At 35.9% G+C, this 72,089-nt stretch overlaps 4 protein-coding genes and 1 pseudogene across 13 annotated transcripts in view; 3 read left to right on the plus strand and 2 right to left on the minus strand.

Annotated features, from left to right (window-relative positions):
- LOC105038769 (uncharacterized) overlaps positions 1-5,816 on the plus strand; it is a 53,411-nt gene extending 47,595 nt beyond the window's left edge. For 6 of the 7 annotated variants that reach the window (XM_073260921.1, XM_073260916.1, XM_073260912.1 and 3 more), the window contains 11 exons: positions 463-567; positions 3,137-3,220; positions 3,882-3,997; positions 4,086-4,187; positions 4,268-4,384; positions 4,502-4,558; positions 4,653-4,719; positions 4,800-4,853; positions 5,203-5,277; positions 5,384-5,419; positions 5,574-5,816. In XM_073260921.1, the coding sequence (XP_073117022.1) occupies positions 463-567; positions 3,137-3,220; positions 3,882-3,997; positions 4,086-4,187; positions 4,268-4,384; positions 4,502-4,558; positions 4,653-4,719; positions 4,800-4,853; positions 5,203-5,277; positions 5,384-5,419; positions 5,574-5,693 (933 nt within the window). In that variant the 3' untranslated portion in view covers positions 5,694-5,816. Of the gene's footprint in view, positions 1-462; positions 568-3,136; positions 3,221-3,881; positions 3,998-4,085; positions 4,188-4,267; positions 4,385-4,501; positions 4,559-4,652; positions 4,720-4,799; positions 4,960-5,202; positions 5,278-5,383; positions 5,423-5,573 lie in introns of those variants that run through there. The other variant, XR_012142751.1, reaches the window with a different exon arrangement.
- Positions 5,817-29,811: 23,995 nt separating this feature from the next.
- On the minus strand, positions 29,812-30,729 carry LOC105038770 (uncharacterized). The gene is given in 4 exon segments (XM_010914659.4): positions 29,812-30,122; positions 30,228-30,280; positions 30,283-30,405; positions 30,408-30,729. Coding segments are annotated over 4 exon segments (525 nt in total). The 5' UTR covers positions 30,601-30,729; the 3' UTR covers positions 29,812-29,966.
- A 1,148-nt stretch (positions 30,730-31,877) lies between these two features.
- LOC105038771 (uncharacterized) lies at positions 31,878-57,872 on the plus strand. Its single transcript, XM_010914660.4, is given in 11 exon segments — positions 31,878-32,342; positions 32,345-33,172; positions 37,077-37,132; positions 37,210-37,292; positions 41,433-41,511; positions 45,793-45,903; positions 47,796-47,905; positions 50,554-50,637; positions 53,356-53,393; positions 57,030-57,135; positions 57,245-57,872. Coding segments are annotated over 10 exon segments (1,530 nt in total). The 5' UTR covers positions 31,878-32,272; the 3' UTR covers positions 57,101-57,135; positions 57,245-57,872.
- On the plus strand, positions 42,988-43,124 carry LOC114913957 (U1 spliceosomal RNA; annotated as a pseudogene).
- Positions 57,873-60,971: 3,099 nt separating the features above from the next.
- LOC105038773 (probable ribosome biogenesis protein RLP24) lies at positions 60,972-65,986 on the minus strand. 4 transcript variants are annotated; one of them, XM_073260928.1, is made up of 6 exons: positions 65,844-65,940; positions 63,831-63,947; positions 62,751-62,864; positions 62,512-62,648; positions 62,160-62,393; positions 60,972-61,678 (listed from the first exon to the last, which is right to left on the minus strand). In XM_073260928.1, the coding sequence occupies exons 2-6, from the start codon at positions 63,909-63,911 to the stop codon at positions 61,666-61,668; spliced, it is 579 nt and encodes a 192-aa protein (XP_073117029.1). In that variant the 5' UTR covers positions 63,912-63,947; positions 65,844-65,940; the 3' UTR covers positions 60,972-61,665. The 4 variants fall into 4 exon arrangements, with proteins under 4 accessions (XP_073117029.1, XP_010912965.2, XP_010912966.2 ...); XM_010914663.4 differs by lacking the exon at positions 60,972-61,678 and having other exon boundaries at positions 61,914-62,393; positions 65,848-65,986; XM_010914664.4 differs by lacking the exon at positions 60,972-61,678 and having other exon boundaries at positions 61,914-62,393; positions 63,831-63,941; positions 65,848-65,964.
- Between the last annotated feature and the right edge of the window lie 6,103 nt (positions 65,987-72,089).

The raw sequence follows: 72,089 nt of genomic DNA on the forward strand, positions 1-72,089 counted from the left end.
CCAAGGGTAGAAAGTGGTGTCATCTAGACTTTTTAGTCATCATAAGACACATAGAAGTTAAGCCTTTTCTGCTGGTTGATGCATGGGGCTAGTCAAGAATATAATAGATACAGCCGAGATTCAGAAAATGTCTATGGTAGAAATCAGACATCAGTTGTCCCGCATGAAGCATGTGTTAGATAAATACTGGAGAATTTTATCAGCATTTTAGGAGCAGAAATGTATTCGTCTAAGTCATGATGTTCAACACTCATTTGTAATTAGTCAACTCCTTCATGTTACCCTCTTTAGTCACATCTTTTCGATCATCCTTTCTTTTTAAGTCATAGCATTTGCTCTTCTTTCTTATAGTAAGGTTTCATTACTGACTAATTATTTTAGCCTATAGTTTTTTTTAATAAGATTGAGCATGTAAGTTTTCTATTAGCTTGATAATGTAACTTCTCTGTTTTTTTTCTGTAGATTTATGTTCCAACAAAACCTCGAGGTGTAGAAAGACTGCCACCAGGCATCATTGTTTCAGAATCAGATTTTTATCTTCGTAGATTATGGGGGAACCCTGATGAGGTATGTACTTGTTGCATACTTACATGCCGACTGAATTTATTTTATGTCTTGCCATTATTTAGTAAATCTTAGAATGCATGAAATTTTTTGTATGTTTGGACGAGGATATAGTCTTGTGAAGTTTTTGTCAAAGCATCATCCTTTGTCATCACTAGAAGAATAAAAAAATTTTCAATTTGATATTTTTCTAGAAGTGAATGAATTGAATGCTTTGTTACTATAAAGTTGGTTTTAATGGACCACCATTCGAATGATAAAACTTGTTCTATCTTGTTTTCTATGTTTTCCATGCATACAGATAGTATCTATTTCTACTTTTTCATGTTGTATTGAACAAGAATCAATAGCAGGAGCATACTACTGCTAGATCTTTTGATGACTATATATTTCTTTTCGCTTTTAATTCAACAATTTATGAGATTGGTATTATGTTGTAGTTAGGGGTGGCAATTTGGCTGGTTCGGGTTAGATACGGGTTGGGTCAAAAAATTTCAAATCTGGATCTGACCTATTTATTAAATAGGTCAGAGTTTGAAACTTAAACCTATCATGTTTAATAAGCAGGAACCTGAACCCACCTACTTAACCTATCTTATCAGGTCAAGTAACCTATTTAATTGTTGGTTACTGCCTTACTGGCATAACTTGTTTAACCCACTATGAAACCACCAAATCAAATTTAGCCCCTTACAAAATATGCAATTAGCCTTAAGTATGATATAGAATAAAACTCCAAATGCATGATAAAAGATCTTATCACATCTCTCTGCTACCATTCTCAGATGAGTAATGCATATTTTGTAACAAAACCCAGAGTAATAGACCCAACAAATATGCATTGATAAATAAACTAATTAATGAATCAATAATAGCAAATAGGATTCACTTTAAGAAAATGACTTTTGATATTAATAACAAAGAAATTACCCGAAAGAAAATAACATGATTCACATTCATGACCTTCACCAGGGTGTTGATCATCTCCTCCTAATGATCAGAAAATAAGTAATTGATCAAAAACCATAGTTTCATAGTGGGAGGATATCAAAACCCTAAAAGGGAGAGAGGGCAAAGGGCAAGCTCTTGAGAAAAAGCTTGGTCTGCAAGCTGATGCAGAGGTTAACGACAGCATGGATGATCTTGAAATTCAGAAAAATCGATGAGGAATATCGATCCAAGATCAGAATCAAACTCAAAGAAGGAAACTGACTTCCATTCTCCAAAATTTTGAGTGTATTCTGAGGAACCTAACAAAGTGGAGATAACCTCAAGGATTCTATCTCCTTCGGATTCTTCATCCTCTTCTTCTTTCTCAAAATCTTCTTCTTGTGCTTTAGTTTCTTTCAAGGAGGAGGAGATGGAGATGATCATTTGCTTCCCCTTCTTCGAAGTTAGTATCCTTTTGAGAAGAATGGAGAAAGATTTCAAGAAGGGGAACAAAGCTTGAGGAGGATAATGAGGAGGGTGGTAAGGCTAGGGCTAGCGTTTTGATTTTTTTATTCGGAAGCAAATTAGGGAAGGGGGAAAGTATGGTTGAGAGAGAAGGGCGAGGGGTGCAGACTTCGGAGAGATGTGGGAAGGGTGGAGAGATGTGGGAGGGATATTTTGGGTCATAGATGAGGATTGGATGGACAAACAAGATGAAATTTGAGAAAACATGATCTGTATGCTCTCATCTTATCAATTGAGTATTTTGATGAGGATGGCTCGCCAACTCGGCCTACTTTTTTTTTTTTTTTTTGGGTAAGGCAACTCGGCCTGCTTTGGGCTCAAGATGTTATTCGGAGAAAATAGGCAAACAGTAAGCAGGTTAATCTGATCTGACCTGGTTATTAAATGGGTTAAAATGATAAGAATATGAAATCCAAATTCGACCTAGTTAATAAATAGATCAAGATAGGTCGAACTATTTATTATCCAAATCTATTTATTTTGAACTTAAACCTATTTATTACAGATGGGAATAGATCAGCTTAATGGATTGGATCACATTTTGCCACCTGTAGTTGTAATGTTGTATTTGATTGTTTTCAAAATTAGTAGAATGTATAGGCCTTGTATTAAGTGTCCTCTATGAGGTTATTATATTCAAACAAACTAAATTTCATTCTACCATATGTAAAACTTAAATTTATAGATACAACAAATTACATGATGGTAAAAATCTTTTTTTCTCTCATGGTTTCTTCAATGGCCGTTGATCAATGAACCCATCAGCTTTAAATTGTTGGTCTGATTAGTATGTCACTTTTGCTGATTTTCTTGTTTGAATCTTTAAAAGTAATTTTACATAGTTAACCTATATGGTTGGAAATTTATGGTTGGATTTAGAAATGCTTATGCTGATGAATTTGCAATTGCATAGCACCTCACTAGCTTTTTCTTGAAAAGTAATTCTGCCATTGTAATTTAGAAAACCATCATGTGGTGACAATTTTGATCATTGTATGTTGGCTTAATTTGTTGAAACACACCCAGAAACTTGAAAAGTAAATGGTTTTCCACCTATTTTGCATGTAGCGCTTAACCTCATCATTTGTTATTTAACTAATATAATGTTTTGGTTTAGGACTTAACAATCAAGCAGAAGTACCTTGTAGCATTCACAGTTGGATATGACCAGAAAAAAATGATTGATGCAGCAGTCAAAAAGGTTAGTGAAGAACCATTGATGGTAAAGGTTTCTTAGAATGGTTGTTAACAATTGTAAGTTTGTAACCATAAGGCGTGATACTGTGATTGCTTTAGCTTTTCTAAGAAAGGAAAATGCATAAGATTGTATTGCAGTAAATAAATAATTACATTGAATTCGTCATTCAGTGCCTTTGTCTTAGGGGTTGATCTCAAGTTAATGTAGTTACTTCGTGTTCTTAATTGTAAGTTTCTTTTAAATTTAAATTTCTGAAATAGGAATGGGAGTTGATCCTAATAATAATTGTTAATGGTGCTAACTTCTTGAAGTTAGGAGGTTGTAAACAATTTCTAGCACTTGGCAATGATGCTCATAACTCATTCCTCACAAGCATTACAACAGGGCCACTTGATGAGATATCATCCATGTTGATGTGGTACTTCTCTATGGTTTCTGGACCATGTACATTTGGTAAGCTGCAGAAACCAGTTAGACAATTTTCACGCTATGTATGGAATTAGACCTGCCTGGATCATTTTCTTGGTTTTTCAATTGGAAACTGTTAGCATCCGTCAATCATAGGGCTTGTAGATCTGGACGAATAGTTCTGACATTGATATTCAAATTATAGCTTATTTTTCTGTTTGTTCTTGCCTGACTTCTGAGAATCTTGAAATTGCAGTTTTCTGAAAATTTTACAATATTACTGTTCCATTATGATGGCCGAACAAGTGAATGGGATGAATTTGAATGGTCAAAACGGGCTATTCATGTGAGTGCCAGGAAGCAGACTAAATGGTAAGAAAGAATGATCTGTTTTAGTGGAGGGTTTTAGAGCATAGGTTGAAAACTAATTGATTACATTTGATGCTGATGTCTGTTTAAGGTGGTATGCAAAACGATTTTTGCACCCTGACATTGTGGCTCCATATGACTACATATTTATCTGGGATGAAGACCTAGGAGTAGAGCATTTTAATGCAGAAGAGTAAGTACCGGCCATGTTCATGCTTGCATACCACTCTAGAAACTTCTGCTGTTCTGGCGTTGATATATTTTTACAACCAGGTACATTAAACTGGTAAAGAAACATGGGTTGGAAATTTCGCAGCCTGGTTTATTACAAAACACAGGATTTATAACCTGGCAAATGGCCAGAAGGAGAGAGGACAGTGAGGTCCACAAGTGAGTTATGAGTCACTTAGTTGGTTTTTATCTTCAATTATATATTTATATATTGAGTTAAGATGCATATCGGAGCCTACCAAAGAATTATTTGATTGGTTGTTATGTTGCCAACAGAGAAACAGAGGAGAGACCAGGCCAGTGTCCTGATCCTCATCTTCCACCATGTGCTGCGTAAGAGTCCCTGGTTCCTTGTCTCATCCATGCTGCATTGTCGTTGCTGATTTACTAGAAACCACTTTGATCTCATCTGTCGTCCCATTGATAGGTTTGTGGAGATTATGGCACCTGTCTTTTCCCGAGATGCATGGCGCTGTGTGTGGCATATGATTCAGGCATGTTCATCTCCACTTATCCATGCTATAGCGATCTCCATCACCAGATATAAATTAAATGCACTTGTCTATTGCTGCAGAATGACTTGGTCCATGGATGGGGTATCGATTTTGCTCTTAGAAAATGTTTGGAGGTACTCTATTTTCAGAGTTTTTCTGTTCCACTAGTAGGCAATGAATTATGACTTGAACACCAAGCGTGAAAGATATACTTGGTACCATGGTCTACTGTACTGCCTGGTAAGGGGCATACCAGTCTTGTACCTGTATGCCATCTCATACTAGACCGACACTTGATATATTGTCTCGTATGTATCGAACCTCATATTGATACTATAATAGGATGGTACCGGTATGAGATTTAGTACCAAGATAATCTTGCTTTATACTATATGAAAACACCATGAGATCCCAATTATTTAATTGCATATATTGTGCTCATATTGCCTTTAGCCTAACTGAGCTGTTTATTTCATGTGACAGCCTGCTCATGAGAAAATAGGAGTGGTAGATTCTCAGTGGATTGTTCATCAAGTGGTTCCTTCACTTGGGAACCAGGTGAGATAAAGCCCTTTTTTGCTGGGGGAATAGTTATATTTCCTAGGAAAAATGGAGATTTGATGTACTTTCTGCTTAAATTTGTTCATTTGGTGTTCTACCACAGGGCCAGGCTGCAAATGGCAAACCACCATGGCAAGGGGTATGGGACTTGCATATATCATGAATGCTTTGTCCTTTTTGTTAGAGCAAACATCTTATTCCTTCTTGTGGACCTTATCATTTGCACATAATATAGATTCCACATTGATATGACAGAGGGTTCATTGTGTTGGTTGTTGTTTGGCAATGTCCAGGTGAGAGAGCGGTGCCGAAAAGAGTGGTGGATGTTCCAAAAACGAATGGCAGATGCAGAGATTGCATATTGCAAGGCGATGGGGATTCCTCCCCCCAACATGATCGCTTTTAGACAGTAGTGTGTTGATTTTCTGTCATTAAATTGGACAATAGTTATATGTGGAGATTGATATCATGGAGAATAGAGATGTTTTTCTTTTTTTTTATATATATTAATATTAATTTTACTCCCTTTTTTTTGAGTTTCAGCTGCATTTAGCATTTGATTTAGAATTTTGCACTGCTGGCTTTGTAAATTAAATTTTGGCCATCAGCAGACAATCGGAAAATGGAGAATACAAAGCAGGAAGGCTTCCTTCTTCTTCTTCTTCTTTTTTTTTTTTTTTGGCGGGCGTGATTCAAAACATTTCATACATGCACTTTTTTTTTTTTTTTTTCTTTTTGTTTTTAAAGAATAACAATATATCCGAAAAAGCTTTGAGATCTCAGGACCATGGTGTTGCCAGTTTTAGAGTCCTCTTCCCAATCCATTCTCATTTGCCTGTGCCCTGTGAGAATAGCACGGATAAAGTGATTGAATCAGCCAGGCCAAGACAGCAATTTTTTACTGCATCAAAGATTAACATTATGAAGTTTCAAGGAAAGCCAAACTCACTACTAGCCATTTTAACAGCGTTTCCGGTCCCCTTCCTTTTGTTGAATCCAATATTTATTATTATATTTAGGTGATTTAGTAGTTGTACCTAAAAGCAAGGTTCTCATCTTGGCTGAGAAGCCAGTGTGTGCCGGTATTTGATCTCTCTCTCTCGATCCTAATTATCGGGGCCGATGTAAGCCGGTATATTGCGATACATCCATATATTGGCTGTGCGAATATTGGCCAAGATTTCCCGGTTAAGCTTTTCAGGTTTTAAAAGTCATGGATGGATGTGATACAATTTATATCTTGATTCTATGCATCTTGGCCGATAATATCCATAAATTGGCTGATACGGTTTTGGAATCAGGCAAAGATTTTTCTAGTCAAGCTTTTCCAGTTTCAAAATATTTTTTGAATTCTTAATGTGCAAATTAATGTTTTAGTAGTTATAAGATTTCAGAATATCTCACTCAAATCGAACCAAGACCTCTATCCATTTTAAATTGTCTTAGAAACCTTGGCCAAAAGGGCAAAAAAATAAATGGAGCCTTGATTAAAAGAACCACTATGAGCTAGAAGAATCTTGCAAAGCTTATGTGACAACCCAACCCAGAATAACTGCGTTCGGCCAACTTGACCAGCCCAGCTAGCTTAAAACAATCCAAAGAAATTACACAAATGTTATATGATGAAGAAGATTCCCAATGAGAGTTTTCTTCCACCTGATTTTATTGAAGAGGAGTCCAATTCTGAATAGGATTCGGTCTCTTCTCCAGACCCGACCTCCTCCTATCATCCCATGATGGAAAATCCGCAGCTTGTCAAAGATCACTGGAACTTTTCTCTACTTTTCTTCCTATAAATTTATATTTGTGCTCATCGGAATTGAGGCTCAATAACTATCGAAAGGCTGGATATGAAGCTGAGATCCCTTTTCCCAATCTTCCTCAATCACTGTAGCTCTTATTCTGACCAGTGAACCACCAGATTTTGTCAAAAAGAGGGCTTGATTAATTCCCCTATTTTGCTTTGATTTTTCATCTGTTTTTCTTGATTTTTTTGATGGTGGTTGTTGCCGCCGACCACCAATCTGTGATCCCCTAACTGCACCATCACGGCCTGCATTCTCGGCCACCACCACCACCACCACTAGGGAGAAGCTCTCCCTTGTTCCAAGAAAGAAGGGGAATGGAAGGTCCCCTATTCCTTCAAGAGAGTGGAAGAAAAAAAAGAAAAGAAAAAAAGAAAAAGAGAGAGAAAGAGAGAATTTCTCTCTCTTCCCTCTTTCTCTTACCTTCCTCTTTCTTTCTACTTTCTCTCTCTAATTCCTTTCACTATTTCTCACTCTAAAAAAAAATTACTTTCTCTCTCTTTAAGTTTCTCTCTTTAAGAATTATGTCTATCTTTATAAAGTTTATCTCTCTAGTATTGATCCAGTAAAAGACTTCATTTTGATGGTTTGATCAATTTTGATGAAAGGATCCTGATCATAATTGTTGAGTAGTGTGCTGGTACCCATTCTAGTTAGGAGTGATAAAATATGATCTGATCCGTCAATCTGATCTGTGTTCAACCTATTATAAATAGGTTTAAATTTAAACTAAACAGATTCAGATCGTAAACAAGAAGAGCAATTTAACCTGTTTATTATTTTGTTCAGGTTCAGATTCCATATTCTAACCTATTTAATCTGTTTAATCTATATAAATTTTGAGTTAGACATAATTAGTTAGTATATAGGCCATTCAAATGGATTGGGCAATGGGCTAATGGGCTCCTCTTGGCGTGCTTTTTTTCAAATTTTTTCGGTCCGTGGTCCCCCATCCCAATATTTCAAATTTCTCCCGTCCATGGTCCCCCATCCCAAATTCCCAATACCCCATGGCCCGCCTCTGTATTGCATTGCGTGAGGTTCAATCAATTGGGCCCCATCAAATCCCATGGTGGATAACACGCCACACTACCCTTGTATTTCACCAATTCGTGATTGCACCACGCTACCCTTTGTATTTCACTACGGGCCGTGGCTAGGGATTTTTCTTCCCCACCATTTTCTTCTTCTATGCACCGAATCATTGTTCTAGAGATAAGGCGCCAACACTTCTTTGCCCTGCCAACCCCCAGTCCCCGAGAACCCAACTCCATCCTCCTCTTCCTCAAGGAGATCGGCCTTACCCAGCCCACATCAAGATCCTCATCTCCTGCCTCTGGCACCCCTGGCTCCTTTGTGCCGACATCCAGAAGACCCTCCCCCTCGCACTCGTGAGCTCGAGTCCGACATCCAGTTGCTCCGCTATAACCTCTGTGCTCTTTATCTCAACGGCGTCCTCCCCCGCCTCCGCTTTTAGCGCGTCTTCTTCAGCGGTGACAAGCGCAACTCCTCCACTTTTGGCACACTTTTTTCGACAGTGATGAGCGCATGCTCCTCCACTTCTTTGGCGAGGGTTGAAGAGGCAGTTAAGGGCACAAGTTGATGAAGAGGCAGTTGAGAGTGCGGCGAGGGTGCGGGCTAACGAAGCGACAGTCGAGAACACGACGAGGGTAGAGATGCGGCCAATGGCAGGTTTTTTATTTATTATTTATTTTTTTTAAATGGATTGGGTTCTAATTTTTTAACTAGATTATAAATGGATTATAAATGGATTGTAAATAGATTGAATTGAATAACTTATTTATTAAGTATGTCAGGGTCGGATTTTAAAATCTGACCTATTTAATTAAAAAGGTCGGATCCGAGTTCAGAATTTTTTGACTGGACTCATATCTGACCCGACACATGTATATCCAATCCGATCCGATTGCCATCCCTAATCCTAGCTAGACCAGATACTATTAGAATTGATTACTAATGATTCCTGTTGAACCATATATGAACTTGTTCGATCATGATTTAATGAACTTATGTTAATCGAATGGATCAAGATGCTGGACAAAATTGTCCGATTGGCCTTGTTCCACCTTGTTAATTTCTATCTGTCCTTCGGTATTCTCCCTCTACTTGATTTATGAACCTAATGAAGAATCTTGAGCCTTGTCGCATTGAATCTATGTTGATCTAGTTAACAAAACTTCAAATCATCTTACCTGTCAAGCAGTATGTCCGCACCACCTGATCCTTTTCAAGTGTCATAGGATATAGTTTTCATTGGTCTCTATACGAAGTTCATTAATCTTGATTAAATGAAGTTATTTGATTGAATTGGTCCCTAATCATCGGATGGCATATTAGTCTCCACTTTGACTTTTTTCGAACATTACTAATTTGATTATGCTCAACCTCTATTGACCCTATTATATCCTAGTCTAATCTTGATCGGATGAAATTAAATGATCAAACTAACCTAGAATCGTTGATGCAACTATGTGTGAATCATATTTTTCTTAATTATCCGTATCCTTTCTGATTATTAGACTCGATTATATGTAGGGGTATAGATATCTTGATAAGAAGATATTCAACGTGAAATATTATAGTATGATCTATTTATTAAAAATCTTGAAAATTTTTTTTTGAAATTATTTGGATTGATTGGAGTATGTGTGAGGTAAGTAATGCTTCATTTATTCTATATTTATTAACGAATTATAAAATATTTTTTACATTGAATTATTTATAATTTATAAATTCGATACATGGTATTTTGGATTATCGAATATATCATTTTTGATATATTAAATAATTTATGATTGACCGTATTGAATTTGCTATGGATTATATCGATTGATTTTGATATCATATGTGTCACGCCCCCGACCCGAGATTGTGAATCGAGGGTCATGGCAACCGCCGCATACTCATAAAATTTTTTTTCATAAGCATGCAAGGCATCTTATCATGTTATCTTAAAATAATAGTGAAATAATCAGTCAATAATTCGAATCCAAAACATAACGATCTATTTTTTTTTTAATATTTCAATAAATTCAACAATGATTCATAGACCTTACATCAAATTCAATAAGACTTTCAATTTAAAATAAAAGTATGGAGATTCTGCTTCTGATCACTTTTCCATTCATATCTTGTATCATCTTAATTCTTCAATATCTGTAAAAACAGTAAAATAGGAGATAATGAGCTAGACAGCCCAGTAAGTAATGATCACTTTTCAACAGATTTCATCAGGCATTTAAGTAAATAATCATTTATAGAAAATAAGCATATAGAGTTCATCAATTCGAAATCAATTTCAATTATGCAACATAATTCATGCCAAATTTATTTCTTTTTCGAAAATTCAAGTTTCTTTCGAGATTTCAATTTCTTTCATTCTTAAATTCTTTTCGTCAACCATGAGCTATGACCATATTTTTTCTGTGGCAGGATCATAACACCGCGTATCTTCTTGCGGTGAGCTGCGAATCATCTGACAGCAAAGTCCTTCGGAACCGCTGATCTCTCTGACGGTTTGTCGCTGGTCTCTCTGGCGACGTAAACTCTCAGAACAAATCAATTGCCAACGTATATGCCCCCATTGGCGGGGTCCTTTACATAGTCAGATTGTCAATTCATATTGTTCTTATATCAAAATTCTTCATAAATCATGTTTCATATTTTAATTTCGATAATAAAACATATAATCATATAGTATCGAAATCAATCAATATAATGCATCATGAAATCAATATGTTCAATCATGCTTCATCATAACATTTCAAATAAGATATTTTCATAACAAAATACCATTCATCCAATTCATGCATCATTTCACAAATCATATCAGAAAAATATATTATAATTTATCGATAAATCTAAAAAAAGTAAAACATTACTTACCTCGAACGTATTTCAATAAATCCACATAATTCTATAATTTTTTTTTAAAAATTTTGTTCGTAGATCATATCGCGATATCCCATGATCAAACATCCACAATCCTATACAGAATCAATTTCAATAATTAGAAAGAATACGAATACCATATTTCAACGGTTTAGATTGGATTCGATCATCTAATTTCATCTAATCAAAATCTAATTAGGACCTAAATGATCCAAAGTTTAACTATCAGATCAAATCGGATTCGAAGTGATAGGATCGAGGTTTCTTCATCGATTTCATAAAATCAAGTAGAGAGAGACAATTAGAGGAGAGAGAATTCATGAGGTACAATTCGAATTGATCAGGTGACACAATCCAACATTACGATTGATCCAATATCTCGATCGATAAAATCAACATGATCATCAAGTCATGACTAGATCGAGATTATGGATGATCAAATCTAAAGATTCATGATCTGATCAAGGTGGGTGCCAATACACTACCCAACAATCATGGATCAAGATTCTTCATTAGATTAGAAATATTAAAAAAATTTTCATTGATAAATCGATCAAGAGAGAGAAATCGATCGAGAGAGAAATGGCTTTAGAGAGAAAAAATTTAGAGAGAGAAAATTCATCTTGAATTTTTGGATGATATGATTCAACAAATCCGATCGATCAGATCAAATCATACTGAAATTATCATGTAGATAATTTAATAAAATTATAAAAATTAAAATCTAAAAATATCTAATTTGATCAAAGTGGGTGTCGGTGTACCGTCCGACGATCGCAGATCAAAAAAATTCATCACTAGAATCATTTAAATTCATCATCATTCTTCTTAAAATTCTAAAAAATCTTAGAGAGAGAAATAACCTAGAGAAAAAAGTAGAGAGAGAAAATCTAATTTAGAGAGAAAAATACTAGTTCAGGCTGAAGAAAGAGAGGAAGAGAGAGAAACTTCTTTCTCATATTTTATTATTTATATCATTATTTATTAATTAATTTATTTTATTTTTTTCTTCTTTTTTTCTTTCTTTTTTTTCTTCACGAAAGAGAGAAGAGAAAAAATCTTATTTATTATTATTATATTATTATTATTTTATTTTTTTCTTCTTTTTTTTTTCTTTTTTTTTTTCTTTTTTTTCTCTTTTTCTTTTTCTTTTTCTTTTCTTTTCCTTCTTCTTCTTCTTTTTCTTTTCTTCTTCTCGGGCTTGCTTTGATCGAAACAAGGGACCTTATAGTTCCCCCCCCAAATTGTTGGCCGACCGACAGCCGACCAGCACAGAGATGGTTGGTGGCCGAAGGAGCGTGACTCGCCGCCCGAATGAGCCCAAACCGGTGGCCGCGACGACCACCGGCACCCAAAAAAAATCAAAAAAAAATCGAACCCCTTTTTCATGAAAATCCGACGACTCCGGTCGCGATGAACATGCACACCGACACGGAAAGGAAGGGAAAGGAGAGAGAAAGAGAAAAGAAGGCTTACCTCTAACGCCGGTGGGATTTTCCAGCGAGAAACTTGGATGGGCACAGTAAGGATATCTGCGGTGGTTTTCCGACGATTGCCGTCGACTGGACTTAGGATCTTCGATGAGAGGGAGAGAGGAGGGTTCTCCTCCTTAAATAGAGCCAGAGGGGGGCTCTTTCCGACTCCGATTGAGAGCCGGCGAGAGGAGGAAGAAGACTCCCTTCAGGAGTCTTCTCCTCTGTTTTTCTTCTTTTTTTTTTTGTTTGGGCTTTGGTGGGCTGGGATTCGTTACTCGGGTCGGGCCATCACATTCTTCCCCTCTAAAAGAAATTTCGTCCTCAAAATTTTTCTTGCTTGAGTCTTCGTATTTTCTTACTTGAATCTCATCCAAAATATTTCAATATTCTAATTTTTGATATAAAATTATTCTTGAATTATTTCATAAGAAAAAATCAATACATCAAATATTGATCTGAAACGGAACCATTCATTTTCTTATTTATCAAGATCAACATCTCAAAGATTTTCAATATTTCAAGATTTTGAAATTATGATCTCATTTCCTGTAAAAATTAATGTTCAATATCTCATGACTAGATCAAAATCAAATCTATCTTTTGTAAATAGAAAAAATTAATATCTTAATTTTAAATAAAATTTTATTTATCATCATCATTTATTTATTTATTTATTTATTTTAAATATTAACCACTCTTAATTTCAACCCATCATAAATAGGAAAACATACTTTCGTAAATTATACTATGACATCCTAATCAATCAAAATTAAAAATATTTTCTCTTATTCATACTTTTAAAAATTGAAGATTTATCATTTCAATCTCATTCTCGAACTTTTGATATTTTAATTCTCAATTAACTTCATCATTTAATCATTTCATAAAGAAAAGATCAATATCATCGGTGTTGATTAGAATCAAAACCACTATTTCTAGTCATCAAAATTTTCTTACTCAAATCTCAAACACTTAAATATTCTAATTCTTGAAGTAAATTTTATCATTAGTCATTCCATAATAAAAATCAATAACTCAAAAATTGATCTAAATCAATTTTTTTTTTTATAATCAAAATCAATGTCTCTATTCTAAGTAAGTATATCAATTTACTTTATCTAAATATTAACTATTCTTAATTAATCGATTCATTATCAAATTAAATTATAAATAACTCCAATCCATCTTTTGTAGAATAATCGTCAATATCAATAGATAACCTCAATCTTTTTATTTAGTCAAAGAAATAATAATAATCAAAAGAGTTCAAACTTCAAATTTTATATACTCTGGAGCTAAATATTTGAGTATAATAATTTAAGATCAAAATCATCATTCGATAAACGATCTCAAATTCTTCCTAATAAATAGAGAATTATAAAATTTAATTTTAGGATAGAAAAAATTTATCTCTAAATATTCTAAATCAAAATCAAAAATCAAAGATCCACTCATCCTAGAATTAGGATGCTAATTATTTTTTTTTAGCATAGTAGGTGGAAGCACTACTTTTAAAAATCACATTAGGATATCTAAAATAATTTAAAATTTTAAATATTATTTTTCTAATATCAATAATTTTTTGTATCAAACCATATCATCTATCATAATTTTTTTAACTCAAAGGGTCAACATTCTTGACTTACTCAAAGTAATCCAGATTACCATGCTTTCGCTGCGCACTCTGATCTAACAATCAAAATTTCTTAGCTTCATCAAAAAAATTTTGATCAAATTATTTTTTTACCTTATCAATAAAAAAAAATTTTAAATTTTAAATTTCAATTGAAGCCAAAGATTAACTTCTGATTCTCATTCATACTTCTACTGGTATACAATAATCTTGATTAACCCTTGAGTCCAATATCATATTTAAACCATCATATAGATTTACTATAATCAATATGAATCAAATCTTAATTCTCATATCAATTCAATTCGATAATTTTCAAATCAAAAATCTTATAAGTCAAATTAATGAAGAAAAAAAATCCTTCGATGCTCCATCAAATTTGGATATAATCAGAATATATAAGAATTTCAAATAATTATTTTTTTTTCTAAAATTTTTATCATCAGGATCTTCAACATCTATCAAATATCCTTTCATAACAATCATACAAGCTTCAAAAAATCAAATCTCCATTTAATAGTAGATTCAATTAGGGACCTCGTTAACAAAAGTAAAGGAACTCCATATCAATTCCTAAATCCAAAATTTTTAAATTATAAATTCACATGATTTCGATAATTTTAAATAAATATAAATCAGATCTTTTATCTTAATCTAAAGATATCAATTTTTCATTAACAACCTCAACAATAATATCAGAAAATCTCTTGATCAACTTAGATACGAAATCTTTAAATTAAAATTTATACACATCATGTAGTCTCCAAAGAATAATAAGATCCATTATTTAGATCTAAGGATGATGATTAAAGCTTCCAATACGATGAATATCCTACAATCTCAAAATCAATTTCATCAATAAGAAATAGGCTTCTTTGCAATATCTTCAAATATGCATTCATCCTAATATGCCACTTTATATATAATCCACTACCAAGTTCACTTTCGATAAATATTTTAATCAAGCATCATAAAAAAAAAATTTTTAGCCCATTCTGGAACAATATTTTAGTATCAAATCTTTATCTTGCCAATAATAGTCAACTTCTCAACTAGAAGTAATATCATAGTATTATTCTCATATTGAATTTGAACTTACGATTCACTTGAATAACCAATGATCAAATTAATAACCACAATGCACAATAAAATTTTATGTCAATCCTTTTGTAATTACTTTCAATCAAAATCTAACTAATCATATCATGATCAATAGATCATCCATCATATTTCAAATTCTATATGTCATAATCTCTTATGATCCTTTCATACATAATCTCAATATTTAACCAAAAGTTCACTAAGATTTCTCCCACTACAATCATCAAAGATCTACACCATAATGTCCTTAGTGTCTATCCACTAACACTCCTTCTATACACATCTTAGTTCATCTACTAATGCTCTGATACCACTTTATTTATCACGTCCTCGATCCGAGATTGTGAATCGAGGGTCATGGCAACCGCCGCATACTCATGAAAACTTTTCCCATAAGCATGCAAGGCATCTTATCATGTTATCTTAAAACAACAGCGAAATAATTAGTCAATAATTCAAATCCAAAATATAACGATCTAAATTTCTTCTTTAATATCTCAATAAATTCAACAATGATTCATAGACCTTACATCAAATTCAATAAGACTTTCAATTTAAAATAAAAGTATGGAGATTCTACTTCTGATCACTTTCCATTCATATCTCGTATCATCTTAATTCTTCAACATCTGTAAAAACTGTAAAATAGGAGGTAATGAGCTAGACAGCTCAGTAAGCAATGATCACTTTTCAACAGATTTCATCAGGCATTTAAATAAATAATCATTTATAAAAAATAAATATATAGAGTTCATCAATTCGAAATCAATTTCAATTATGCAACATAATTCATGCCAAATTTATTTCTTTTACGAAAATTCAAGTTTCTTTCAAGATTTAATTTTTTTCGTTTTAAATTCTTTTCGTCAACCATGAGCTATGACCATATTTTTTCTGTGGCAGGGTCATAACATACGTATTTTCTTACGGTGAGCTGCGAATCATTTGACAGCAAATCCTTCGGAACCGCTGGTCTCTCTGGCGGTTTGTCGCTGGTCTCTCTGCGATGTAAACCTCAGGGCAAATAATTGCCAACGTATATGCCCCCATTGGTGGGGTCCTTTACATAGTCAAGTTGTCAATTCATATTGTTCTTATATCAGAATTCTTCATAAATTATGTTTCATATTCTAATTTCGATAATAAAATATATAATCATGTAGTATCGAAATTAATCAATATAATGCATCATGAAATCAATATGTTCAATTATGCTTCATCATTACATTTCAAATAAGATATTTTCATAACAAAATACCATTCATCCAATTCATGCATCGTTTCATAAATCATGTCAGAAAAATATATTATAATTATCGATAAATCTAGAAAAAGTAAAATATTACTTATCTCGAACGCATTCTAATAAATCCACATAATTCTATAAATTTTCTTCCAAAAATTCTGTTCGTAGATCATATCGTGATATCCCATGATCAAACATCCACAATCCTATACAGAATTAATTTCAATAATTAGAAAGAATACGAATACCATATTTCAACGATTTAGATTGGGTCCGATCATCTAATTTCATCTAATCAAAATCTAATTAGAACCTAAACGATCCAAAGTTTGACTATCAGATCAAATCGGATTTAAAGTGATAGGATCGAGATTTCTTCATCGATTTTATAAAATCAAATAGAAAGAGACAACTAGAGGAGAGAGAATTCATGAGGTACAATTCGAATTGATCATATGACACAATCCAATATTACGATTGGTCTAATATCTCGATTGATAAAATCAACATGATCAATCAAGTCATGACTAGATCGGTATCATGGATGATCAAATCTAAAGATTCATGGTCTGATCAAGGTGGGTGCCAATACACTACCCAACAATCATAGATCAAGATTCTTCATCAGATCAAAAATATTAAAAGAATTTTTCATTGATAAATCGATCAAGAGAGAGAAATCGATCGAGAGAGAAATGGCTTTAGAGAGAGAAAATTTTAGAGGGAGAAAATTCATCTTGGACTTCTTGGACGATATGATTCAATAAATCTGATCGATCAGATCAAATCATGCTGAAATTATCATGTGAATAATTTAATAAAATTATAACAATTAAAATCTAAAAATATCTAATTTGATCAAAGTGGGTGTCGGTGTACCGTCCGATGATCGCAGATCAAAAAAATCCATCACTAGATCATTTAAATTCATCATCATTCTTCTCAAAATTCTAAAAAATTTAGGAGAGAGAAATAACCTAGAGAAAGAAAGTAGAGAGAGAAAATCCAATTTTAGAGAGAGAAAATACTAGTTCAGCTGAAGAGAGAGAGGGAAGAGAGAGAAACTCTCTTTCTCATATTTTATTATTTATATCATTATTTATTAATTAATTTATTTTATTTTTCTTTCTTCTTTTCTTTCTTTCTTTTTTTTTCTTCACGGAAGAGAGAAGAGAAAAATCCTATTTATTATTATTATATTATTATTATTTTATTTTCTTCTTCTTTTTCTTCTTTTTTTTTCTTTTCTTTTTCTTTTTCTTTCTCTTTTTCTTTTCTTTTTCTTTTCTTTTCTTTTCCTTCTTCTTCTTCTTTTTCTTTTCTTCTTCCCGGACTTGCTTTGATCGAAACAGGGGACCTTATAGTCCCCCCCCCAAATTGTTGGCCGACCGACAGCCGACTGGCATAGAGATGGTCGGCGGCCGAAGGAGCGCGACTCGCCGCCCGAATGAGCCCAAACCGGTGGCCGGCGACGACCACCAGCACCCGAAAAAAATCAAAAGAAAATCGAACCCCTTTTTCATGAAAATCCGACGACTCCGATCGTCGGTGAACATGCACACCGACACGGGAAGGAAGGAAAAGGAGAGAGAAAGAGAAAAGAAGGCTTACCTCTGACGCCGGTGGGGTTTTCCAGCGAGAAACTGGGACGGGCACAGTAAGGGTATTCCCGGTGGTTTTCCGGCGATTGCCGTCGATTGGGCTTAGATCTTCGGTGAGAGGGAGAGAGGAGGGTTCTCCTCCTTAAATAGAGCCAGAGGGGGGCTCTTTTCGACTCCGATTAGGAGCCGACGAGAGGAGGAAGAAGACTCCCTTGGGAGTCTTCTCCTCTGTTTTTCTTCTTTTTTTTTTTTGTTTGGGCTTTGGTGGGCTGGGATTCGTTACTCGGGCCAGACCATCACAATATGATTTACGAATTTTTTAAATTAAAATATAAAAAAATATTTTGATTTGAAATAAACTTTGACTCGCAGCCTCGCTATGTATTGAACCCTATCATGGAGTTTAAATGTTGGTATTTCAATACTTTACCAATAGGAGTTGTGCGCTGGTATTTTGATATCTTACAAAAGGAGATTATATGCCGATATTTTGATACCCAATCAATAAAGATGGTGCGCTGGTATTTCAATACCCTGCTAGGATTGTGCCCTAGTATTTCGATATCCTATCAATGAGGATTGTGCACTGATATTTTGATATCTTGTCAGTAGAGATTGTATGCTGATATTTTGATATCCTACCATTGAGATTATGCGGTAGTATTTTGATTGAGTTCATGACTGTCGACATGAACGTAATGTTTTAAAAGAAATCAATTCACAAACGAAAATGAGTTTTGAAAAAATTGAATTCGCATGGATTTTATTAGTGTTGTATTTTTGAATTGATATATCTTGGATACTCTTTTCAATATATTATTATTGTTTGATTTATCTAATTAAATAATCATTATTTACTATGCTGTCTAATATATTATTTTATATTTTATTATTTTTACAGATTCAGAGGACTAATTTATCTTGAGAATTTGTTATAAAAAATAAATTAAAGATAAAATTTGAAATTTTATTTTAAAATAATATTTATTAAAATTAATAAAAAATTATGAAATATTTATTTATGAAATATTTAATTTAATTATTTAAATTAAAATGGAACGTTAATTATTTGAATTTATTCCATTGTTGCTTTATGAGATCGTAATGAGATACTTTGCATACTTGTAGAAAAAATTCTCTGTGAGTACGCAGCAATTGTTGCAACCCCTAATCCATGATTTTGGTTCGAGAGCATGATAGACTAAATAGATTTCGAAGCTTTAATTCCTCTATCACCAAATATATTTTCCAACATGGCCCTCATGCGTGTACATTTTGTGCTGGATATGTCTATTAGCAGGCTAACGAGGCCCCGACAATGGTTTCGATGTACAGCTGTTCATGTACTAATAGAAGATTTGGCAACTACTGCTACCCTTACTTCCTCTGGTGGAACTCCAGATTGAGTTTCTCGAAATGCTGCCAAGACATCAATATCTTTGGTTTCATTAGTCAGAAATATAGATTGACGACCTCCTACATAGTAGAGTACTCTGATGAAATGCTGTGGGCAAATTTGCAATTGTTTGGCGATGACCTCTACAACACTTTTATTTTCTAATTTTGTTGGGCGCATCCATATTAGATCGATGTGATTCATCCATGCTACCTAAAAAAAAGGGAAAAAATACATATACAGATGGATAAACTTGGGCATCAGATATTATAGAGCTAAATTATAATTAACTAAGTTTTTTTTTTTAAACCACCAGATTATCCTAACACAGCAGAAATAAGATATGAAACGTATGGAAATTAGTTTTTCATCCAACCAAAGCTTGTGCACCAAATGATATGCAGAAAAGGTGATGGCATCCAGCCAACTACGCAGAAAAACTCCAGTTCTCGCACAGAAGCCTTTCTGAGCCGAAACGGCATCAGGCACGACAGCACCGCTCCATCATATTTATATATATATAACAAAGGGGAAAATATGAGAGCCCTATAATTCACTATTTAGCATTGTAACAATCCATTATACTATAAAAAACAGTCATAATTTTCACCTATTTTTTTAAACAAAATATTATTTTTAATTCAATTCCTTTTCCATTAAGATTCAAGCCAACAATGATTGGATGGTCTAAAAATTTTTTTTTTTTTTTGTCCAATAAAAAGCAAGAGAAAATAACACCATCATTTTTTCTTTATTGCCTGTTATTTTTTATTATAATGGTGCTGAGATGATTATTATGATACCTCATATCCATAAAGGTTGGATTACATTTAAGTTATCCTAAACTGCTCTAAATATGCTCATTTTAATCGAAATTATCCTAGATATATTTATGCTAAAGTTGAGCTATCTAAAATCTTACTCGTGCTGAGCTGAGCACTAAGCATTTCCTCACGCTGATCTGAGCGTCTATTTGTGTTGTTCTCTATGATAAACCTCAACATATATTACCAATGATGTAATAATTTTTTTATAAAAAAAAAATTTACAGGGTCATCAACTTACGATGGATGCCCGAGTCCTCCAAGAATTGCCTTTCCTCCTACTTAAGATCTTGAACTATAACTACGGTTAAGTAATACGAGGGCTAACTTACTAGACCCTCGAGAAGACTCGGCGACTCCAAGCAGGGCTAACTTATCAAACCTCTGTAGAGTCCGAGTCGCACGAGAAGCGGAGGAAAACCCTTGAGGGAACCTTCGGAGGGCTAACTTGCCAGATCTTCAAGAAAACCTCAGCGACTCTGAGACGGGGCTAATTTACCAGACCCATGCAGAGCCCAAGTTGTACGAAAGCGAAGGAAGATCCTTAGAGAACTTCGGAGGGATAACTAATCAGACCCTCAGAATGCCGTCGAGAGTGTAAAATGCCATAGGCACAAGCTCGCCACCGACACACACTGTCTCTGCACGAAGACGAAAAGTGCTAGATGTCGTAGCACAAGATCGCGCAAGCACACAACGCATTCGTGAGGGCTAACTTACCAGATCCTCGAGAAATCTCAACGACTTCGAGGCGGGGCTAACTTACCAGACCCTTACAGAGCTCAAGTCGCACAAGAAGCGAAGGGAGATCTTTAAGGGAACCTCGAAGGGATAACTAATCAGACCCTTAGAATGTCGCCGAAAGTGCAAGATGCCGTAGGCACAAGCTTGCCGCTGGCATACACTACCTCTCGCGTGAAGACGAGAAGTGCTAGATGCCTAGACACAAGATCGCTGCAGGCACACAACGCCACTCGTGAGGACTAACTTACCAGATCCTCGAAAAGACCTCGACGACTCAGAGGGAGCTAACTTACCAGACCTCTGCAGAGCCGAGTGCACGAGAAGCGGAGGGAGACCCTTGAGGAACCTCTAAAGGATAACTAATCAGATCCTTAGAACACCGTCGAAAAGCGCAAGATGTTATAGACACAAGCTCGCCGCTGGCACATAGTCTCTCGTACGAAGATGAGAAGTGCTAGATGCTGTAGGCACAAGATCACCGTAGGCATGCAACACTACTCGTGAGGGCTAATTTACCAGACCTTCGAGAAGATCTCGATGACTCCGAACGAGGCTAACTTACCAGACCCCTGTAGAGCCCGAGTCGTACGAGAAGTGGAGGAGACCCTTGAGGAAACCTCCGGAGGAATAACTAATCAGACTTTCAGAATGCTATTGAGAGTGCAAGATGCCGTAGGTACAAGCTCGCGCTGGCACACACTGTCTCTCAGCGAAGACGAGCAATGCTAGATGCTGTAGGCATAAGATTGCCGCAGGACACAATGCCACTCGTGAAGACTAACTACCAGACCCTCGAGAAGATCTCGGTGACTCCAAGATGGGACTAACTTACCAGATCTTTGCAAAGTCCGAGTCGTAAGAGAAGCGGAGGAGACCCTTGAGAGAACCTCCGAAGGGATAACTAATCAAACCCTCAGGATGCCACCGAGAGTGCAAGATGCCGTAGGTACAAGCTCGCCGCTGGCACACACTGCCTCTCGCACAAAGATGAGAAGTGCTAGATGCCGTAGGCATAAGATCACCGTAGGCACGCAATGCCACTCGTGAAGGCTAACTTACCACACCCTCGAGAAGACCTCGACAACTTCAAGACGGAACTAACTTACCAGACCTTATAGAGCCCGAGTCGCACAAAAAGCGAAGGAGAACCTTGAGAGAACCTCTGAAAAATAACTAATCAAACCCTCAGAATGCTGCAGAGAGTGCAACATGTCATAGGCACAAGCTCGCCGCTAGCATACATTGCCTCTCACGCGAAGACGAGAAGTGCTAGATGTTGTAGGCACAAGATCGCCGCAGGCACATAATGCCATCATGAAGGCTAACTTACCTGACCCTCGAGAAGACCTCGACGAATCCGAGGTGGGGCTAACTTACTATATCCCTTCAGAGTCCGAATTGCATGAGAAGCGGAGGGAGACCCTTGAGGAACCTCCAAAGGAATAACTAATCAGACCCTCATAATGCCGTCGAAAGTACAAGATGCCATAGACACAAGATCTCGTTGGCACACACTGCCTCTCGTGCGAAGACGAAAAGTATTAGATGTCGTAGGCATAAGATCGCCGTAGATATGCAACGTTACTCGTGAGGACTAACTTACCAGACCCTCGAGAAGACCTCGATGACTCTGAGGTCGGACTAACTTACTAGACTCCTGCAGAACTCGAGTCGCACGAGAAGCGGAGAGACCCTTGAAGAATCTCCAGAGGGATAACTAATCAGACCCTCAGAATACCGCGAAAGTGCAAGATGCCATAGGCACAAACTTGCCGCTAGCACACATTGCCTCTTGCACGAAGACAAGAAGTGTTAGATCCGTAGGCATAAGATCGCCGCAGACACACAACGCCACTCATGAAGGCTAACTTACCAGACCCTCGAGAAGACCTCGACGACTCCGAGGTGGGCTAACTTATCAGACTTCTGCAAAGCCCGAGTTGCATGAGAAGCGGAGGAAGATCCTTGAGGGAACCTTTGGAGAGAGAACTAATCAGACCTTTAAAACGCCGTCGAGAAGCGCAAGATGCCGTAGACACAAACTCGTCGCTGGCATACACTGCCTCTCGCACGAAGACGAGAAGTACTAGATGCGTAAGCACAAGATCACTGTAGACACGCAACACCACTCGTGAGGGCTAACTTACCAGATCCTTGAGAAGACTCGATGACTCTAGATGGGGCTAACTTACCAGACCCTGCAGAGCCCGAGTTGCATAGAAGCAAGGAAACTCTTAGGAAACCTCTGGAGGGATAACTAATTAGACCCTCAGAATATTGCGAAAGTGCAAGATGTCGTAGGCACAGCTTGCCGCTGGCATACACTGCCTTTCATGCAAAAATAAAAGTGCTAGATTTATAGGCACAAATCACCGCAACACACAATGCCACTCGTAAAGCTAACTTATCGACCCTCAGAAGACTTCGACGACTCTAAGGCGGGGCTAACTTACCAGACCCTATAGAGCCCGAATCGTATAAAAAGCGAAGAGAGACCTTGAGAAAATCTCTGTAGAGATAATTAATCAAACCCTCATAATACCATCGAGAAGTGTAAGATGCCATATACACAAGATCGTCGCCAACACACACCTCCTTTTCAAAAGAAGAAAAAAAAATAGACAATGTATGGCCAGAGATATTACCTCAATAGTGCTCCTTCCACCTGAGACATTGTCTCAGACTCAGGAGGGTGTAGTGTTGAGATAATTATTATGATGCCTCAGATCCATGGACGACTGGATTACATTCAAGTTATCCTAAACTGCTCTAAATATGCTCACTTCAATCGAAATTATCCTAAATGTATCTATGCTGAAACTAACTATCTAGAATCTTACTCGTACTGAGCTGAACACTGAGCATTTCCTCACGTTGATCTGAGCGTCTATTTGTGCTGTTCTCTACGAGCCGAGCAAAATTTACAAACTCCACAAATATAAATTTAAAAGAGGAAAAAAATAAAAAATCATTACAAAGTAATTAAAACCCCGAAAGGATCGTCGTCTGAATGTCCCATCAATTATGCCTGTCCGCTTCGGTTGCATTAGGCTGACATCACACGTCTTAAATACAGAAGGCAGATGTGAAGGCAAAAACACGTGCATTGGATCCGAGACACTTTTAGAGTACTCCTTTCGTCTGATCTCAAACTCAGAAGTAGGGGGATAGTGTTAAGGTGATTACCGTGAGCACATGGATCAATGCTATATCACAAAATATTTCAAGTTCTCAGATCAATACGACCATTGACTGCGTATGAGCTGAACAGTCCATCTCCATGCTGAGCTGAAGCGTTCCTAGATCTAACCTATGTATAACTGCTCAGCCACTTATCTCTTCAACATGCGGACCGTTGTCTATCCCGAATAGATAAGATTTAACGTAATCATTTTTTCTGATCTCGCAAGAGTGATTAAGGCTGAATTATCTCGTCCAGTTTGACATGTCCAATAGCTCGACAATCTCAGAATCATGCGATCTCACAGCTAACAATCCAACTATCCGACATCCTTCTATATAAACAATCAGAGGCCCGAGGATCCAGGTAAGTCCAATCAAATCTCTCTCAAAGAGCCTGTTGCTACTTTTTATTCTCTGCTTTTCTAACTTGAATATCGTAGGATACTCGTCGGAGCCACAACCTTGGTTTGAAACTTTTTTGCAGATCACTCCAGTGCTAGTGTCCCTACACAGGACCAAATGTCTGTCATCCGACTTCGATCGATTTAAGCAGCAACAAATGGCTATTACAACAATAATTTTTTTAATATAAAAAAATTCAAATGCTATTTTTTGAGGCAAACAATAGTTATTATATAACGCAACGTGTCACTTAAAACATTGATATGTTTTAACTAAAAAACAAAAGCATCCATATCTACACACCAAACACAACATTGTTTAACACTTTTCATATTTGAAGGTAGCAGTATTTACAAATGAAATTCAAAAAAGAGAAATTGATTCTTGCAGTTCATACCTCATCAACAAACTTCCCACATAAATGTGAGAATGCTGAACTTCTGCCTACTGAACCTAAATTGAGGGAGAAAAAAAAAAGACTCTCCAGACTTATATTGCATCATGCTTGCACACAAACTTGAGAAGAAATTTTGATTTAGTGTTCAGTAATAGAGACCCTTCATAGACTCCTGTCAAAAGTTTTGTTTTCTTTTGACAAGCTCACAAAGTTATTGATTCGATTGATTTAAAAGAAAGCATTAGACATGATAATTACATGAATTTGAAAAGAAAACAAAACATTAAAAAGGTTGACATTGTAATTGACATAAAGAAGGTAGAAGAATATCTGAATGGAAATCCTTCAGTTCTTCTCACATGATAACCACATTTGAAAACACAACTGTGCAATCCTAATCATCTAACATGCAACATGGGCCTACAAATACAACTAAAAGGGTCAGAACTTGAATATGCAAAAAGCAATTAACTGTTCCTAAGTTTATTTGTTGAACAACTTGCATACATCATTTCAAGGGCCATGATCTTTGACAATTGAAGTATGAATTTGCATGTATGATTCCGAATACATTTGTTTAATTTGAACTGTAGCAAAAATTTTATCTGACAATCATTTGAAATGAAAATTTTTGATGACTAACATAGACAAATATAGCCGAGATGTCTTCATGTCATCCCAAGGAGACATTACGAACTCCAAGAGATGGCCTAAACTCACATACTTATCTGCCAACTCTCCAAACAACCACATCCAAGAGATGAGCATCATAAATGTGATTTCTAGATTCAGCACAACATGCTTCACATTATTTCACATTTGGCAGTAACAGAATTACCGATGTTACACATTTAATGTTATATCATACGCCAGTTAACTTGGATATCTAGTGAAATCTGACAAATGAATGGTGTTATGAAACCTTTAGTTTAAAAAACCTCATTCAATCATTGTGAAGTTAATTCATGTAGGGTTGGCTGCTCACATCACCTAAATGCATGTAGACTCATGTAGCTAGAAGTCAGTAACATGGGCATGAAAGTTTGCATAGCATTAACACATGTAATAACCAGCTCCATACAAAGCGAGAAGAAGCAAACGCAAATATCTGTCCACCAAAACATGCAATCATAAGAACAAAGGAAAAAGAGAAAAAGTTACAATTAGAGTGAAATAAATCACCATTATACAATTTTTTTTTCATATTAATCACCACATATAATAGTGAGCTGTCTCGTTACTTACTAAAATATCAAGTATGAAAAGATGAAATGAATGAATACAAACATTAATCAGTAGAATGATAATGAAATTACTGACTGGGGCTCATGATAGAGAAGACTCTAATTACCTAAGTACAGAAATTTTTTTATGTAATTTACTATTGATAATAAAATTTAAGAATATAAGATGTAGAGGTTTCCACGTTTCCAAGTATGCCACTCTAATGTATTAATACTAAAGCTTTCAAGTAATGAAATTCCTCATGTTTTCAATGAAATATAGATCATATTTATATAGATCTTATGCTCTTTGTAAAAATTACTTCAGCATGTCAAGATTAAACTCATGCACTAAAAACGTTGTTTCATGCTAAGGAATCTTCAACTTAAATTTCTCTTGAAAGAAAGAAAGAAAATAATAGTAAAATTTCTTGTTCATTGTATCAATTCCTTTGTCAATTGGGTAATTACTATACATTGTAACAAGATCTTTCTTGTACAAACATTGAAAATATAGAACATTAATATAAATCTTTTAATAAGTAAAACAAAAAAAAAAAAACACCTTCTTAAAATAGTTTGTCCTCAAATATTACAAATTTGACAGGAAGCAAGATTCTCGATATTTCATGTAATTGAAAAGCAAATTGAACACCCCTTATGAACAGGGACCTTTTTTGGGGGCTAGAATAGGAACTAGATTAGGTTTCAAGACATTGCAATCACGATATCTTGTCAAATTCCCTTCATGTGCACACAAATGGGAAGCAATGGGCCCTGATCACTCATTCTGCACCTGAAAAAGATGAAAGGAAGGCAGGAAGCAGCATATGATCCCAATCCATTGTCCGCATCCACAGTCGGCAAGATATTGGATCACTATCACATTTTATCTTGTGACATTCATCATGTACTTGAGAATTTACATGTATCCCTTATTTAAAAATAGTTTATACATACATTTGAAATCTTGACCAAAACCTATATTAGTGATAGCAAATTTGAGCCAAAGCAAAAAGTTGACTGATATCAACTGAAACCCCAAATCATAATTAATCCAAATTTGCTTCAGCTGAAACTGAAGCAAGACAGTTAAAACTTGCAGTTTCAAATATGAGTAATTATAGGAAGCGCAACTTTCATAATAAAGCATAAACTGATGGAGAATTTACTAATAAAAATTGTAGGATATGTGCAGTAACTATAGTAAGAGCCTAAGAGGCCTAAATAAAAAGCTACTCGGACTTGTGTGGAAGGATATGAGAAGAGAAGCTAAATGGTAGCTACCAGACAAGGCTTTTAGAAGCACACTGACAGAGCACAAAAACTTCGATGACAAAGTGGGCTTAAAGGATCCACCAAGCTAACCTGATATAAAAGGGATAAGCATTGTTGTTAATGGTTATAAAAGGTGAAAATTTGTCATTCAAGCAAAAGGATTGACCTTCTAAGGACCAATGATTCATGTTGGCTCATTTACTTCCTAGGTTAAATTCAAAATATTATTGAAGGATACAACAACAATTCACATTTTCAAATGAAACTGTTGTGGCTTAACAAAGGAAAGGAGCATACCAACAGAATAAGATTTCCACCAATAAGAGATGAACTGGCAATAATTGACTATTAAAGCTACATGGCTTGTGTAAACATGATCAAAGGAGGCCCAAGCAACAAAAGCAACCTAGGTTTGTGCAAATGATAATAAAAGGAGGGAAAGACATAGGACGATCTAGATGGAACTGGAACCTATCAAAAATGATTTAAAGAAGCTTTTATTAACAAAGGCATGACACCTGATAGCCATATGCTTAAAGCATTCATAAAGCTAGTTCTACATGGATGTGCAAAGGATTGTTGATGTTGGTTATAACATATCATCAATCAAATCTTCAACTTGTCATTCAAGAAAGATGCTTGACCTTTTATAGGGGTGTAAACATGCTGAGCTAAGTGAGCTGGGCCTAGCTACAGCTCATCTCCCTTCATAATAGAGCCAAGCTCAATCCAGTTCATTTAATTTTGAGCCAAAAAATCAAGCTGCTCTCAAGCAATCATTAAGAAATACAAGCGACAGCTTGAAGTTCCTTGAGGCTTTCATATAATAGTTTGAGCTAATATGTATCATTATATCTTAATGTTATAATAAATTTTTCTTTTGCATGTATATTATATTAATATCTAACATGATATAAAGAAGGAGCTCAACTCTTTCTTTATGTGTCAAGCATAATCAAGCGTAGCTCAAGCGAGATTAGCTCTACTTAACTCAATTACTAGTTGAATGAGACAAGTTCATGTTGGATTTCTAGCCAAACACAAGATGCTTGCAAACAGCTCATCTGTTTGACACCACAAACCTCTTAAGGATTAGATAGTATGCTATTACATTTTTTCCATGGATAGGACTCACCATAAGATTAGTTAATCAAATATAGGAAATCATAATAGAAAATTCATGAAACTTTTTTCAGAAAAATGCAATACATGTTTCTTAATGAAGGAATGAGAGTTGGCTCTAACTTGCCGAGACCACAAGGGGATATGCCATCAGTTGCAAATTTAGCACAAATATATGCATAACCAATGCATTTGATCTGCCTATGAATAGTTTGTGACAATTTATACCTAAGCCATATAAACCATGGAGATGGAACTATCATTTTAACAAAAATAATAATGAACACAACATGTGCGGCGCGCACACACAAACACACAAATATCTATATACACATCTACACATGTGTTTATATGTATATATGTATGCCTGTATATATGTGCTTGCATATATGTCTACAAGCATGTGTTTTTACAGAACCAACAAATCTTTCATTATTTAGCTTGACTATACTTGTCTATCTATAACCCTAGTACCTCACTAGCAACAACATCTACAAAAACAGCTTCATTATACACCAAGGTTGAATCATCAAGGTCTTTCATCTATCTCATGTGCAAAGAAATAGTCAAATCAAAACAACCTTAGTCTAGACCAATATATGTTTTAAATGCCCTTCTGAACAATCCCCACGGTAACCCAATATATGTTTTAAATGTTCCAGTGATGTTCTATTTCCAGCATTGACCAAGTTGCCTCTCTCAATGTTCTATCCTATCCTCCAACGCTCAGTTGTTATTGAGCATACAATCAGTGGGAGAATGCAACAGTTCCAAGTTTACATCTTCTGGTATCACCAAATCAACAGCTTTTGGATGTTATAGTCATGCATAAAAGTCAAGGTATAGGAAGGCGAATTGAGAAGACTCTAGATCTATTAACCTCCAATGGAAACTTGAATGAATGATAAAGATCAACAATATCTGTGACTTGTTCCACTGTGAATTCAGAGTCGCAGAAAAGGAAGACATCTAAAAAAGCACAAAAAAGTAAACATTAATCATTCTAAATTTAAGATTACTATAGTAATAAAAGTTCACTTATCCCACATGTTCTTCATATTCAGGCATCTGAAATTTGTTTCGTTGGAAGGCCGTGATCGGCAATTTCCCAACCAAACCTAAGGCAGAGAATGAGAAGCAGCAAATTGAAAACATACTTTATTTTCATAAAAAAACAAGTGGGTCAGAATTAAAGAACAATAAACACCATAGCTTTCATTTCCTTGCAAGACAAAGCAGGTATGTCATACATATAGATACACAGGCTGGTTGAGTAAAAACAACAGACATATAATGGCCATGGAACATGACATGCCCCTTGGAGTTAAAACTTTTACAACTAAACTAATCTGATAGAGAAGCAATGAGAGACCGAGGGCTTCCCCAAATTGGCAGGCTGATTAGAGACTCGGCCAATCTCTCCTCCTGCCCCTTGCACATCGACTCCACAAAGTCGCAAATTTCTGATAGCTTCCGCAGAATCGCTTCCTGAGACTCCACCTGAAACCACCAAATCATCCACCAAAACACAGAATTATGCTAAAACCCTAACCCTAACACTAAAAGTGGAGATATTGCTTTCTCGTAGGACTTCGATGCAGGTACCTGAGAGAGGAGATCATCAATCGACGGTGCGAAAGCGCCGCCCGGCATCTCCTCGGAGGAGGTGGAGGAGGAGCAGGAGGAGGAGCGGTGGCGGCGATGGGGATGTGCGAGGTCAAGTCCAGCAAGGTGAAGGACAAGGCCTCCCACTGTTCCATCTCTCTCCGGTACTTTTCCCGAGGCTGAGGAGGCACCGCCGCCGCCGCTCCCTGCCGTGGCGCCTCAGCTCGGCCTCGGTGTCGTCTGACGGCGTCGGCCGCCCCTCCTCCTCTTCCCCCGACGTCCGCCGGCGGCGACGGCGCTTGTAGACGAAGCCATTGTCGTTGCAGATCTCCCACTCGGCGTCGTCCCAAGCGGAGTCGGTCGTGACGGCCATTCGCCGTTCGCGATCGAAGCGGGAATGGGGAAAGCGGTGGGAAGACGAAAAAGAAGGGGGAAATTTGAATTTATTTTTTTTCTCCCTTTATCTCTTTGGCCCGAACCCTTCCAAATCTCAAGCGCTGAATTTGAACCGTTGGATTAAATCCGGCGGTTTCAAAGTGAACACCCGTCCTAGCTCTTGCCAAACCGTTGGATTAAATCTCGCGAGTTCATAGAGCTTCTCTTTTTATTATTATTATTATTTTATAACTAGAGAGATATTGAATAATCGACTCGTAGCTTGACACAGTTGTTTCATTCAAAGGCTAAAGCATCTCTCGTCTTCTAATTTTCTATTAACCTGTCCAAATCCTGATATCGAGCAGTTTCCAAATTTGGTAAAAGCTCCAGTGCCTTCCTAGCTTGGAAATAGTTTTTATTTTTTTGGTAAAGAGCTTGGAAATAGTTAGAAGAACTGGAAAGAACCGCGATGCATTCTCCAAATTCAAAATCCGCCTAGAAAATCCAGTAATATTGCGTTAAATTTTCTGTTGAATTGTAGCTTATTCCGATTTAGCCCATATTGATCCAATACTCTTGTAACCAAATCTTGTTGGACATCCACAAATTTTTTCTCCACAGATCAATTGGCCCACAGCCTCTAGAAATATAAATGAGTCAAGATACTTACAAGCTATTCTATTTGAATTTAAGCTAAACTCGATTTAATTATTATTGAGTTCAAGTAATTCAAATATTTTTTTGAATTAAGCTAAAGTAGCAGAATACATAACTCAAAAACTCACAAGTCTATTCTAGTTTATATATATTTTTAATAATATTATTTTTATTTATAATATATATTGATATGTATAATATTATTTGGTTAAGGTTGGAATTGAAATTTGAATTTAAGTTCTCGATTGATTTTCAAATTGAGTCGATTTGATTTCAATTTTTTTTTTTTTTTATTGAATCAAATTTGAGTTTAAAATATCAAGACAGTTAATCTTGAATCAAATTTTGAACTTGAGTATTTGAAATCAAATCGAGCTCAAATTTTTAACTACTTGATTTGATTCATCCCGATTGCATCCGTAGATATTAGTTGGGATTTAGGTGGACTCTTAGCATACTATGAGCTAGGCACGCCAACAGATGGTTTCACGTGATATTACCACAAAAAATATTGAAACAGACCCTTAGTTGCCAATTGATTATTGATAAAGCGAGAATTCAAGAGGGTGGAAGTTGAAAGTGTGATTGCTTTAATTTTTACTTGATCTAAAGAAGAAATCTTCACTCCAAGCAGGATCTTTCTGTGACCATTCTTCTACTTCTTCCAATTTTTTTCTTTAAATTCTTTATTTTTAATTATTTATGGAAAAATTCATCCTTAATGCCGCTTCTATGAAAAAGGCATATCTTATAGTTATATTTTCATTTTTGTCCACCATACCATTAGGCGGATGGTTTTGCCTATCCACGACCATCAGGTGTTTGTAGATTTGCTTGGGATAAGTGATGGTTCGACGGCAAGGATAAAATTCAAAAAGGTGAAATGTTTAAGGAAACAGCGTGTCAAGAGTGAACTCACCGGTTGCCAATCGAAAGGCAATGTAAACCCCGTGTAGAAGGTCTGTTTCTCCGCAAGCCGCCCAGTTTGGTTCTATTTCGAGGGTAGCAAAATGCTTCTGACCTCAAGAGTCCTTTCCTCCCTCTCCCCAAAGCTCACGCCTTTCCTCTTCCTCAAATCCCGCCCTTTCCTACTGTCTCCCTCCGCCCTCTCTCCACCACCGCCACCCCTTACCCACTCTACTACGAGCTCATCCGCCACCGCCCCGTTCGCCCCCCTCCCCGCCATCACCCCCAGCCCGCCGCTGGTGGCGACCAACCGACCGCCGCCGCCGCCGCCGACGACGACGATGATGAGAAGCTCATGGACCGCTCCAAGCGGCGGTACTACCGGAAGCGGCGGCAGCGGATGCTCGGCGGGTCCGACACCGACGATGACGACGGCCGCCGGTCCCAAGGTGACGACTTTGTCGAGCTGAAGCCGGAGGTCGTCGACTTCCCGAGGCTTCATGCCCGGGAGGAGGAGCTCTACTTCTATGACACCTTTGCCTACCCCTGGGAGAAGGAGAAGCACTACCGGATGGTTTACCAGCTGGAGAAGAAGTACTTCCCCGAACATTCCCTCGATAAGGCGTTTGTCGACCCAGGAACGGAGCCGGTGCAGGTAGCGGCGGACGGGGAGAGGAAGAAGGGGAGGAAGTCGAAGAAGAAGAAGAAGGACGAGGTTGAGGAGAGGGACGAGAAGGGTTTGGTGTTCTTTGACGAGGAGGTGAAGGATAGGCCTGCTTCTGCCTCTTCGGTTGCTGAGCCGACTGCCCGGGATGTGACAGAGAGGAAGGTGGAAGAGTTCTTCAAGTGTTTGAAGAAAGTCCCCAACGCCAGAGGGCAGAAACCTGTTGCAAAAGAGGTGGTGGAAGATGGAGGAGAGCCATATCTGGTGAGTAGGAAGACGGAGCTTCCTCCGAGGTGGGATGGACCATCTGGTATGGTCGTGCTGGTGGACAAACCTAAAGGTTGGTTGCATATTTCGGCTTGCTAATTTTCTTTGCCTTATTGTTAGATGATACACGTAGCAATTGGAATTCATCTGGAATGTACAGGAGTGATGAATGTTTCATTGGATTTGCTTGTAACCTGAATGCTGAAAGGGGTTGACTATATGTATGGGACATCTTGTCATCTTCCATATTGAGGTTCTGTTGATCAGTTGGGTGGAGAGATGGAGAATTGTATGGCATAGTGGTGTATCTTAGTGCACTAAGTCTTTCAAAAACCTGCATCACTCCTACGATGTGCCAAATGCTTATTGCGGAAGAGTGTTTCAGCCTTAAAATTAAATGTTATATTTAAAAAAGTTGACCATGAAGACTTAGAAAAATAGACAATATACATTTATTTTAACCAAACATACCTATGAAATATATCCAAAGTAGGATAGGGATAAGTTGAATTACTCAAATGTATTATTCTTTGTATGAGGAAGGATACCGTGAACATTTGCTTTCTATAAGTACTTGGTTATAATGTTTAACTTTTACACAAGGTTTATGAAAATAGATGTTTTAATCTATTGTCTTTTAAATTGTTAAGTTGTTATTCCATAATCATTTGAGAAAGTCAATGAAGGAGATCTATTCTATGTTTCACTAAAGAATTTAAGGCTTTAGAAAGACACACACATACTGTATTACCTTTTCTTTTTTATATATAAGATGCATTTTCTTTTTTCTTTCACTTTTTCTAATAAATTTTAAGAAGATAAGTAGTTAATGGAAGCAATTAAGGATGCCTCGGAGTAAAATAAGAAGGAAAAGCTGAGAGAGCTGAGAAAAGAAAGATAACTGAAGAACAGCATGATCCCTGTAGAGCTCAGTAGCATAAGCTCCCTGAGATGCCTCCTCCAACAGTTGGCATCAGGACCAAGATTTTCAAATTGAATGTACACAGTCCATGCCTTAGGATGGAGTAACCATTGTGTAATAGAAAACTTATAACGCAACAAATTGCGGGTGTGAAAAAGCAAGGATTTCCAGACATCCTGTCTGTGGTCAGTGTTGTTTTACATTCAGTCTGAAACTAAATATTCTTGGCATTGGACAAAAAGAAAAAGGTATGTGAGAGCTGTTTATTGGAGTAATTACTATGACTAAGAATATGCTCTACAAGAATGATGCAGGACCAGATAGGAAAGGCCTGCAATAATTGTTAGAGGAATCTAGTAGATGCTAGAAACCCTAACTAAAAGTTTTATGGCAATCCAAAATGTTTCAGCTTCTGCCTAAAACAGAATTTCGGGGAATAGTGAAACAATTTGAAAAATTCAGTAATGGAATTGGATTTTTTTAATGGAGGACAGAATTGAGAGATTAACTATATGAGTTGATCACATTTGCAATAAAGAATAATAACAGAGAAAAAGAAGGTGACAACTGGAAGTCCAGACTCGCTGTTTGATGGACCCATAGTTGTCACGGGTGGTTGCCTAGTGTGCCAGGATGCCCACAATCTCCTAGGCGAGGCTTGTTTGATCTGGTTTATGCCCTGGCACTTGCCAGCTAAATAGGCCCGGTGTAAGCATTGTGCGCTCACCAAATTCGCCCAAATCAGCTTGGTGCTTTCCCAGTTCAGCCCAAATAAATTGGTTGAGTCAAACCAAATCTGGTTGGCTCTAGATCGGTAGCTGGGGTCAGCCAGAATGGAATAGAGAAAAGGCATTCGAGCTAAAAGGGTGTTGTGTACTTGTATTCTTGAAGTTTAAATCAAATAATATCTAACCAATACACTACATTTTAAGTAGAATTCATGCGTTAATTGTTATTAATGGATCTTTGGTCATGTGATATAGATAGTTTATTTAAAACAGTGCGAATTTTAATCCTTGATGGAAATATGTGGAGGTATAAATAATTTTGTAAATCTTGTACAACGTTTGTCACCTTGGCGGTTGCCTAATCACCTAGGATACAAGAGGGTCCATCACCTAGACTTGCCTAGGCTATTTGATAATTATGAATGGTTGGCAGTGGCAGAATATTGTGAATGGCATCCTGATTTCAAATCTTCAAAGTAAAGTAAAGATAGGTAGCAGATCTATGATATAGAGAAGAAAATGATTAAGAGAAAGATGAGAAGAATAAGCAGCAAAAAAGAGAAAGAAAGGAGAGGCCCGAACCTTGGTCAAAAGGTCTCTCTCTATTTCTTCATAAAAAAAATTCCAGTATATAGACCTTTCAGCTGGCTCTTCAGGACTCTTTATAGACTTTTAATAGACTTGACCAATCTTCTAGAAAATTCCTAGTTTGAGTCATCTAGGATCCTACAAATATAGAAAGATAACCATCAGAATCTCACCAATTGTCCTCCTATTTAACTCTTGATAGAACTTCTAGAAGATAATGGTTACTTTGGTGTATACCACTTATGCTATAGTGACGTGAACTTTAACTGACCTCTTGTAATGAATCAAAATTAATATGGACTTAATCATCAACAAGTTTGAGGCTCTTGATGAAAATATTCTCGCGAATTGTTTCATGTTCATTCATTGCTTCAGAGATGAGACCTGAAGATGCCACCCAACCTTGCAGTCTCAGCCTTTTGTGGGTCTGAACAGCAATCTGGTTGCTTTTGGTGCTAATTTTGGAGCTGTTGCACCCTCCCTAAGGCCCTGGCAGCTGTCTTCAATGTTCAATGTAGCCTACAACAGTGGGTTTGGTTATAGTACACCATTTTGAACCTCAAAACCTAGAGCGTATTCCAAAAGTAATATATATGCATGCAACATTGAATCCTTGACATTATCTTGATCAAAATAATCTTGTACAATTGATTATTGACTCCTGGCTCCAACTTGGGCTCAAAGCATTCATATGTTTAGGATATAGCACTGGGTAGTTGAATGCATCTTCTTCTATTCATTGGATCATTAATCTATCTGAAGTTCCGCATTTGATGCTTTGATTATGTTTTACACTGTCTCTCATATATTGTAGTGCTAACATATGGTGGACATGGTTGTGGGGCTCACTAGAATCTTTGGCCTATGTCATGAGCTGGGTGTAGCCTCTTTTCTATGCAACTGCTAAAACTTTGCATCTTCAAGTTGCGTACTTGATTCATATATAATTACTTACCTTGGTTGCAATTATTCACCAACTCTGTCATTTCATGCATCCTTTGTTGGTATATATTTTGGTATATCTAATATTTATGTGGTTATTAAGATAGAAGCAATTTCATGGCATTGTATTCCTCGCTGGTCACATGTTTGAGAGGGATTTTTAAGCTGCATCAACTTTCTCGGACCTAATGAACCTAGATTCATCTCCACTCTGCTATTTACTTGCAAGCATCTTTTTTGGAAGACTTCAAATTAGTGAACTTGCATTTACCATGTTTTAAAGAATTTATTCTAATGTCACTTATTCATTGATCTAGGCAACTTGCAGTATATAAGCATCTGACCCTAGTTTGCTACCATCCTTTGGTCTGCATAGTATGCCATTTGACCTAGCCATTTAGGTATCTTGTAGATTTTCTGTAGAGAAACCGGTGGTGGAACTAAACAGATACAATCTGAGGTTTCATGGACTGACTTGAAATTTAAAACATCATTGTGTTCATTGTGATAGTTAACTTTTGTTACTTAAAGATGTAGCATTTATCATGGAGTTTTTACAGCATATCATGCACTAACTAAATATCCTGCCCTTTTATTGCCATCTATTGGGATGACTAACTCATTGTCCAGGACCTAGTTACATTATTTAAGGTTAACATGCTGTCTACCTGAATATTCTGTAACTTATCATGTCCTCCTGGTTAAATTTTTTTGTTTCGTATATTCATGACCATTGCTTTGTTCATAATACTTCATATTATTTAATTGAGAGCTGACAAATACATTACCAAAGGCAGGATGGACTTCATTTACTGTTTGTGGGAAGCTGCGGCGGTTAGTCAAAGTGCAAAAGGTGCTCTTTTGTTTTGGACCTGCATGATTGTAAATTGCTTGCGTATGAAATTCTCATGCTAAATATTTTATTCATAGGTTGGGCATGCTGGTACTCTTGACCCAATGGCAACTGGTTTGTTGATTGTTTGTGTTGGTAAAGCAACCAAATTAGTGGACAGGTACACTCTTTTGCCTTTTGATTTATACATTAATCTTGTTATTATCAGATTGGCTGCAAAAATCTTATAGAAATAATCTTTTGCTTTAGGATAATTAAGGATGTATTTTTAGGCATAGTATATGCTATCATCATACAAAACACATTTATTGATGCAGTATTCTTGACCAAACCTCCTGTGGAAAACACAATGTTATGATTTTCAAAATATTTTGTTTACTATTTTAAGTGACAAGTAAGACCGCTGCATTTGGAGAGTAACAAGTCTGTGTCAGGTCAAAGAAGATCAAGTTAAACTGACAAGGAAAAAGGAGAGAATGGAAGAAGGAAACATATCTGTCTGTCAAATCTCTGCACTCCTTTTTTCTTCTGTTTCTTTTTTTTTAAAAAAAAAACTTGGCTCCTTTTTAAAACCCTAAAGTACCTGCACTTAATTTAGTCCATTGATTTAACTTGACTAGTTAATTTAGTCCAATGATTTAACTCAATTAATCATGAATATTAAGTCAAACATTTTACAACAAAAAGCATTACATGACATTTCATGTCCCTAGTTCGTAGCCCTGTTTGTCCTTCAGGCCATAATAACTTTGATCAAATTGAGCATCTTTTGTTCACCTAACACATTCAAAAGATCATCTCATAACAACACTCAGTGTCACACAGAACTTTGCTAAAATGGACTTCCAAGTCTCAAACTACAGGTGAAAAACTTGGTGGTTGTAAGTGTAGCGACCAAGAAGTAAGAACTTATATTGACTTGCTAGAAAAATAACATTAGAATTACAAACCCTTGGACAGCCAAAACCAATTTTATGTTGCTTGAGACAAATAGAAATTTCTTGGTCTTTCAATTTCAAAACAACCTTCCTTTCATTGCATGGTCCTTTATGTATCATAGGGCTTGAGCAAAGTTTTGTTAGAAATGTAATCATGGTAACTTTGTAATTGAAGGTATATTGAACATAAAACTCAAATTTTGGTGGAATAATAAGGAATTTGAATGTTGGTAGAGTGCTGCTAACTTAAACCTTGAATGGCAATTCTTGGGAGCATAATCCAAAAGGGAAGTTAAGCTGCTTCCAGTTAAGCCTGAGTTTAGGAGTCCAATATTTTAGGGAAATTAGCTTTCAGGTGTACACAACTTCCAAGGACAAGCAATATCACATTTCCAAAATTTAGTAGAGAGCAACACATTAACTGTAAGCAACTTTATGTGATTCAGAAACTCTCAGGATATGATAGAAAGCAACCCATGTTTGTTCTTCCATTGACATTGAACTCAATGAAACTGTCCTCTTCGTCAATCAATCCTTGCTCCAAGAAAAATGGCTTCTGTCTCATTAGTTGCTAGGCCATGATGATGTAGTGTTATCTCCCAAGATCTTGTAGAAGCAACACTTGCTTCTTCTTCCATTAGTTTACCAAATTGGATGACATAGATCTCAGGAAGCGGTGGGTCCTCCTTCATAACCGGCCCCACCTCTATCCCCACGAAAGAAGAGATTGCTCTTAGACTAGTGTTAACTTATTTACATCAATGTTATAATTTGAGATAACCAAATTGTGCAGACATTCTAGTTCCATGCAATGAAATTATATTATGGGATTGGATGAAAGAGAATAACTGCAGGAGTAGAAATTTAAATAAAATCTGATATCCTATTAATATAATTATAATCATAACCATTAGCATTTCTCCATCTATCAGGTGTTGGTTTGTGCTAAGAATTTCTAGTATTCTTCTATATGATTTTCAGAATCATCTCGAATCGGACGTTTAGGGTATGCCGAACCAGACCAGCGGAGAACTGGGACGGTTTCGGCTTGGAAAGTGTCACACACCGACGTCGAGGGAGAAAGAGAGGGAAAGAGAGCAAGAGAGAGAAAGGAGGGGAGGAAAATGTCGGACGCCGTCGCTGTCGGAGGGCGGCGTTGGCCCGACGAGGCCGTCGGAGGGCCATGGAGGCGTTCGTGCTCGGTGTCGCCTGATAGGGATTTTAACCTCAAAAGAGAGAGAGAGAGGGGACGGATGCTACCGGACGGTGGTGACGGTGGTGGAGAGGAATCTGTGGCACCGCTGAGTGGCCACCGTGGTCCTCAGGCGGTGAAAAACGTCCGGATAGAGCCGCGGCCATGGAACAGGGGTAACCGCTCCTGTTTCTCACGTCTTATTTTTTAAAAACCATGATGAATAGTAAAGCCTAAAAATCATGATGAATAGTAAAGCCGGCAAATCCATTGTCGGTTTTACATTTCAATTTTTTTAAAAAAAGTCGAAAAATAGTGAAGCCGACAATGGGTTTGCCAACTTTACTATTTTAATATTTTTTTTAAAAAAAGTACAAAAACAATAAAGCCGGCAAGCCCATTACCGGCTTCACTGTTGTTGGACTTTTTAAAAAAGCCCATGAAACAGGGGCGATCGCCCCTATTTCACGGTCGTGGAGTCGCAGGTGGTGTTTACACCACCCGATAGCCAGCCGAAGCCCTCCGGTGGCCTCTTTGCCGGACACCTCTCGATCCTTTTCTTTCCCTCCCCCCTCTCTCTCTTCTCTCTCCCGTGGACGACGCAGAGCCATGGTGGCCGCTGCGGCCCTTTGAGGGCCCACGTAGCCCTCCGATGGCCACCAACGGCATCTCCATCGCCTCAACCTGCTTTCCTCCCCTCCTCTTCTTTCTCTTCCTCTCTTTCTCTCTTTTCCTCACTGGTTTGTCCCTTCCTCCTTTGTTGGTTCTTCGGTCTGGTCCGATATGGGGCTGTACCGATTTGTGCCGTCAGCTGATCGGAATAATGTGCGGTACCAATTTTGAAAATCTTGTTCTTCTATCTATGTGGGGTCGGTCTTTGCCAATAATTCCTATTAAGGACCATTCACATATTATTCAGGCTTCTACATATCCTTTCTCATAACCTCCATCTATGTGACCCTAGGTACTTCTCATTTCTCTACATACTTAAACACAAATCAAATTGCCCCTTCTTGCTGGAGTTCTCTTAGATCTTAGTTGTGTATGCCTATACAATCTTAATATTTTTCTTCATCATTTGGTCCTTAATTTGTGCAACTTATATAGATTTTCTAGTGCAACCATTCTTAATTCTAAATTTTCTAGTTTTACCACACATTCATTTCAACATTCTCATTTTTTACTACATTTAGCTTGTCATCTTAGACTCTCTCTATTGCCAAACTTCTATTTATACAACATTGTGAATCTATGCATTAATTTTGATGCATTGATATAACTTTGTAACTTCAAGACTTTTGAGATAAGGATTAAAGTCCTAGTGTTGGTACCTCTCTCGGTTTGCTACTAGGTCAGTACAATATTGGGATGTAGGATGGATTGAGACAGACTAGATGAACATTAACAACAAGAATAAAGAAAAAAATCGTGCCCCAGTATGCAAGTCCATCCCAAATGTTAGGACTCGACTGTCCTGGCCAATACCCTTCAGGATGGTTGGGATGTCCCAGTTCATGAGCAAACCACCATGCCAGGGGGCATCCCAGATGCCATTCTCTTGTTGAAACGGTGTGGTACTAGTGGGACGCGCCGGGCACAATGAGATGTGAATCCTTGCTTACAACTTTGAAAATTAATTTTAATTTTTTATTTTCGTCTTGTAACAACTATTCCTTGGGAGTAGTTGGTCCAGCGCAAAGGAAATAATAAGAATTGTTAGGATGAACAAATGTCTAGGATATGAATATAATTACTGTATTTGTTTCGAAATTGGTAGCATTGACAAGACAGCTCAACTGGCATTAGCTTTGTAATACCGAGCTGTTTTATGGATTTTGGGGCCAGGTGAGGGCATTAGGATGCACCCTTGTTTTATAGAGTTTTCTTCATTAAGATCCATAGAACTTATCATAATGAGGCACTAATGCATCATTTACATTGCATGTAGCTGATACATAACATGAATGAATCCAGATATGTATGCATAGACATGAATAGACACTTCTTTCTTTTTGGTGCATAAAAGTGAGAATTGTTGTAAATTTTAAAAAGAACAATGAACCAGTCTACAGATTTCACAAAGATATGTTGGACTAATTTGCTAGTGTCGAAATGAAAACCTTTGTCATATGTGAGTTGCTAAAAATTCTACTTATGGTTGTGTCTGCAGATATCAAGGCATGATCAAGGGTTATAGTGGTGTTTTCAGGCTGGGTGAGGCTACTTCAACTTGGGATGCTGATTCACCGGTCTGTTTGCTGGCTTTCATTTTAATTTATATGAAGTTTTCATTTGCAAAGAGACTTGCTTACTGAATATGTTCAATTAATGCTAAGAGAAATTTAATTGTGAAGTCTTTCTGCTTGACCTTACATGATGTGACATAACATTGGCAACCATGTTATCAAATCATTGACAATTGCAAATTTGGTTCTCATATTCATATATTGCATATAACTTTTTTATAGCTATGTTCTTCTAGTGACAACAAACAATGAAGTTCATCTGGAATAGTATGGGGTTATTCAAATTCAAATTGCAATTAGTTTTTCTTTATTTTTAGGTTAGTGGTTGTTGGAATGAGATGCAACACCCCTGGCTTTCCTTAGGTCCTTCCTGATATTTTACAAGTTCCATCTTTCGTATCGATTAAAAGTTAAAATTTGAAAACTTTGATTTTGATATTATATTTAAAAATTGCAGTAGATTTTCTTGCTACGTTAGGGATATCAAAGTAAATGGGAAGTTCAGCATAAGATCATTTGAAGGATCACTTCTTACGTGATTAAAATAATTTATTTTTACTGGAAGCCGAATCACCATCATTTAGTTTCTGCTAGCAACTCTGGGAGCTGCATCCATTATTTTGGCAATATGACTAGGCTTCCAATGTTTTGGTTTCTTCCTAAATAGAGGCAAGAAAGTGCAAGGCCACAATACTGGAATTATTAGGGCATGTATATGGTTGCCTCTTAAGATGGAGGTTCATTGGACGATTCTAAAATATCTGTGTCATAAGGGTAAAGGTAGTTATTTATCTTGATTAATTCTATAACAATGGCTTCATTTGCTTGGTGTTGATTCTTATATGGATGAGGTAACTCATAATGGGAAATCATGATAAGGTGAAAAAGGTTTTGACTTTTGAAGATCTTTTCAAGTATTTTGTTTAAAATTATAATGTTGCATGTAGTGGAGAACAGTTTTCTGAGAAAACTTTTGCAGACATCAATTTGGTACATTCAACCAATATGCTCTGATCCTTGATCTCTATGAAAGGGAAATAAATAAGTATATATAGTTATAGACTTCATTTTGGAAACTTGAACTTCTTGTCAGTTTAGATAACATTATCATTATGCAATAAAACAAGGATCAGAGGAATTAGAGGCCCGCTTTTTGATGTGCACATTTATGTTATTTACTAAATGACCAGCTGGATCTTGAGCATGAAACAAGCTAGACTATCAATTTGGATGATTGTTCTTAAAAAGTGGACAATTGAGCTTTCTTTATCATTCTGTTTGGAAAATGGCTTCTCGATTATCAATATGCCTTGTACGCCAAAAAATATTGGCGTGCATTATAATTTTATCAGATCTATACAAGTTCTTTACCTGGAGCTTTTGATATTTTTGGTCCATGCCAGTTTTTCACTTTGACCAAGATGGGCAAGTGTTTGCTTCTAAAATAAAAATGTCATGGTGTGGTGGTGGACTCCTGAAATACTTACCTGGATGGGGTTAATGGGTGATCAAGAAGGCCCATGGCCTAGGCTAGCAGTCTCTGTCGCACTCCGGGGGGAGCGCTGGTCTACCATCTCCCCAAGTGGGAGAGTGGATGTTATATTGGTGGTTGACACCCGAAGCTCGTTGATTAAAGTATCAAGACATATTGTACCATATTGTATAATATGTATAAATAATCAAGCTCACTGTTATGAGTTATGACAGAACCTGAACAAATCTCATACCATTTGGTAATTTATTAGCATTACAATAGCTGGATTTTGTCATGGAATATCAATGACTACGCTATGTTGTGTTTAATAAAACTTGCTCAATACCTAAAATGAGACAAGATTAGATGCTTGTTATTTTCTGAGAATGACATAAAATCATTCTCGCACCCTTGAACACTCTTGATCCTGAAAAAACATGTTAATTGTATTCAACTTCTTATTAGTTATGAACTGAGTTGTGGTCTTCAATGGTGTCTATGTACACCTGTCCTTAAGATTAAAGTAAATGCTCTTTGTTTTTTCATCTCCATTTATGAATCCACTAAGTAATAGACATTGCATTTGTTTTATTTATACAAATACCAAAACACAGACATCATCACAAGTAAGAGTAAATATGACTTATCCTAAATGTTTTATTTTATAATAGGAATGGAGTTGAATGACATTAAAAGTGCCTGTAATAGGAACACTTGGCAAATGAGGCTTCTTCAAGCTGAACCCAAATAGTTAGGAACTTAGGACACAACATGATAGTTATTGGTTGGTAGGGAAGGAGTGCTGGGGCGTAGCTGTATCTGACTAAAGGGAGAGTGGAAGGAGGATAAACTAGGGTACAGGAAAAGAAAGACGGATTGGACAGGATTGGATCACAAGAACAGATGGTTGTGATTGACATGGGGGGCGGGGGGGAATGCTATTGACAACAAACTAGGGTTACAGGTTCTCATGAAAATAATGTGCATTAATGAAGTATCCCTTAATTCTTTTTCCATCAGGGGCAAAAATGGCAAACCCAAGGAGCTCAACATGTGCTTTAGTGTATATATAATATATAATTGGAGGCTGATTAGTTTTTTTGCGCCCAAATTATGAATTTATGATATTCATATGTAGAATGAATGCCCATGAGTTTGTTGCGTAGCTTTTATACATGGTTAGTCCTTGGTCAAAACTAAACTTTTCTTGTTGATGCTATTACATGGATATTATAAGGTTAAAATTAAAACTGATTTTTGAATTGATTGTAATTGTTGATTAGCTTACTTAAATGTTATGTTCATTTGATTGCTATGGTGAGCATAAAATTTGTATATCTTGTCTTTTTAGAAGCCTTGTTTTTGAACGTGACTACCCTGAATTGTCGTATGATGTTATACCTTTTTGAAACAGTGCCAGCATGAGTTTACATGCATATACATGGGGTATCAAGTTGTTGGTCATAGGTTGTCTGCTTGAAGGAGCATGGCCTAGGGATAGGGAATAATTGATCATCTCATGTGGCTACCGTTTGTCCAGAACGATAAGTTGGAGCAGTCGAGAGGATAGCCATCTATTACCCATTGTTACATGCTTGATGTCATGTCAACTCAGTACCAGTTAATGATGAGAAAATAGTATACTATTTTGTGCATCCTTTGGAATGATACTATAATTATGGGAGGCAATTTCCTTTTCTGTTTGAGAAAACAGACAAAGTCTTAGAAATATGACAGGGCAACAAAACTATCACTGGGCATCATCAAAATCAGGAAGAAGCTACAAAGCTATTGGTTGAGAGAAGAGACACAAGGCTGATTTTTGTGGATGCACAAACTAACAGTAGCCATGTCAGCATGTACAGGTTACGTACCTTTTTTGGTTTGCCAATGAATCTGCAGCTTGTTTCACCTTTATCAGACAAGTTGTCAGAGAAAGGATTGATGTAACATTGAATTTTGATCATGTATTATTCCAGGATGCGTATCTTATCACTTCTTTTGGTATAGCATGTTCCTTATTTAATGACTTACAACAACACTATCAAATGATATATTGATTTTTGTGAATGTAAGTCTTTCTCAGTCCTCCTGTATTGGATGTAAGTGCCAAACGCAAGGAGCTGTGGCTTGTTATAACTGTATATATGGTAGAATGACAAAATAATTGATAACATATTCAGTTAAATTTAAAAAGATTGAAGTTGATGGAGATATTTTTTTTAGAATATTTAAAACTTCCAAGTAGTATGTGGTTGCAATCAAACTGACAATTTTAGTATGTATTGGAATATTGGGCAACAAAGAATTTGCAAATAATTCAGATAAGCATTAACAAAGATTAGAATGTTTAAGTGCATCTGCTCATAGTCGGAATTGGGGGCATGTGCAATGAAGGAAGCTTAGTAGTTGGCCTGATAATTTGTGGAATCTCAGAGTAAGGAAGGGAGAGAGTTATTTGTGATTGGCAGCAAGGATTTGTGACAGCTTACTAGTTTATAATTTAGCAATATTAGGTCATGAGTGGTTTTGAAGGAATTTCAATGCCATCCCAAGGTATATGAGACAAGGCTTTGTGTTTATTCTGCTGTTTTCCCTTGTTGTTCTACTCTGGTTTTTCGTGTTTGCAATCCATTAATCAGGTCTTGAAATCCTGCTTTTACTTTTGATGATTTGGCAAGTTTTCTGCTATCCTAATAAATTATTATATTAGTCTTCGTAATCATCATTTTTTTTTCTTTTTTTGAGTTTTGATGGAACAGCTGTCTTTGTTATCACTTATACATGACACTTACTATTTTACCGACCAGGTCATCCAAAGAGAACCATGGGAACACATCAAAGATGAGGATATAAAAAAGACTGCTGCATCTTTCTTGGGAGAGATATGGCAAGTTCCTCCTATGTTTTCTGCCATTAAGGTTACTGATCTTGCTAACTCTCAATCACATCTATTCATTTCCACATAGAGTGTCATTTATTCTCTTGATAATGCTGGAACTGCAAACTGGTAAAGCTTTGGAAGCTTGGATTTCTGCTTGATGCTACGTTTGGTTTGCTCGAACAAGTGCTGGAATGGAATTAGAATTTTGACCTTGGCCAGCTGGCCTTGTTCTGACATTTGGTATGACAATAAGCAATGGAATCATATTTCATGTAGAATCACCATTCCTTCAAATGAAGGAATGATGATTCCACTCATAAATGGGAAGAATGGTTAGTCCCATGAGAATATGAAACTATGAATAACAATATTTTTGGTAAGGAGTTAATTACTAACATTTATGGTGTAAAATAATAAGTAATGTTTTTTATGATATATAATAAGAATAAATAATTTATTGTATATAAATCAATTATTGATGATTATGGTATAAGATGAAATTAAACAATTGACAACTATTCCATCTAAAATAATATTTTAGTAAAAAATATAAACTAACATGAGTTGGAATATTATTGTCAATTGTTAGTCAAAAGTTTAATATGTATTATATACTAGCAAGTGAGCATTTTGCATTGCACATTAAAGGATAATAAAAATGAGGATGCAAATATAAAATAATATTAATTAATTAAATAATAATAAATAATATTAAACATAAAATAAAATTTATTAGATAAATAATTAAAAAAATAATCAATATAGTATATTAAAAATATAAAGTAAAATTTAGAAAAACAAAGTTATAATGCCTCATCAAAATACCAAGAATGGAAAAGCATAATAGCAAAGTATGTTAATTAAAGTTTAAAAATATGAGCAAAAATAGGAAAAAGTATAACAAAAATATAAATAAATAAAATAAAATATTAAATTTATAATATCAAATATAAATAAAATATTAGAAAATAAAATAAAGTAATTAATGTAACTAAAAAAGAAGATAAGGATTATAGTAAAATTAAAAGTTCTCACAATCAATCAAAATATTGTAAAAGTAAAAAAGAAAATGTAAATAAATATAAAAATATAAATTAGGAAAATAATGGGCCATGCTAATATTTTAATGGCCATTACATAAAGGTTTGCCAAATAGATAATATAATCCAATGGACAATTGAAGGTCTCCAAAAAATTATGGTGATTGTTATAATAAGATTTGGTTCTATTTCTGAGTCAATGATATGTTAGAAAATTGATATAGAACTTATCCAGCCTAATATAAAACTAGTTAAATTAGGTATAAACTGAATTGGTATTTCTTTTCCGCGCACTCCTTCATTTCCACCAGACAATCGAATAGGAACCATGGTTTTGGATTCTCTACCCTCTGTTCCCATTCCATTGTGATTCCCATTTCAATACTTCTTTGTACCTATGAACATGTGAATTTGTAAGATAGAATGACCTAAACATTGCCAAGTAGAGAATAATTTTGGCAAACTAGTAGATTTATAGTACATCAACTGAGTAGATTTATAATACATCAACTGCACCAAGTAACTGAGTGAAGTTCTCATACAGTTGGTAAGATATGCTTTGCCAATAAATTCAACAAGCTGTAGGTTGATGTTGCTATCTCAGGGTCCACTTCTAGTTCTGTACATAGAACTGGCAGGCCTGTGATGAAAGTGATTTAGTGTCCACTGGAGATCAAATGTTTATTTCTGAAAAATGGTTTTCTCACATCAATTGATTTATTGCATTTGAAGCTTTTAAAAAATCATAAGAACCATGATATTTGAACCTAAATACATTAGCTAGTAAGCTTTCAAAGCCTGGTCATCAAGAAAAAAAAAATCTAAGGTCTCTTTTCCAAAAATAATTATTTTGTTTTAGTTCCTGATGGAGTTTCTTGGTTGATTGCAGGTAGGTGGTGAAAAGATGTATGACAAAGCAAGGAGAGGGGAGATGATTGAGCTGTCACCAAGACGCATATCAATATATCAGTTTGATATTGAACGCAGCCTAGATGACAGGTGATTGTTTCATTGACTAGTAAAAAAATATTATGCTCAGCAATTTTTGATTCTTCTTTTGCTACTTCTTCTGCTATATCCCAACATGAGCTAGATCTTATCTTGATTTTTCAAATTTTTTTATTAGTATTTACCTTGCACCAAGATGCAACTTGTCTGCTAATATCCGCTTATATTATAAAAGGAGGTATACTTTTATTGGTCTACGCTGGTGACCAGTTAGGTTGGTTTGTGAATTAAAAGGGGAACATGTTATAAAATGTCAGCTTTAAATGATCATGCTTTGTATTATAAAGCTAGCACTTTCTATATGTATGAAGGCTTGTTGGCTGGGGTCAGAATTGAAGAAAAGTGAAGAATATTGGCTCAGGCTCTGGAAAATATCTTAAAAGATGTTGAACACTCTATATGGTGATTGTGATTTACCCAAATTGGTAGCTTGGAAAAGCAAATGCTGCCCCATATTTAGCCAAAATCAAGCCTGCCAGAGAGAATAACAAAAAGATGGAGATCAGAGACTGCCTTGCTTGAGTAGGCACGGCCACTGACACTTGAGTGGGGCGTCATGGACTTGCAAGTGATTTGGTGATGGATAGCCAAGACATATGAATGTCTTTAATGCAGCATTTGGCCCATTTGAGGAGCAATTGATGTCTTCAGAGGAAGGGACTCCTGAATTTTCATGTCTGTAAGATCATTTTCGATGCTAATTATCTAGGTGAAGGTTATGGGTGGTTTTTAAGAGCTGCTGTTTGAGGAAGACTCTTCAAGGTGGGAGGATTTAATGCAGAGCTTCTTGTGATCAGCAATGAAGCTTTGATTTACTTTAGCTAGACTAATATAGAGGCTTTTGATTTTCATTAAAAATTATTTAGAATTTTGACTAACAGTATTAACACTGATCATGTTAGGGCATGTAAATATGAAGCAAATAGTAACTATACCAGAAGCGACCTTTGAGACATACCATATGCTTAGCCTGTAATGGTTTAATTGATATAATAGCTAGGATGGCTACGCAGATGGACATTTTAGAATACTAAGGGATTATATTTTCATGTATATAATTAACTCTTTAGGTGTTTTATTTGAACTGCTTTGATGGATCGAGTTTAGCATAGTGCTCACTGTTGTGCTCCTTGTTGCCCCTCCTTCCAAACTGGGACACACTCAACAAGATTTAAATAAAAATTTAAAACAAAGATCATCTATATTTTCTTAATTTTAAAGTAATTCTATGGTGAAACATTCTCACCCCTGCATGCTTGAAGTTACATTTCGTAAGTACGAGGAACCTTCAGAATTCAGAATGCTGCGTATATCCACATTCTCTGCAAAATAATAGGGGCATAAGCATTATCATTGCCATGAAGAATTACTTCTATAAATGCCTAAGTTTGGCTGAAAATCTTAAACCTTTGATAGGGAAATAAATGTATCTGTTGGTAGGCATTTGCATCACTAGCATGCAAGTAAATATGCTGGATATTTAGCTTGTACCTAACATTGAATGCTTGTTTCGTTCAATAATCGGGAATTGTAATTATGACTATAGTGAAGAGGTAATATTATTTTATATCTTTTTTGTCATCCTTGACATTTTGGTTGTAAATTTCAAGATTGAGTGATGATTGTGCTGGCTGATCATGACAATTATTTATTGAGGGCTTTAAACAATTTATTGTTTAATCTGAATCCAGTAAGTGGACAGGCTTCTTTTCTTGGTCAGTGTTTGCTAGCTTCCAATCTCGAAAACCAAATATGTTATTTATTGCATGTAAATTTTAACAGTGATAAAGAAGATATGCAGCAATGTTGTTACTTTCCTATTGGCATCTTGTTCTTTCTCACATCGATCACATTTCAAATGCCCTCATCAACTTTGGAGTTTGGACGATTTGAGTGATTACAGCTTAACTTATTTAAGGTTCTAAAGGCTGTGTTGTTGTAAGCGAAGACTGTTCGGAAGAGGAACTGGCGATTCAAGGAACTAAAAAAATATGTGTTAAGAGTAAAGCCAATCAATATAATGGTAGGATGAATAAATCGGATTTTTTAAATTTATAGGAGTTTTGATCGACTTAGTATCTTCATGATATATTCATAGAGTCTGATCTTTTAAGCCACTTAAGAGTGATATAATAGTGCTTATGCTTTTCATGATATGGATATAAAACATGTAGGTTCTAATGAACTGGCCCTTGAGTGCTCTTCATCTATCATTACAAATAAGTAGAGAGGGGAAAAACCTAGCACTGCTAGTGCTATAGACTTGAGAAACATGTGCGTGCATCATTAGTAGGCAATTTTTTCCTGTATATGTCTATTAACAAGAACGAGTTGTATATGATATCTATATTCCTTTTTGATAGGTAGACCATAAACTTGATCCTAAGATCCAAGGGGTAATATACGATTGTCAAAAAGCTGAAGCGATCAAATATTATCAACATCTTGCTTTACATTTCCAAACATGATTCAGGCACATCTTTGGTAGGGGATGGGTTGGGGCAAATGTGGTTAAAGTATACTACTTTATCATATCATCTTTTAGAGTGTAAGCTGTTGGTGGTGTTTTCTTCCCAACTCTTGTACACATTAACATAGCTGGCTCAGTGTCATTATCATGTTTTATTTATATTCTGCAGGCAAAATTTGATATTCCGAGTCACTTGCTCAAAAGGGACATATATTCGTTCCCTTTGTGCTGATTTTGGGAAAGCTCTTGGCAGGTATCTTTTTTCTCGCCCCCTATAGTGAATTACATAAAAATATCCTGAATTAGTTCTTTCAGTTTGTTCGTATATTTATAGCATTAGATTGTGGATCTATTGAGACAAAAACAGAAAAAGAAGGATGCTGTGCCATTTTTACTATTTTTATTTTGTCTACAATTTTTTTCTACATCTTGAGCATTTTTAGTTTTCTGTGCTCTTTAATGCCTACTGTTGAAGATTTTTTTCAGCCAGTTTAAAAAAATTGTGCAAGTTGTGCAGGTGGGATAATTAAACTGTTGTTCTATGTAATTGGATGTAACTTGCATTTAAGCTTGGACATTTGTTGTGACAACCATTAGTGACCACCTCCACAAAGAAAGCCTTTCCATAGTTCTGACACACAGTTGCTTTCCTGCCTTCTCTCTCTTCACATCACTCCCTATCTTATATATCTCTTCATCATTTCCTTTCTAACTTTTTTATCATATATATGAGTTGTTTATGTGTCTCTGCCTTTCTTCAATAGTTTCCCCTTTGATCTGCTGTCATGTTCTTTACTGCAGGATATGAAGCATATGTAGATTGTTTTTTCCAGTAATAGAACCAGGGGAACAATGTTGTATGAGATCCTGAGTCACCGACTCTTTTGGCTTACCATTGTTCTTCACTGATCTTATCGGTGGAATAGGTGCAAGTCTGACCTGGATGCTTATTTTCACCCTTTTTTTTGGCATGAGACCAAGCTTTGTTTTGTATTAGCTTTTCTAAAGTTCAAATACTTCTCACATTAAGCCAAATAAGGCTGCCATGGAGAGACAGGTGTAAATTCTGCCTGGGTTATGATCATGTTGCCATGAAGGTTCGACAAGTCCAAGTTTATGGCTTTGGAGATGATGACAGATGGAAATGTAAAAGGAATAGATCATTTTCATTCTCATCTGTGGGATCTGTATGGGCTTCATGATAGATGCAAGGTCCACCGTACCATATCAGTACTAAACTTTTATGCAGCCTCATACCATATCGACCAGCATTTATTGAACCGTTCTGAATCGAATAGTTCAGGGCGTTCTAAGCCGTACTGGCCGTAAATCGGGACAGATCGGCTGGCCAAATTAGAATATCGGGCGAGGGAGAGGGAAAGAGAGCAAGAGAGAGAGGAGGGGAGAGAAAGAGGGGATGATGTCTTCGGAGGGCAGGCGGCGATCCACTAAGGCTGTCGGAGGGCTGTCGAGGCCTCCATAGCTCATTGTCGTCCGATAGAGCGTTTAATCGAGAGAGATAGAGAGAGGGAGAGGGACGGTACCACAAAGAGGTACAATCGACGAAGAGGCCGTTGGAGGATGTTGGATGGCCGTCATGGCCACGAGGTGACGGAAATTGCATGGGAGGAGTTGCGGCTGCGGAATAGGGGTGACCGCCCTTGTCTTTCGCATTTTTTTAAAAGACGACAATGAATAGACTTCATTAGTTTTTTAAAAAAATTCAGTGAAACAGAGGCGATCGTCCTTGCTTCTCACTGTCCGGCGGCCAGTCGACGGCCTCTTTGCCGGCTTCTTTCCTTCTTTTCCTTCTCTTCCCCCTCTCTTTATCTCTCTTTCTTGACTGAGATTTGGCGGAGGAAGCGGAGGCCTTGGCGTCCCTTCAAGCACTCCTACGGCCGCCTGTGTCCACCACTGGCGTCTCCTCCAACCATCCTCTCCCTCCCTCCCCCCTTCCCCCTTCTCCCTCCCCCTTCCCTCTTTCTCTCATCACCTCCTCTGCGGTTTCCTTCTTCTCTTCTGTATCAGTTGGTACTAGTCCGGTCTGATGTGGACCCATACCAATTTGTACTGCAGTTGGCTAGCACAGGTCTTGGTTTCGATTCCATAGATCTTGATATCGACACTCAATACGTCTTGTTGTCTCATACCATACCATATACAAATACTGTAACAAAATGGTACTAGTACGGAGTCTAGTACTGAGATAGCAAATTTTGATAGATAGCTTGGCATTAAAAAAATTCTCGCTTTCACACATAGAAGGCTGCTGCAGGGAAGAGGTTTGGTGCTGCTTGTGTTATGATCATGTTTGCTATAAAGGCTTTACTAATGATATTTCCCTTTTCTTTCAATTCATGTAGTCTTTGGGATGATCCTTAATTGCATATATTCAACTGCTCCATGTTTGTGCACTAATTAGTGGGTGTTGTTAGCAACCCTATGCATGATCTTCAATTGCGCTAGCTCAGAAACGTGCAGCTAAATTGCTTTTCATGCTGTAGGAACATCAATTACTTATGTTGAGGTGGCTGGAAAGGACTATAATCTAATATACAAAGATCATTAATAGTTTTAATATTTTTTCTTTTATTTATTTAACTAGTTTTTTTTTTGGGTTTCTATTTTCTACATTGATACATATGCTACCTTGTGCTATCATTCCCGAATATGCAATTATTAATGACTTGGTTTTGCCAGATATCCCCTTGATATATAATGACTTCTAATTTCTTGCTATCTGCTAGGATTGAACTAAAAAAATAAAAATTCGAATCTACAAATTACACTTCAATTTTTTTCCTCTTTCGTATATAAGTTCTTATTTTATTTGAATCTATAGGAGCTAATATCTTTAACGATATGCATCACTATCAGTAAGAGATAGGTTTTCTAGTGAAAAGGTATATATACTTAGATGTAGAGGTCCAGTGAGTTGGAGTAGTTCTAATTGCTTATTATATGATTGCAGTTGTGCTCATTTGACTGCCCTACGAAGAGATTTGATTGGTAAGAATTCATCAACATTTTTTTTTTTTGTGCTAGAGCCACTAACCTGATACATAGTCCTGATAATTGATGCAGGATTCTTTTTATTACTTTATGTTTGGTAAATAATGCATGCAAAGTTTAGTATTTTATGTTCTTTCCTATTGTGACTTCTAAATGATATAAGTATTAGTATCATACTGGATGCATATCATGTCTCCATGCCAACACTTGTATGCAATAAAATAAAATGGTACAAAGCTATATTTGAAGATACATAATAGGAAAGCTGCGATGCGCTGTTTTATTCATTATTTTTTATTTCTTGTGATTGAACATATGTACTTTATGCTATGTAATATTCTGGTTTGAACGTGTAACTCAATTCAACTCAACTAAGCCTTAATCCCAAACTAGTTGGGGTCAGCTACATGAATCCTTTTAGCCATGCATTCTAAAAGATGTAGCAATATAAGGTCCTTGCTACTTCATCCCATTTGAACATAGAACATATTTTTAACTGGTAAATAGAAATCTAGTATTAGAAATCATTCTAGATATTTCTATCATTTTTACATGCGATTGATTTCTAGTAGTTTTTTTCATGCAAACAACCATTGCAGAACATTATTTATAACAACAATAAAATGGATGGATCATTCAAAATGGCTTCGAGTTTAGACAAGAGACTTGAACGACTATGCAAAATTCTTACTGCCTCCCAAAGGCCTCTTGCCAATCTTCGAAGAATTGTGTTGTAGGGTAGGTAAGAAACCTTATTCACTTTTTTGGAGAACCTATTCCTATTCTTTTGAAAGGTTTGTGAGAAGACCGGGTAGCATGCCAATGAAAATACCGAAATAAAAAAGGCCCTTAACAAGTGCAGAGTTCCAGCTAACAGCTATACGAGGGCATGTTAGATATGAGAAATACTCATATACCCCAAGTAATGCAAGATTTGTAATAGTACAACTCCATTTCCTCATGAATCTGGCTAAGTATATGTTTTTTTCCATTTTAATGAGTTACTTCAACTTAGAGCAAGAAATATGTTATTGAACTTATTTTTTTAAATAATACCAAGAATAATAAAGAATCACTACCTGAATTTCTCGCCTTGGATGTTAGAATCATGAATTTGCATTTTGTTGCATCATATTTGTAAATTGGGCATTTAAACCAAGCACAAATTAGTATGACAAAGAAAAATAAAAACCATTGTGGAGTTGTAGACTGTTGCTATCAGGAAGATCAATTGGAGTGATTGGGCATAGGTTTAAATGAAAAATTGTTGAAGAGGTACACATCGGTATCAGTGATTTGATCAAGGATTCAAGTCCAGCGGGATGTTCCGTGGGACATCGGGATGGGGTACCATCCCATGTGTCGGGACAAGGCGTCTTGCTAACATCCCAGCATCCCAATCGGAACATCTTGGGACATCCTCCATCCAAGTGTCGGGATGGGATGGGACGCAGCACGTCCCGTTCCATGGAAAAACTGGGACAGCTCTGTCCCATGGGATTTAAAACTTTGGATTTGATTGGTATGTGTATATGGTATAGAGATATGCTTGCCTGTACTTTGCCAATAAACTGCCAATTTGATACAGAGCATTATGAACCATAATCTGTTTTTTGCTTCTTCTATGTTGTACCATTCTTAGCTTGGTATAATACATAAAATTTATGTGTCTATTATTTTTGTACTAGAATAACTATTCCTTTAACTTCCTGATGCCTCCGCAACACCTGAGGTAGATTTTGCAGAGTTTGTTGCTGGGGGACTCTGATTTAGTTACTTGCTATGTTTTCAATGGTCTGGTTTTATAATTATGCATTTACTAGTTTGAGAGTTACGTAACTCTTCACAATTAAGATTTTCATGAGACTTTTCTACCACCCAAATCTCACTGACATAGCTTAAGCTAATCATTCTCCAGATTATGCCTTTTCTTTTTACCTGCTAGAAGAGTGAGAGTGAATCTTTCTGATAATATATCATTGTCAAACAACTATAATTTAACATGTCCTGTGTAGATTCAGATCATATTGTGATTCTAGCCCTCCAGTAGATTAGGACAGTTTTTACCCTCCTCTTTCTTTGTGAGTTTTAGGTACTTATGTCACCCACTGTTATCTAACAATAATAGAGGCGATATATTTCTCATCTTATATTATGTCATAGGAGCTTTATTTAGAACTTAGATGTAATGATATTTGCAGAAAATGAAGGTTTTATTTTTAAATTGTGACCATTCTAAACATTTTTGGGAACAAAAAAAAGTGATATGCACTAAGCACTATATCATCTGGTGGCATGGACTTAACTAAAGTTTGTCACATCTAAAGATTTAGGATCAGAAATCATGCTGGTCTTCTTAATATTTGTGATGACTCGAGCTTTTATTAGGATTAAACTATTTGACCATTATTGGTATAACATCTTTGACTTCCATTGGCAATGCTAAACTCTTTTTGGCAATAAGAAAACACTATGTATTACGTTCTATGTTCATCTAAGATTTTCTAAGATGTGAACTTCAAGTTGAAAATGAAGTTGGCCTTCTTAATTTTCATGACACTGGAATTTTATTCAGCTCAAAATTATTGGTAGATGCCTTGTTTCCATAACATTCACTCGTCCTTCTTTTAGATAGCTATTTTTTTTATGCTATAAACTCATAAATTCTATCAGATTTTTAATTGCTTCGTGTAAACTATGGAAACCAGAGAGTTTTTTTTTCCCCCTAGGCTCTCATTGCTACATTTTCCATCAAAACTTAACCTTAGCTCGAATGCATTTATCAATTATAGTTGGTCCCAACCTTTTATGTTTTCTTGAATACAACTGCCAAAAGAGTGGTCCTTTATTTTATAGCATCATGCATGCATGCATGTTCTTCCTTAGTGCATTTGCATCTTATTGTGAAAGCTCAGCTTCTGTTATCCTGCACTTGCATCTGAGTCAGGAAATTATGGACATGCTCAAGCACAAGCATGCTTTAGGTATAAATATTATTACTCTTTGCATGCCTGTTTTCATGGAACTGCATATGATTGTCTTTCCTTCATATTAGGAGGGACATTATCCAGTTATGTTCCCGGTGATCCGAGGTCCTGGCAGGGGCGAACTGAGGACAATCCTAACCCTAGGCATTCTTCTGCACAAAGTTGCTGCCCCAGGATTTGAATCTGCTTCGTTGCACCAGTCAGCCCAAGCCTTTCACCATTGCACCAAGCAATGACCCCTTGTTTTTTCCTCCACATTCTAACTGGAATTTCCTTTTGCACCCATCCATTTGCAATATCCATTCTGACATCCTGTGGATGTCCTGTCGGGAATTGAATGCTTGGAAGAAACTATGGTAATATTGTGGTTTGCTGTCCTTAGAGCTGAAAACATGCCTATCCCTCCTACTTTAAGAATTAGCATTATTGATCCTTGCAGCTTAACATGTTTATAGAGTCATGGTTTTTTGGTGATAAATTTTATCCCCAAATACATTTCTATCATTTCGTTCCTAGATTCAGCTTGACAGATATGATGTAGTGTTATGTGCTGTGAAAACCATTTCCTCCATTGCATCTTGTGATACACCATGGCATGGCATGGGAACTCTACACTGCCATTTTCACTTGTCATGCATTTTCACAGGGGAATATTCAGTTGATGATGCATGGAATTTTCAAGAATTGCAAGAACAGATTACAAAGGAATATCTCTAAGTGCTGCACAATCTGCTTCTTCCTAAGTTTCTCCAGTAAGAATTTAAATCCTGGATTTTCCAGTCTCATTACTAATTATGTTTAAATTCTTGCTTTCCTTTGTATCAAAAATTAATTTGGTAAGCTCTTTTCTTTTCTGTCTAGGTTTCTTTAAGCTGCTGAGAGAAAGATTTCAATATCCAGTCAATTATTAGTGAGTTAATTGCAAGTCTCCTACAATAGCTTTCAACTGTTGGCTGCATTTATTGGAACCTTTAAATTGTCATTTTATGGTTGCCTTGCTAGGAAAGGAGATAAAGAATTAATGCCTTGAAGCAGTTATAGTTTGGACACCATTACTGGAAAGCTAGGAGATATCCACTTAAAATAGCAAATTTTTTGATCCAATAATGGTGAGAGATTCCAGGTTCTTTAGGGATGGGCAAGGCATATCACAGTTGCTACAAGATTATGCTTCAATTTTTCGTGAATGTGTAAATTATTGACATCTAATGGGTTGCCATATTGCATTTGTTGTTATGCATATCTTCTTCTGTTTATTCTATTAGCAATAATGTATTTTAATTCACTGACTTGTCCTCCTAATACCATATCTTAAATGGGCTGAGAACCATGCCATTAGTTCATCGCAGCCAACATGCTGCAGCACTTTGTCACATGGCCTCTGCCTCAAAAACCATGTATGTTAAAGGATGTGTTCGGGAATCTAAAATGAAGAGTGAAGAGAACTGATGAATGTCCATAGAATGCACATTCTATTACATTTTGCTAACATGACATTCTGGTTTTGCTTGGTAGTTCCTCTTCAGCTATCTACAACATCTGACTCTTTGTTGACATCAATCATTTTAGGAATGCACATGGGGCACAGAAGCAACAGATACAATTGTGAAGCTCTGAAAACACCAGTTCCAGATTTTCAGTTTTGTGATGAACTATTTTTCACTTGGCAGCCAAAGTTCATGATGCTCTGAATTAATATTTTGAATCTTAAAATTTATCTTTGTTAAAAGGAAAAATCCTAAAAGTTTGGCATATTTAGCTTAAGTCAGAATTGCAAGCTGCAATGGTGGCAGCTAACCAATCTAATGAATTACAACGGCAAAGGGACATGCCTGTATGTTCGTGAACAGCAGCTACTTGGAACAAGTGGGTAGTCAGCATCCAAGAATTTGTTTTCACATTTACAAAATCTATCAGGTGATCATGACTTTGTCTATAATGATCAAGGCTTAGTGAATGAGAGGGGTTTTCCTTTTTGCCTCAAAGAAATTTTCACAATTTGTTGGGTGATTAAAATGCAAAAAACAATATGAAAGTCAGAACTTAGATCGCCTAAAGCAAAATAGACCCACTTTCATTAATCCAAATTTATGTCTTATGTTGCATGATTGTATTACATTCTTGAAACCCAGTTCAAACTAGCATTGCTTCCTGATTCTGAGAAAGTATGAGAGAGCTTTGTTCTACGATGTTAACGTTGATGTCAATGAAGAGAGTTGAGTTGCAAATGAAGCTTTCCCTTGTTCTTATATTGGAAAGAAAGAGTGATATGGCCAAGAAAGAAAAAGGGATAACTTTGTCACAAGTGATTGCTGCTTTCAACTTGTTTTGGTGGTTGTTTCAAAAGAATTTCTTTTTGTTAGTTTTGTGAAGTAACTATTCATGTGGCCTCTTGTATCAATGGTGAACTACTGGGTTTAACTTTTCAACAGATTGATATATATGTGTTAATGTCGGTTAATATTCAGTATAAATGGAACTGAAGCTTTATTATGTCTTCAGCTGATCAGAGATATCTAGCAAAGCAATGACTATTTCATAATTAGAACATTATTCTGGATAATCTGTGGGCGATTTTTAACAACTTGATTCCATGTTAATAAGATTATATTCCAACAGCAATTGAATCCCTTGGTGCATTCACTTAGCCTGTTAGCATCCTGCTGTGTTGCAAACCCTAGTGAGGAGAGTTATTCTCTATGAAAGCTTGGTAGCATGTTCTCCAGGGTACAGAGGTAAAGAAAGCAGCTTTCTTAGAATTTAGAATTTAAAGGCCCAACCATCTTACCAAAGCGTTTCTCTGTACTGGTGGCATGCCATGTGACACTTGTGGATTGGCGATTTCTACCTGAGTTTTACCAATCTCTTCATGCCACATGGCATGCTAGCAATCCATTGAGATTTCAGGTGCTTCTGGCCTCTGGGTGACTTTGAGTGGATCTATGTATGGCCATATTCTGTTGCTGTGTGGAAACTCCCATTCCAGGCGTGATGGTCATTGGTCTTGGTGGCCCTGTTGACTGTAGCCATCGAAAAGGATTAGTAAACCTTTTTTATTTTCTTGATGAGAGTCAGAGAGGATTAGTAACTTGAGTCTAGTAGATGGCTGTAGCAACTGTAAGGCAAAAAGCACACGAAACTTGGTTTAATTATCCTTGGATTGGCTACCTAGTACGAGTATCTTTTGATCTAAAAATAATTTGCCACCTAGGCCAGTATCCTAGTCCGCTCATCTGCATGGCTCAAAAAACAGTCGTGAGATAGAATATTCATTTTGCTGGTTTCGAAATGAGTTGCACACAGATGTTGCAGGAAAAGGATAGGCTTTGGGCTGGGAGTAATGTTCCTCCTTTTCTTTTCTTCTCTTTTTTTGGCAAAAGGACAGATCTGCATGCGTCATCTCCGCAGCAGCATTGCATCTTTGTGAAAATTGGGGTTGTCCAAAATGCAGCAAGCTCATTACTTGTTCGATATAGGATTGTCACTTTACCACCTTAATTTTGTGTTTTTTTTTTTTTTTTGTTTGCATCTTGTATATAGCTTCCCTAAATTCCTAGTTTGCGCCTTTGCCCTTCTCTTGTTTTGCCAAGTAACATTTCCATCGTTATGAGATCTAATTTAGTTAATTTTTGTTTTATTTTCTTATTTGTAGCTTGTATATAGCTCCCTTTCGCCTTTGCCCTCCCCATTTCTCATTTAGAGAAAAAAAAAAAAAAAAAGAGATCATTGCCAAGTAATATTTCCATGGTTACAAGACCTAAGTAAGTCGATTTTTGTTTTATTTTCTTATTTGTATCTTGTATATAGCTCCTTTTAATTCATGATGTACTGCATTTGGCCTTCCCTTTTCTCATTTAGAGAAAAAATAAAAAGAAATCATTGCCTAGTAACATTTCCATGGTTATGAGACCTGAAGCAAGCACCGAAACAAAACCCCGAGGGCTTAATATTTATTTGCTCCTGATCAAGCTTCCTTTTTCAAGGCGAGACGATGCTCGATGTTAAATGAAGCTTATGCACAATATTGTCACAATGAAGAAAGGAACATCTAGGCGATTCTAATCCTCCAAGATCAGCTCTAACGCCAAACAGCACAAGCAAAAGGAGATGATTAGAACGGCCCTCTCTCCAAGGAAAATTTCAGATAGAAATCTAGTGATACAAGAAGGAATTCACCACTACTTCAATTTAAATTTCACTATTGCAATGCTTTCGATAAGTTGGGATGGCAGAAGAGAAACAACAAGGTTAATTGTTCTGAGAACAAACGTAGGAAGCAAACTACAGAGCAGCAATCAAGAGACACAAGAATCTCTCGATTAAGCATGTGCTCGTCAAACACAAACAGCTTGTTTGATCAAAGACCAAGAATTATTTTGAATGCGAACACTGCAATAGCTTTGAACTCATCAGAACAGCATTGTGAAAGATCTAAAAAGAGGGGAATTGGAGAATATTCATATTTTGTGGGCAAATAATAGATGCCTTTTGTGAGAATTTCCATCACCAATATCAATAGTTCACGCACAAAACAAAGAATCATTTGCAATAGAACACCTCCCTTCTATGTGCACCGATCCCGTGATGCTTGGTTGCCGTAGCATGCGGTACAAGCCGCCACATTTGATTGATGGCAAACAATGAAGAATATTTATTGATACAAGAAACAATAAGATGGTGTATTAACTAGATTCAAGTAGACTGCATCATTCGAAGCTTCATAGCAATAGTTGGCTTCATTCAATGCTCACATATGCACAACACAACCCAGCTTCTAATAACACTGCTGGCTTTTAAAATTTTGAATCCCAGACTGCATGTTGGAGCTACCAAAAACTGGAGAAAAATTTTACCTACTATTCTGTTTTTGTTCAACTAATTTAACACATTTTTTTAAAGAAGTATCTAGGCATTGCCATGGAAAGTCTGAGGGCTTCAACCTATACCAAGATTAAAAAATGGAAAAATGAAAGCCTAGTCCTTTAGATAGTGTGCAAAACAACTTCAAGACCTGTCTAGCTGCCAAGATAAAAAGCATACTCAAGGGAATTACTATCACTGTCCAAAACATAACCACTTGTGTATCTGTTCTAACCCATCATGTCATTAGACAACGAAACTAGTGACGGCCATTTCAGAAATTGATTCTTTCAAACTCGGTGGAAAAGGGTTTGGATTGTGGCTGCTACTCTTGCATATCAGTATTACAAAAATCATGACAGCAGCCACATCAAAATTCCGGCAGCAAGCTGGCAACCCTTAGTCCAATGATAATCCAAAATTTAGTTGCATAAACTGCAAGCAAGCACAAAAATGAATTCAGGTTGGCATGCAAAAAACAGATCTCTCAAGGAAAAATTGAAATAAGAAGTGCTTAAAAAGCATAGAAGCAAGTTTGGTTAGAGATTCTAATGCATGTGTGGCATTCTAAACATAAGTTTCCTACTATTATGGTCCATCTAGAATGCAAATCATGCTGCACTAAATGGTAGTGAATCCACAGCCAACATAACAAAGCCACACTTAAAGATCGTAGCAATCCAGGGAACCACTATTCTCTCAAAGCTTAATAACATGCAAAATACAGATGCATTTTGATCCAGTCCAGTGTACTATAGAACATGGTCACTTCTTAAAACTTCCATTGGCACAACAAATAATAACCAACAAGCTGTCAAAACAGACACGATAATTTCAGCTGAGTGGATAACCCATCTCTGTTCCATCCTATCAGGGACTGCATTTTACTAACCGCAGGCAAGCTTAATATACTAACCTAGCATAAGAAAGTGTTGAATTGAGTTTTCTATGCCACCATGTGAGAGGATTGCCTGCGTTATCATTATTCTTCCATGCGTCCTCTGTTTGTGACCGAGAAACCGTTACTCTTATCTTTGGTAGAGTAAGGGATGGATCCTCTTGGAGGGCAGCAGGTGCCTTGACCAAATGAATACTCTGCTCCAACTCCTTAGCTGCTGCCTGCTGCTCAATGGCTTTCTTGCCTTTCATCCTGTGAAAAATCCCATAACATATTAGAACATGTACAGAAGATTTACGGTATAAGAGGAAATGATTGTCAGCACATCCATCTTTTTGACAGCACACTACACATTGCAGAAGGAATGCACCTCATAGAATGGTGTCTGGCCTCTCTAGCCACTCTGATTTTGTCAATCTTCTTAATGGCCTTTAGTGTGTTCTCTGCAACATTCCTATCATATCTCTCAGGCCTGTTGCGCTTCCTCTCAAGCTCAAAGGTCGAATCCTTGAGAAGAATGACGACCATTAGCCAGTGGATCTACTAAAACAGTTTAAGGGCCATGACAAGATGTATAGAGAATATTAATACTCCTGCCACATTTATTACCTGTGTCATATCCTTCCCATGCAATCGCCTGTATGCTTTTGTCCATTTCACCTTGCGAGGATTTCTCTTCATTTTAAAGTTCTTATGGCATTTGGAGCGGCAAAACCGGAAGATCTGCAGAAAAAGGCGAGTCAAAGTACTATCATAGCCACCAAAAAGAATGTACTAGGCAAAAAGAAAACCATGCTCATACATGAAAAAAATTTTGACAAACCAACCAAACCATTAATGTATGAAAACTCAAAACATATAAAATACGGTTTATACTTGTTGTCAAGTGCGGTACACTAGCTTCGCCCATATTTTGGTCATTATTGTTGCTGACATTTTCATCTAGATCAGAAATATGTCCTTGTTATCATGCTAAAAAATCCTTATTATCTGCTTTGCATGATAAGCTACTTTAACTAACCTGTCTATTTTAAATGTTACATCCATGTCAGCAACTCATTCAAATATCCTGATATAATTACAACTGATGCCAAGCAGTTGCGTAGATGCCTTGCAATTGATACCCTTTTAATTTATCTTACCTAGCAAGTTTGGATACATATGCTACCCTGTATAAAAAATTGTATTATGCCACATTACATACATAATATATGTAGCATTGCTCATTAGACAATGCATGAATCATAAATTCATGATAGTAAAATGATCAAGTCATGAGATTATAGTTAATTTGTCAGCACAACTATGTGATAAATGGAAACCTAATTGTTTACAGAACAATATGTGCCTCAAAAGGAGAGGAATGCATTATGGAGAGATCAAGGCTGGGTTAAGGCCAGACTATCATAATTAACAGATTACATACATACGCATAGCAAGATGTAGTATACAATCACCAAATGATCCCCAAGCCAAAAACTTATAATATCAGAAGCCCATCATATAAAATTAACTTAATAATGTATTATGAAACCAGAAACCATGAAAAGGTTTGTCTGGTATAAAGATTTGTGAAGCATGTTACCTACAAGAACATAAAACACTCCAATCTATAAAAACAACTTTTCTTTGGAACAAAGAGACTTTGGAAATATTATAACAGGAAACTATCAGAGACATAAGGCCTACCTTTGCATCATTGCGGACAAACTGAATACCATGCCCTGGATAGATGGTTGAGGAACAGAACCAACACTTCTCTAATCTCATTTTGTATTTGAGTCAAGTGCCAATTATATCCTGAAACTAGTTAGAATAAAACTCATATATTAGACAAGTTATTAAAAGTCATCATCTGATTTCACCATCATCGTCCAGTTACTATGGACCTTGATTATTAAATAATGAGAAGGTAGTGCTATACAGGGTGATTATTATCATGAAACTTTAGGCTGTGAAAAGCCTGACTAATGTGAACAGGTACTAATTCTATAAATATTCAGTCATGTGTTTGTGCATATTCATGCAAGTGTAAATGAACACACATTCAGACACATAAGCAAAAGAAATACAGGCGAGCAAAGGAGGTCGATAGCATTCACATGAGAAAAAAATTTACAGAATAACAAGTCTAAAGCTCACAGCACATAAAATTGAAATTTGAAATGCCTATTATACAATCATCTTTATGTGTTACTTGAGACACAACATGATAGTTTGGTGTATCACAGATGAAATAAAGATAGGTTGTTGTTTGCAGGTGTTCAACCAACAATCGAAGAGAAGCTGACAATAAATTAAGAATTGGCATATGTAGCCTCTAGACAAAAGAATCTTATTACTTATATAACATGACATCAAATGGCACCTCATGCGTGGAAAATACATGTTACACGAGCAAACAATAAAGTTACTTTTTTCATGAGTAATGCACAAAATACTAGCTGTAAACAAAATAAGTATAGATTAGGGCCTGTAGGTTGCCATATTTTATATGCTCATTTTTCTACACAGGTTTTATGGATAGATTTTATGAAAGCTGCTTTTCATATTGACCCATGCAAACCCTCTTTTTGTAAATTTAGCTGTTAGGCTGTCTTTGTTCATGAAAGTTTAGATGTAGGCTGTGCTAAGATTTTCTTTTTTTTTGCAAGGGAAAGCTGTGTTAAGATGTTATTTGGTTATTCAAATTTATTATGGGTTTTGAATGTGCAACCTTAATTGGTGAGCTTTCCCCTCTCCCCTACATGTTCTATGATATTGCAAATGATGACTTAATTAAGAGCCACTGGGTTGAAATTACAAATCAAAGAAAGCCCAAAATGATAATTGAGTGTAGTCCAAATATTTTGTAAAATATAAAACAAAAAAATGTAAACATTTTTTGACAATTTGTACATATACGACTAATGAAAAATTGACCAAGCTGATTAACACACGGTAGAGATCTTCAAATTTTAAACCCCCACCTCCCAAAAAAAAAAAACTAGGAAGATCAAGTCAAAGATAGAGTGGACACATGAACTTCACTGATACCGGAAATAAAAAGGCCAAAGAATAAAGTTGAGTAGATCAGACTGAGCAAATTCGCATAGCAGCAGTAAAATTCCCCTCCATCATCAATGGACAAGCTCAACTGAATGCAAAATCCAATCTGAATCATACTGAACTAAGCAATCTAAAGAGTTGCATATCATACTAGCTTCTATATTTCAAAAGTAACTATCGACATCGTTTTCGAACTCATCCATTAAAACCCAGTGCCTATTCAAATATCCAAGCCATATATGCTAAGCTGCATTGCTGCAGACTCAGATTTAGAACTCGGAAACGATACTAAAAAGGAGACGAAAAGAAAAAAACATACGAATGCCTCATAATCTTTTAGCAATACAGCTCGAAGAATCCAACGACTTTAAGCAGGATATGTAGGTTATAAGTAAGGGAAAAATCACCGAAACCTGTCCATATACATCATTGTCTACCAAAATTAAGAGCGCAAAAAGGAAACAGATTGGCCACGAGAAGAAGAAAATATACATACGAACAAATTCTTGGTTCTAACTTCTAAGGGACGCACACAAAAAGGGGGGAAAAAGAGAAAGTTATCTGGAAAAAAATAAAGCATTAAGCTAAAAAAAAGATCACAAAACCATTAGTAATTGTTCTCGAGATTTGATAGAAGGGAGAGAGGGATTAAACCTGCCTCGAGGGAACGATTTGGTGGTGGCGTGAGGATGGAAGGACAGCCGCCGCTGCGGGCAGAGAAGGATTGCTTGAGGCGGTTGGGTACGAGGGTTTCATGGTTTTATTGTTGGGTGAGCGAACCGGGCAGAAGCGATGCCGGTTTGGGTTACCTGAAGACCGTTTGGTTCAATTTCTGCAGCCCGGTCCGAAGAGCTGAGACTGCAGTGGAATTAGGGATGGCAACGGGGGTATCTGCAAAATTTATCCTACCCGCGACCGATTCCGTTTAAGATCTTACCATCCCGACCCATCCCAACCCGATTACGAAATTAAACGAGAATCCCAGACCCATTCCATTTAAAATTGGGATATCGATAGGGTACCCGAACCCATCCGATTACCGCTTGTTCACATTCACATTTTCATGAGACCAGAACTCCATAAATTGAATATTTTGTAGCCGAAGAAGAATCCTTTTGTTCAAAAATCCCCAAAGGTCATGCTTCTACAAAGATTAAGCTCTCAAACCTCAAGGACCTGTTGCTACAAATCTCTGATGAGACGGTGGTGTGGCTAGAGTTGGATGCTATCCGGAAAGCCAGATGTTCAAAAGAACCGGCAAGAAAATTTGCACTTTTTAGAGGTTTTTCAATAAGAGACCCTTCAATGCTTAAGTTGGTCGAAGCTTGAGAACAATAAAGAGAAGAGAGTCGAAGTGGGAGAGAAAGAGTAGTGGGTGCTATTCCTTTCTCAGCTTGAGCTTGCTTACATTAGGATCCTCTGGATATCTTTTTATACAAAGATAGGAGCCATCAATGGTTAGTCAAAATCTTTAGGCCACTATATATTATTTCTTAGGCCATTAAGCCACATTTTGATAAGTCGTTAGGATAGGGGACCTTCTTGCTATCATGCGAATCAAAGTTATTAGGTAGTCGCAGATTTTGCCCATGCGGACTGATGAGCTGGCGGTTGAGACGAGCACAAGATCGAGGTTCCGGACTCGTGCCTGCATCCAAGATGGTTTCATCGAGTCGACTTGGTCCGTTGCTGCAGATTACCTCCATAATAGGATCAACTCACACCCCCCACAACTCGCACAAAATTCCAAATGTCGGAGAAAAAAGCCCAACCAGAACCTAAGAAATCCCTCTAATCTCACTCGGGTGCTTTCCTTCCCCACAGAACTCGAGAAAGAGAATGAAATGAAAACAAAAAGAAGCAAAAAGGAAAAAAAAGATCAATATGTGGGAGAAGATCTTACCTTCTAAATTTTTCAGTCTTTCTTTATTTTTATTGATTTTTATTTTTTTCAAATTTTTTTCTATTTTTCTATCCTCATGAGTCTCAATCGAATGGGAGGCATGTAGCGACGGCCGAATAGCAAAGCTTAGACGATGGTCGGAGTTTTGTGTTGGTATTAATTGATAATTGTGATGATGTGTAAGTTTAATGAGATAATAGATATATTATAAGTTATGGTAATATTTAATATATATTTTTTATTTTTAAAAAAATTTAAAGCTTTTTTATTAATCTTTTAAAAATAAAAATTGGCCATAAAGTCTGACGAAGCGTAATGTTAGAATGAAGACCAGATTTGGGCCTAGAAGATAGGCTTAAGGGCCAGGCCATACCCAAGCCTAACGATTTGATTGGGAGTTTGGGAAAGAAAAGAAAATATTAGTAAGAAAAGAAAAGAAAAGAAAAGAAGTGTATTTTTTTCTCTTGATTGGGAGTTTAAAGAAAGAAAAAAAAAAATTTTCTACTTGATTGGAAGTAAAGAAGAAAGAAAAAAAAATTATAACATTCTTTAACTATTATACTCTTGGACATAATACATACAATACTAATTTATAAAAAATCTAAGTTATTGCATTTGAAAACCAAAGTTCAGAAGTCATTCAATTAATACAATATAAACCAACTAGTAAGAGTTTCAAAATCAGTTTAATAAGAGTTTTATCAAGGATAATCAAATTATATTAGTCATATATTCTAAAACCAATCTAATAAGAGTTCCACACTCTAATAATTTAGTAAGAGCTTCAAAACTAGCTAGATAATCAAAAACAACAATTACTATATTCCATCAAGAACTTAGGTGTCATGCATCATTTTTTCAATATATTCTTACGCCTCTCAATTGGACAACCAAAAATAGTCTTTGCTTTTTCTAGATTTTAGATGAGAAAAAGATATGCATCATTAAGTAAGTGGGACTTCATTCCAATGGCCACCAATTTGTTAAAAATTTCTTCTTCTATATAGACATATGGCCGATTTTTTTGGATAATAGAATTTTTCTCTCTAATTGCATTAGCAACATTGTCAATTACTGATTTTAAAAATTCAATCTTTTGATCAACATCAGTTGAAGACTTTCTTTTTTACCTTTTGAACTTGATATACTTTTAGTCTGAACTTAAACTTATGATTTTGGAGATGTCACATCAATTCCATCATTCACATCATCAAAGCCCTCTAATAGAATATTTTGGGATATTAGTTGATCAATATCATGAATAGTATATGTGCGACTCTCACTTGAGCTAGCCCATTTTCATAATTTCTGTTTTACGCATCTTCACATATTGCTCTATGTTTAGCAAATAGTTTTATTAAACTCTCTCATAGTTACGAACAAATTTAGTTTTTCATTTTTCTGCATTAGGACGTATATATATATAATATATATATATATATATATGTAAATATCATATTAACAATAATCAAATTAAGAACCAAAAAATAAATAATCAAATTCAAAAATATACCTCTATTAGTTCCTTCCAAATCTCAAGTTCTATTGTCCACAGCTTTATAAATTGGACTCCTAGCAAAATACTTAATCTATTTCTAAACAACTTAAACTACTTATTGAATTCTGTTTAAGCAGTTCTTTAAATGAACCTTATTTAAATCTATGCTAATTTTTTTACTCACTTTTTTAATCATTTGAGCATAAGCAACTGATGTGAAATTTTCATCAAGTCTATTTTCTGGTCGCGATTGATAAACCATTGCTTTAATGAATACATCATCCATATGAGTTGCTCATCTCAAATATTTTTTCTTCACTTGATCTTTTTTTATATCACTCATTCATAATATTTATGTCATAAAAATATATAAATAAATATATAAAATATATAGTGAATACTAGCATAAAAGTTTTAATAACAAATATTATTAAAAAAATCAAGTATAATCAATTATAATAAGTCCAATACATAATAAAATAAATAAACAAATAACATAATAATCACTGCGGGATGCCATTTACTATATAATCATCCAACATGTCAAGTGCTATATAATTTCTTAAAAATTTTCTTCGCATGCATCTTCATCATCATCTATTGGAGTAGGAACATCTTCTTGAGATAAAGATTGATTTAAAATCTTTTGATCTACCATCAATAAATTTTTTATTAGGATCTATCTTCATTAAATAATTATACAAATGCAACATACTACAATAATCTTTGTTTGTGTATTAATCAAGTAGTTAACTCTGTTGTGCTTCCAATAATAGGAAATATTTTTTTAATATACCAAATATTCTTTCTATTACATTACACAATGATGCATATCGAAGGCTAAATAACTCTCGAGAATTTTTGATACTCGAGTGAATATTTTTTCAAATGATAGTGCACTCTTCTATAAGATGTGATAAGTCTACTTATTAGTATATATCCCGCATCAATAAGATAATATTATCTAATAAAAATAATAAAAATAATAATTATTTTATTAAATTATAAAAAATATAAAATTTATTAATTATTAAAGATTATCTTTAGGAATCTCTAAGTTATCTTCTTTCCTAAGTGTATTTTTAATTATCCTGGAGTTAGATACTGTCTCTTCCCAGCCAGACAAGATATATGTAAATTTTAAATTAAATGAGCATGCAGCCAACATATTTTGCATTGCATAATCTTCCTATTATGATATCTTAGGGTATCAGAATGAGACACTTTATACGAATATATGTTTCATCAACAGCTCTCACACAATTCTAGTATATAAATTTTATATAAATATCTATTTAAATATATATTTATATAATTAAAAATAAATTAAGTAAAATTTGATTTATCTTAAAATATGGATAAAATCTATTATCGTTGAGTATTTTTGAGGAAACTTGCTCTCCTGTGGGCTGAACCAAAAATCGATCTTCTAAATATATTATTGCTCTTAGTATTCTATGAAAATGATGACTAATGATCTTATTAAAGTGACTAAAGAGAAATGAAATCATGCGATCTCTCACATTATATGATAATGTATGAAGAAACTTGTAACTTACTCTTCAACTATTGCTCATTGATGGATTAGAGACCATTATCTTTTTGTAAGATCTCATATAAATTTATCAAAGTTTATGATCTCATTCGAATAACATCATCATATTTTTTATTTGTGCTTAAATATTATATTATTTCATCTCGTACCAGTTATCTTTCTATGAAAGATTGACTACTAGACCAATCAATATAATTTTAACATCGATAAAGCTTGTGTCACACCACAAAATTTATAACACAATAAATAACTTCAGCTGCAGCTAGTCATCGACTTCTCTCCATAAGAGAAACTCATCAATTTCTCATTTTATTATCTTTCAATCTAAACATCTATTTTAATTTAAATTTAAATAAAATAAGTATGTTATGAAAATAAGTAGCTTAACAATGCTATTTTTTTTTCTAATAAATGAGAAACTCTCCTTCCCACATATCTCCAAAAAAGAGAAGTAATTTTTTAAAAAAATAATGTAAGTGGGAAAGGGCCTTACCTTGCAATTTTTTATGTCTTTCCTTGGTTTTCGTTGCCTTTCCCATCTACAGAAGTCTCATATGCCAATTGCATGGGAGGCAATTTTTCTTTCTGTAGGAGTCCCAATTGCATGGGAGGAATGGCTTGGCTTTTATTTTTTCTATCCATAGGAGTCTTAATCGGACGAGAAGAAATAAGCCTAAGGATAAGATAGAACTATAAAAAATTCACTAAACTTCTAATTTTTTTCTTTCCAAATCTACTCGATTAGAGGAGAAAAAAATTGAACGTTTAAGGAGATTTATATTCTCTCCATTTCTCTCCTTTTCTTTAGTAAAAAAACTCTCAACGAAAAAAAGTGTTAGCTTTCTCTATTTTTTTTTCTTCTCTCCTATTTTCTCTCTCAACAAGATATAAGTAAATACTATTAACCTTTAGATAAAGCCGGATCATAGCCTGACTAGACACATGAATAGATTTGTCCCTATCAATCCTTTTCTTACTCTGTCTTCCCCATTTCTAATTATAGTAATAGAATCACTATTTCTTATCAAAAAATAAAAAGTAAAACTAAAAATAAAAATTAATCTATTTCTTTTTTTAATTGAATTGTTCCGTTACTTTTGGATTGTTTCTCTCTTACTCTTGCTCTCTTGTTTTATATTCCTTTATTTATTTTGATCATCTTTATTATTTTTTTTATTTTTACTTTTTAGTACATTGGGGTACTTAGATTACTCTATATATGAGTATAATCAAAAGAGTCAAATAAGAGATCTCTTAAAGCAATTATTAAGTCATTAGCCACAAAATAAGAAATCATAATTGGCCAAGTCAACCCAATCCATCAATCTATTGCTTCTTTTAAAGCTGTTTAAAGAAGAAAGAAAAGAAAGAAATATGTGAGCAGCTTAAAAGAAAGCACATTGTGTTTGTCGAGCACATGCATCCATTAAAAGGGAATGAGGATTAGCTTCCAAAAAAAATCAGTTGAGCCAATTCATTACTGTTGTCAAATTAGCTGCAAGTTATGCCTATTCATATATAATATTGAAATTCTATTTCAACTCTGATTCTAATTCTGATTTCAGTTACAAACCAAATATGTTGAATAATAATAGTCATCTTGATTTCTATTTCAATCTATTTTAATTTTGCATATAAACCAAAGATATCTTGTGTGTAGTAGATAATTGAATCCCTTCTAAGCTGCCCTTATAGCTTAGTCATTAGAATTGTTGCATCATATTGTGGGTGGCCACCAACAGCAAGCATCACTCTTGCATGACTCCAATTACAGAGCCATCCAAGGAGACTTCTAAGAAAGACTAAGATTAATTTGTGTGATGAACTTTGATGCAAATGCAACAACTTTTTAAAAATTTATGTGAGAAGTGATTGGACGCTCTTGAAGACTCGCTCAATCCTTGATAGCTAAATAGAATGTGATGGAAAGCCACTAAAACATAG

This window comes from Elaeis guineensis, chromosome 1 (assembly GCF_000442705.2).
Source record: "Elaeis guineensis isolate ETL-2024a chromosome 1, EG11, whole genome shotgun sequence".
NCBI lineage: Eukaryota > Viridiplantae > Streptophyta > Magnoliopsida > Arecales > Arecaceae > Elaeis > Elaeis guineensis.

What these genes read in the sequence shown, in the direction of transcription:
- LOC105038773 (XM_073260928.1), bottom strand. Translation starts at nt 63,911, where the DNA reads ATGAGATTAGAGAAGTGTTGGTTCTGTTCCTCAACCATCTATCCAGGG. An exon ending in TTGTCCGCAATGATGCAAAG is followed by an intron (nt 62,865 to 63,830) that starts GTAGGCCTTATG and finishes CTTTTTCTGCAG; the next exon opens with ATCTTCCGGTTTTGCCGCTC. An exon ending in ATGGGAAGGATATGACACAG is followed by an intron (nt 62,649 to 62,750) that starts GTAATAAATGTG and finishes ATTCTTCTCAAG; the next exon opens with GATTCGACCTTTGAGCTTGA.